Source organism: Lutra lutra, chromosome 2 (assembly GCF_902655055.1).
Source record: "Lutra lutra chromosome 2, mLutLut1.2, whole genome shotgun sequence".
NCBI classification, from domain to species: Eukaryota; Metazoa; Chordata; class Mammalia; order Carnivora; family Mustelidae; genus Lutra; species Lutra lutra.
In genome coordinates this window covers 140,510,115-140,581,100 of record NC_062279.1, presented here as the reverse complement: position 1 = coordinate 140,581,100, position 70,986 = coordinate 140,510,115, and the positions used below count along the sequence as shown (strand labels likewise).

The window sequence follows — 70,986 nt, the reverse complement described above, 5'->3', positions numbered from 1 at the left end:
CCACACAGCCAGGGCAGGACTGAATCCTGATGGGGAGAAGCAGGGAGACAAGATGGACATAGACTGCCTGCACTGAGCAACCATGATGGGAAAGACAGAATTTAAACCACCAGGAGTTCCAACCTGTTATGGGGAACCCTCTGCCAGGGGCTGGGGGGCAGGGAGGTGGGGGGACAGAGAGGAGGGGAAGCAGAGAGGGAGGTTAGTGGGGCAGAGGGAGGTGAAGGGGTAGGGAGGCTGTGCACAGAGGCTGGGTTTGAACCCTGACTCCACAAGTCACCGACTTATTCATGGAAAGCCTCTATGAGAGTAACAGGGCCACTTGACTCAGGGTTTGTTGCAAGGATTAAATAAGAAAACCTGTGCAAAACACTCTACAGTGTTTGGAAGACAGCAGGCACCCAACAAAAGTTAGTGAGGTGAAGCTAAGATCTAAGAAATGAGATGGCAGAAGCCAGGTGAGGATGTGGCAAGGGAAACATACAGCAGAAAGAGGGAATAGCATATGCAAAGGCCCTGTGACAGGAAGAGGCATGATAAGTTTAAGGAACAGAGGTGGTCAGGGGAATGAAAGTGTATAGCCAAGGGTTGATGGCTGTGGGGGGCACTCAAGGAGAGAGGAGGCCAGATCTCAAAAAAATCCCAAGCCTCTGACCTTCACAATAGCTACCACATAGCCCCTTCCAGTGCAGCCCCGCCTCCCGTGCCCCGCCCCCCGTGCCCCGCCCCCCGTGCCCCGCCCCCACTCCCGCCAGGTGCGAGGACTCCAGCCTCTGGCCTCCAGCCTCCTTCGGAGGATCAGGGCGGGGCGGAGGAAGAGCTAACGTCAGTTCGCTTCCGCCCCCAAAGCCTAATCAATCTGGCTGCGGCTGCACGCACGAGGAATGGAGACTGCTCCATCCTTCTCCACGGAGGTGGCTGCAAACCTCGTCTCCCTGGAAACCGGAATAATCATTGGAAGTAAGCTCATGGCAACTCCGCTCACGCGCGTGGGTGCCACGATTATTATACAAGCTGATTTACACACTGTCCTTTTAAAACCTATACACCATAAATGTGAAAGAAGGCTCACTATTCCCACTTTTCTGGCAAGTCATCCTGCATGAGGAGCAGGACAGAACGAGGAGGTTCAGCTGATGTTCTAAAATCTGCACTGCCTGCTAAAAATACAGTGAAACCTGCTCCTCCTCACAGCTATCGCATTTCGAGTCAATCCCACGCAAATGTCCAGAAAGCCGCATGAAGGGCCTTCATATTACATTTACTGGGCAGATGGTTTCCGTGAAATGTGGGCGAGGGGCTCTTGCACGCGGGCTGCCTTGAGAATGTGGGTGTGGCTTTCTCCAGACACAAGGAACCTCTGGGGGCTTGTGCCGGGGTACTCACAGGGCACCAATGGTCACACACTCCTCGCAGGAAGGGGCATGAAACTGTGAGCTCAGGGGGATGTCTCGGTAGGCCAGAACTGGCTAAGTAGGTGGCAGGAACAGAGGTGTGTTCCAAAGCACCCTAACCCTAACCCCAGCGCCCCCAGCTCTTTCTCTAGCTGCAGCCACGCCTGCCTCTCCTGGATGCAACGCAAAGTTATTTAACGCTGCAGTTAGCCAGCAGAGTGAGTCATGGGCTCCCCAGGCCTTGCTGCTGCAGCAGCAGAGACGGTGTGGAAGGAACCGCAGGCGCAGGCCCAGCCACTCGGCCTGATGGGACCTCAGAGGGCCTTCCGGAGACGTCCCATCCCAGGGCATCTTACAGGAAGAAGATGGAGGGCCCAGAGACACCTGGGGGAAGGCCATCTCGCTCGCCCCACACGCCTTGTTCACCCACCTTGAGGTCGGATGGTCAGAAAGAGGCTCTTTACTGCCCCCTCCTCCCCCCACCCCCGCTCCCCCACCGTTGCACTCAGGCCGTGAATCGCCTTCTGATGAATTAACTCACACGCACCTGAGCCTGAGGAAAATTCCGCATGTCCAAATAAGATTCATCCAAGGTTCTGTCGGAGGCTTCACCTCCAGCTGGGCAGCACCTCTACCCACCTCCCCACTTGCGCCTACCTCGCCTGGTGTTGTGTTTACCTCGCCTGCAAAACCTTACACCCACCACCCCCATGCATAGGAGCTGGCGATTCCCAGGCTGCGCTGGAGGGTCCCAGCACCTGATCTCCTTAACCCTCCCCTCCCTGGCATCCAGACTCCCGCACCCATCCCCCTCAGCATCCAGGCTCACCCCTTCTCTGGGCTCCCATCTCCCGACCCCCACCCAAACCTCCTCCCCACCTGGGCTCTCCCTTCTTGGGTCCTTCTCCTTACCCTGTCTTGCAGACTGGTCCCCTCCCCCTCTCCTTACCCAGGCTTTCCCTCATACCCTGACGGCACCGGGTTCCCCTCTTCCCCTCCTCCCTGCATCCCAAGCTAACTTCCTCTGGCGTCCAGGCCGCTGTCAGGCCGGTGGGCGTGGAACCTGGTCGCCGGGGAAGTGCAGACCTAGGGGCACAAGAGGTGGGAGGTACTGGGGGGTGGACCCTTAAGGGGGATCCGGGGGGAGGGGAGAGAGACTTGGGGTGGGGGGTGGTGTTCCCAAAGCGGCCAAGATAGTGGGAGGAAGGCGGAGAGACGGCGGGGGGCACTTCTCCTTGGGGAGGCGGCAGAGGGGCGTCCTAGGGGCTGCGGGGGTTGGGGGGAGCGGAGGAGGGCGGCGCCTGGGCCAGGCTCACGGGGCCGCGGGTGGGGTGGGGGAGTGGAGCGTCCAGGGAGGGGCGCCGCGGGCTGGGGAGGGGGCGCGCGCGCCCTGCGGTCCTCCGCGCCGCATCGGTTCCCGGCGCGGGGCCGCGGCGGCGGCGCGAGGCGGAGGATGCGGACTCCGGCGGCGGCGGCGCGGGCCAGAGAGGACGCGGGAGGATGAGGAGGAGGCCGGCGGTCCGGCCGCGCGGCGCCGGGAGGAGGCGCAGGCGGCGGGGGCGGCGGCGGGCGGCGGCGGGCGCGCGGGGTGCGGGCCGGCTCGGGCGCGGAGGATGAAGTGGAGCGTCCGCGGGGCCTGCGCCGCGCTCTCCTCCTGCCTCCTGCTCGCCTGCGCGCTCAGCGCCGCCGCCGTCGGCCTCAAGTGCTTCTCGCTGGGCTCGGAGCTGCGCGGGGAGCCGTTCCGGCTGGGGGCGGCCGCCGGCGCCTTCTACTCGGGGCTGTTGCTGGCCGCCGGCCTCTCGCTGCTCGGCGCCGCCCTGCTCTGCTGCGGGCCCCGGGACGCGCCCCTCGCGGGGCCGGGGCCGGGCCCGGGGCTTGGGGTCCCCGCGGCCCCGGCAGGGGCTCCAGAGGCCGCGCCGGGAGAGCCGGGGGCCGCAGCCGGGCCCTCAGGGCCAGTGAACAGCCAGAACCTGCTCCTGCTCGGCGTTCTCGTCTTCATGCTCGGGGTCCTCAGCGCCTTCGCGGGCGCCGTGATCGACGGCGACACCGTGTCTCTAGTGGAACGCAAGTACTCCCACTACTGTCTGCCGCCCCGCGCGCCGGCCGCGGCCCCCGGCCCGGCCCCGGGCCCCGCGGCTGCCGCTCCCGGCCCGGCCCCCGGCGCGCAGCGCTCCCGCAGCACCCTGGACAGCGCCACGTCCGCCAAGTGCCGCCAGCTGAAGGACTACCAGCGTGGCCTGGTGCTTTCCACCGTCTTCAACTCGCTCGAGTGCCTCCTGGGCCTGCTCAGCCTCCTGCTGGTCAAGAACTACAGGTCGTCGCAGGCTCGGCGGGGCCGGCGCGGCCGGCGGAGGGGAGGCCGGGCCCTGGCGCGGCCCCGCGGCGGCCCCGGGCTCCGCGCGCAGCCGCCAGCCTCCCGGGCGCGGCGGGGCCGGCGGGGCCGGCGGGGTCGGCGGCTGCAGCCGCGGCCGAGCGAGGCTTCCATCCTGTCCCCGGAGGAGTCGGACTTCACCGCCCCGGGGGACTGCGCGGGCTTCGCTGCGCACCACGCTGTCTCCTACATCAACGTGGGCGTCTTCCACGCGTTCGACGAGGCGGGTGTGGAGGTGTGCTGCGGGGGGCACCCGTCGGTGGAGCTGCCGGGGTACGCGCCCTCGGACCCCGACCTCAACGCCTCCTACCCCTACTGCTGCCGGCCACCCTGCGAGGCGGGGCGCCCGTGGGAGCCAAGCCCGGCCTGCTGAGTGCCCCGGCCCACCCCAGATAGACAGCGCTCGAGCCCGCGCACGCCTCCCCGCCCGGCCGCCGCAGCGAGGGAGGACCAGGGCTGGAGTGGCGTGGCACCTTCAGGGGCGGACTGGCCTCGCGTCGCTGAGGGCTCCTCGCCGTGAGACTGGTCCTTCACTATCACCATTTCTGTGTCTGGGAGGTTTCTCTTCTTTTCTGTGTCTGTTCGTATCCGGATTCCATTTTAAAGTTTACAATAAATGTCTTGGGGTTGCCTCGCCCCCATCGCACTTCTCTTTGGCAAGTCCGGTTCGGGGTGAGAGAGTCAGAGAGCGAGGGTGATTTCGCGGGAGGAAGGACCCATGCTGAGAGGACAGAAAGAGCAGCGGGTACTTTAGGGGTGGCCGAAGCGAAACAGCACCCAGCGGCAACACTTTGTACACGGATGTGCCTGCTTTTGTTGATACTTTCTTACTGTAAAGCTCTCCATAAACAGTGAAAATGTTTGGTAAATTTATTGCAATTTAAAATTGGTTAGTTCCTTTATTAAATTAATTGCTATGTTATTGAGATATTCATAAAATTGGAGTTAGGGGGCGTCGACACACTGGGCGTCGCCACAGTTTGGGGCAAATGGTTGAATTTGGTCAAGTGTTGAATTTGAACAGCTGTATTCTGCTGGTGGTTGACTCCATCCAACCAGCCCCTTCCTAAAGCTAACTTTCAGACTGACAGTGGGGTTTCTACTACAAAGCTGGGCTTACTTTGGTTAATATATATGGACAATCCGATCCTATTTTGGAAAATCACAGTCATAGTTTTTCTGGCAAAGATTATTTTCCTGTTAATTAATTCATTAATTTGGTAATTTTGCATATTATAGCATTTCACTTAAAATACACCCCTTAAATAGCCTTAATTGATGTGAAGGTCATACTTCTATATCCTTAGGATATATATAGATGTGTGTGCAAACTTACACACATTATATTGAAATGCATACTAGGTGACAGCAAAATGTGTTTCCATCCGGTCTGGTGGGCTGGCTGGGAGCCAGGCTGGCTCAGAGTCTTGGGGGCAAAAGGTAGTTCTGTTGCATGTGCTGGATTTGTGGAGCCAGACAGGGATGCTGGTAATTCTCAAGGTGCTCGGAGCAGAGCCCCATCCTGGCCTGAATAGTGTGTGCCTCCTGCAAAGGGAGTGTGGGCACACCCAGTGCTCTGCGAGGGGTGAGCACCACATAAAGCACTCTAGGTGAGAAAAGCTAAATGAATCACGTGTAACATCTTTCTAGTGTATAGGGGTTCACTTCTAATTGTGGGAATGTAGCCAGTTTAAGGACTGGAGGTGGAGTTTCCAGGTCCAGGCTCTGGGATGAGACTTCTTAGCTCCCAGATATCTTGCACAAACCCCAAGTTCCCTAACCTAGACAACCAAAGCCCCATCCCAGCTGCAGTGGAGGCTGTTAGAGAGCAGAGGTCCCATGTGCAGGCAGAGGAGTGGAGACCTGTCACCAGTTAGCACATGATCCGTGGGGGTGGCAAACCCATCACACTGATGCTTGGGCAATTCCTGTGTAACATGGGGGCTATGATCAGAGGCAACAGGCCAATGTTTCCTCCTTGTTATGCTGATGCCACTTGAGGAAAGAGGATGAATCACAGCCAATTTAGTGGGTTCTCATCCACGGTTCTCTTCAGATATTGGCCCATATTCAGCCTCTGGATTCAGCCAGGTTGAGGGCACAGACCAACTAGTCCAACTGCTGGTCCTCATAGCCTGGTCCCTCTCATGCCTCTGCGTCACCAGCTCACTGGCCATTAACCTTATACAGAAAATATGATACATGGCAGCAAAAATGGCTTTTAAGATACTTTCTCCAATCTACCTAAGTCAAATCAAGAAGGAATTGCCAGATGTTTCCTGCTTCTGAGCAGGGATGCGCCCCACTCCTGGAGCGAACTCTCATAGACAGCTACCAGGCTGACCCCCCAGAACTTACACAGCAGAGGTTGCTAGGCCAGTGTACCCCAGATTGGTGGGCACAGGGTGGGAAGGCCACTGGGCAGGCACCACCCCAAGAAAGCAAACAGCAAGGACATAAGATGTCAGACCTCCCAGTATCCTTCTGGTTTTCTGAAATGTTCCATCTTAACAGAATTGGTACAGCTTAAAACGTTATATGCCTTATGAATCTTTCAGATTTGCAATCAGAATCAGTGGCTTCTCTAAAGCTTCAGACATTTCTTGGGCTAGAACAGAAGGCAGAAGGAGGGCGAGGTGGGTGGGTCCAGTGCAGGAGGTGGCTGGAGTTTCTGCCATCTGTGTGGTCATCTGGCTGGGGCAGCAGGGAGCACCTGGGGGTGCGCCGACAGCTGCATTTCCCCTGGCGAACTTTTATGTGACCAACAGACTCGACGAGAGATTTCAAGGTGCGAGTGTTTCTAACTCCACTTTATAGAGGCTGATATAATGATGTGGGATACCAGGATTTTTTTTTTTCAGAGTTTATTAGGGGAAATAAAATCAAGTCTCCCTAAACTTACATTGTTCCAAAGATCAGTACTCAGGGATATGGGCAGGGAATTATGAAGCTACTGAGCTTCCTTTGAATTAGAACTGACTTCCTTGGGCCACTCCCACTCCTGGAAAGGCACCTGCCTCACGGCAGTCACCTCTCAGGCCCGTCCATCCTACTTCCTATAAGTTTTAGTTTTTAAAAATTGATTCCTAATGCTCCTTAGAAAATAAAGCCAGTCCCTGGAACTTTCTTAGAATGGGTCTTTCTCTGCTTCTGAGAATAATAATGAACCGCTAGCTGGCCTGTTGGTGGCCAGACCGAGTTCATGACCACGATGAAGTACCATGATGAAACAAACACATTTAGGGTTGCTCTGTGGCTTACTGCTGAGTTTGTAAGTTATTGTCTCCAACACAAAGGTTGTTTGTCTTTAAGGGAGTACTCTAAGACAACACATGAGGAAGCCGCCAAACAAAGCGAGTTTGCCTAGATTGATCAGTTAGATTGATCAGTAGGCCCTCCCAGGGTCGCAGGTGTTTTTCGTTTGTCAGAGGGGGTGATCTGCCTTTGGCAACACAAATCCGAACCACAAAATTGGATTTTTGACTGAAATTCAATTAAACAATCATCTTATTTTAAAGAGCAGTGAGACAGTGTTTGTGATGAAGACCATGCAGCTGGCGATGAAAGGTTTCAGTTCTGGTGGGTGTCATGGCACAGTACGGCCAGAGGCCTTGAACAGGCACACACACTCACACAGCATGAACGCACACACAAGTACAGGCACACACGAGGGCACAGAAACACAAATGCATGCGTGTGCCCGTGTGGATATGTGCACACACAGGACGTGTACACGGACACACGTACGCATGTGTGCACACACCTGTACAGACATGCATGCAAGGAGGCACACACTGCCTCATGAGACATGTCTGAGGGTCAGGCAGCAGCCCTGCTGGGAGTGTCCAGGGCTCCAGGTACAGCCTGTCTGAGTTGGAGAAGCCTGGCTTTAGACTTGCCCCCTTGCAGTGTGGTGAGATTTGTTCATGGGGAGCATGCCTGGGAGGGTGCCTGGTGGGTGCTGAGCTGCACAGAGCTCTGCACACTCTGTCACATGCAGGGGGAGGAGAGTGGGGGTGGGCCCTCACCCAGCTGCCGGCACACACAGCAAGCCAGGTCTGAGCCGCGCTGGCTTCGGTGCCAGTGGTGTGGGGCAAGCTGAGCTCCTTGCTGCTTAGGAGGGTCTGTGTTGCACGGATACCTGCCACTTGTTGGTGCTTGTTGGTGCTGACCCCTCTGGGGTCACCTTCAGCTCAACTCCCCCTCTGAGCAAGGGCTGCCTGCCTGCCACGCTGTCCTGTGGTACCCTCCAGGTTATTGCTGCCTCAAAGCATGGCTTTCTCATCAAGAAAGGAAGTTAGTAAATGACAGAAACCTTAAGAAAACTTAAGAAAAGTGAATTCTGGCATATAAATATGTATAAATTTTATATACCAGTGTACCTATTTCTTACATGAGACGGAGGCAGCAGTCTAACGCCAACTGGTTGACTTTCCAGATGATCCAATATCTGCTTGGTTTGCCACTCTTTAACACGGTGACTGACAGGAACAAAATTACCAACAAAATGGGGAAAAAAAATGAACTTAGGAAAAGAGTATTCATGAATCAGTGTGTCCCCAATCTGAATTTTCTAAGGACTTCCTGGGGTGGCAGAAAAAAGCCTGGTGATTCTCAGAGCTGTGTTTATAACAGTTGTCTTAAAATCTCCATGTTTAGAGGGGAATCCGGTTATACATGGGAGTTTTATCTAGGGAAGCCCTGATCTCTGTTTTGCCTTTTTATCTGCCATTTATCAAGAGAATGTCAATAAAATGTCTTGTCACTTTGGGATCAATAAAATCTGTGTTAAAGCACAACACCCACCTCTAAACACACAGCAGTCCTTTCCTGCTTCTCTCTGCCCGGGTATTGTCCTGGCCCTGAAGGCTGTGGCCGGATGTGGCCAGATCTACCCGCGATGTGCAGGATGGGTAGGTGGGTGGGTAGAGACTGCTCTGACCCTGCACTCCCTCTGCCCTGGATTTGCTGAGGGCACCAGGAGGGGTGCCCACCTCACCTGCCTTTCTCCTCAACACCCAGGCCCCAGACATGGTGGTGCTTACCCTTTTTCTAACCCACCAGCCTAATCCTTTTCCTTTTCTCCACTCCCATTGCAACATTTCCCTAAAACACAGGTCAGATCATGCTAGCCTACTCAGAAACTGCTCTTTAAGAACTCCCTTTTTCCTGAAGGAAAGCAAAATCTGGTGGACCTGGCCCAGCCAGACCCTTTGGCCCTCTCTGTGAGCTACCAGGAGCCGGGGACAACCTGAGCAGAGGCTCCTATCTGGTAGGGCTCTATGAATAAAGAGTGGGGTACACGTCAGATCCTTGGTGTGCAGTGGGAAAGCGGAAGGAGCTGTGGTGCTGAGCAGGAGAAGAAGGAGGGTGCGTCTCTCGAGCAAAGTGTGGGACTGGTACCCTGGAGCTTGAATCCATCACCTGTGGCTTCTGTCACAAAGCACGGAAACTAGGTGGCTTTGCTCACAGTCTGCGGCCTGAGATCAAGGTGCTGGCAGAGTTGGCTCCTCCTGGAAGCTCTGAGGAAGAAGATTCCAGACCTTTCTCCCAGCTTCTGGTGGCTGCTAGCGATCTTTGATGTCCCAGTCTTTGCCTCCATCTTCACACGGCCTTCTCATCTGTCCCCATGTGCCCTCCTCTGTGTCTTATAAGGACATTCTCATTGGATTTAGGTCCCACTCTAATACAATGTGATCTGCAAATAATGCCATGCTCTGGGTGGACAAAACTTTTGTGGGGACAATACTGAGCTAAGGGCAAAGCTCAGTTGAGGTTTGTAGTTTGCTCATTCTTTCCTGCAGGAAACATTTATGCCTTTCTGTGCAGGCCTAGCTGCAGAGGACCTCAGAGGACCAGCACTCCTTGCCTGGGACATGCTGTGCGCGAATGACGCTGTTGGAGCCCTCATCAGACCATGGGTATTTACAGACCTGAATAGATCATCCAGATGAATATTCTAAAAAAAGCTGAAACATTAAAATTAATAGCCCAAGGGGAAAAAACTTTCTGAAAATAAGTTATATGTGGTTTATTTGCAAATATTTTGAGATAACAGCCATAATAACTACATTAATTTGCAAATCCAGATAGGCATATGTCATTCTTCTCTCTATGCAGGTTTGGCGCAGGAGTGGCCTCAGTGCCCGGGAGGTTGGGGGCACTGCCAGTCCAGCTGGGAGACAAAGGCTTCAGGACCCCAGGCTATTTTGGAAAGTGACCTTCTCCCTCTGACAGGGATTCCTCTAGGCCTCTCTACCTCAGGGCATTTTCAGGACCTTGGGTCAGCCTCTGTCTTATTCACCTTAGGAGCTTTCTTTCTGCCTACTCTCTCAGCTCCAGCCTTGGTTCATGGTTTCTCATTCTGTGAGAATGCCTGTCCCCTGTCCCCTGACCCTGTGTCCTCTTGTCCTGACTCAGCTGGGCCATCACCTTTGCTGGGACCTCCCTTGAATTCACCTGCAGGCAGTGTCTGCCCTGCATTCCTACCCTTGTCCCAGTGGGCATGCCAGTGAAAGTCCCTCTTGTCTTTTTGGTGTAACTCGGGTTATTTTTCCCTATATCATTACTTCAGTTCTCCATAGTGGAGTCATCCCCAGCCATGAGCTCACTGCCTTCCCTCACTGCTCTCCCAACACCATCCACTCCTGAGGCTGGGGAAAGAAGGCCCTACCAGCTGGCAGAGGCCTCATCCTCACTTGCCCATCCAACAAGGGTTTCTGAAGACTACAGGTCAGCCCTTGGGGCTCCAAGGGGAACCTGGAGTATAAACCATCATCTTTGTCAGTGGTGTGGGCCTCACCTGATAAATGGCTAGCTTGTCTGGAGCACTTGGCCTGGGCCAGGCCCTTTAGGCTCTCTGCCCCTTCAATCCTGGAAATGATGACTTTACAGGTGGGAAAACTGAGACTTCAGGAGCTCAGTTCTGCCGGTGTGGGAGCTGTGACCTGAACTCGGTCTCTCCTGGTGCCTGGGACACCTGCCTTGTTCTAGATGCAAGGCAAGACCAAGGATCTGTTTCTAAGCAGCATACCCCAGGTATGGGATGGGTAGCATGACAATCTCTGTGTCCTCCCAGACTCTGGGTCCTTACAGCCAACAGCCTGTTTGCGACTCCCTTCAGGGTCCCTTAGGACCCTAAACTCAGCTTTTTCCCCAAATTCAACATCTTCCCTTCTGGGCTGAGTGGCTCCACACCTACCCCCTCACCCACCCCAGAATCTTGTCCACATGTCCTGCACACACCCATCTCCCAGCTCTTCAACTCAGTACTCTGTTAACTCAGTTTATCAGTGTTTCCTTCAACAACTGTTGGCTGGACCAGATGTCTAATTCCAGACGGTGCCGCATATTCCCTAACCTGCCACTTGCCCTGATTCAAGCGCAGGTGCTTGCTCTTGGGAGAACTAGAGGGTAAATAGATTTTACATTCAGGTTTTTCTTTTTTTTTTCACACAAAGTCCAGAAGTCCGCTTGTATTTTACACACAGAGTCCATCTTAGTTTGGACCAGCTGCTTTTCAAATGCTCAGTAGCTGCATGTGGAGAGTGGCTACCTGCTGGTCTTAGAACAGCCTCTTCTCGTACAGGCTTCTTTTATTTCGATTAGGGAAAATGTTCAACATGAAGTATTACATAGAAACACACATGTATCCACCACTTGGATTCAGTTTGCATTCCATCAAAACAAAAACCTCAAATTCAAAAATTTTAATATTCTAAAATGTTATTCTCCATATTTTCATCCATATTTCTCTTTTATTTTTATTTATTTATTTTTAAAAGATTTTATTTATTTATCAGAGAGAGAAAGAGAGAGAAAGAGCATACAAGCAGGGGGCGGGGCAGGGAGCCTGATGTGGGGCTGGATTCCAGGACTCGGATCATGACCTGAGGTGAAGGCACGTGCTTAACGACTAAGCCACCCAAGCTCCCCTCTCTTCTATTTTTTTTTCCCTCTCTTCTATTTTTAAATAATTAAAGTATGGCAGAAGCAGCCAGAGCTTCCTCCTTGTTCTTTGGACCACCCTTCATCTCAGGTTGGTTTCAGGTCATTCCCAGGGATATTTTTGTGCTTCTGCCACAATGTGTGTGTCCATGAACGACCATTTATACAATACTGTTTCTGCATGTTTTTAAACTTCACATAATGGTATCATACTATGTTTAATCTTCATGCAATATGCTGTTTTGCCCTCAGCATTACATTTTTGAGATTGATTTGTGGCTCTCCCTGTACCTCTGGCGTATTTACACAAACTGACATATTGTATTCTGTTGTGTAGATAAACTGCAGCTTTTCCAACATTCCCCTACGGAGACACTCCTGGATTACTCCCTTTTCCACTTTCATAATCCACACAGCGGTGAAAACCTGTCCTCTTGTTTCTGTGGGTCCCACACCCAGGTGGGATCGTGGGACATGTGTATTTCAGCTCTGCTGGGAGCTGCCTGGTACTCTGTACTGTGCAGTGTGGACACAGGTTCCTAGAGTCACAGGACCCCTGGCAGGAAATGCCCTGGCCCCCATCCCTCCACACCTGCCTTGCTTTGGCTTCTTGTTCTTGGGGAAATGGTATCTCGCTGTTCTCACTTGCATTTCCACTATTGCTAGGGAGGCGTCTGTATTTGCTTGTTCAGTCTTCTGTGTTGTTCTTGGACCTTTCCACAGATGAGACTGTCACATGGCATACAGAGTCTTCCCAGGATGTGGGCTAAAACTGTGTTGGATCAGTATGTTAATTTAGGGGGAATGCCACCCTGACAATTGTGAGCCCGACCATCCTTCTTTGACTAGGTCTGTCCCTTCACTTATTTGGGTCTTCCTTTATGTCTATCAATAAAGTTTAATATTTTTCTCTGTGAAATACTTTGCATGACTTTTTTCAGATAACCCCTGAGATGCATTTCAAGTTTTGTGGTTATTGTCAATGCTGTCTGTTTGAAAACTACATTTTCTACTTGTTTGGTTTAAAGACAATTGCTGACCTGGCATTTGGATCTTGTCCCCAGCAATGTTGCAAACATTTCTTCTCAGTTCTAATAACTCGTCTATTTCCAATATCATCTATGACTATTGATGGTTTTGCTTCTTGCTCTCCAAGCCCTCTGCATGTTTTCTGGCCCAAGTGTTCTTCCTAAGATCTCCCACAGAAACTTGAGTACAGGTGGGGATGACAGGACTGAAGTCACTAAGTATGGGGCTCACCTGGGATCTTGGTAGATACCCTTTAATACATTAAGTATATTTTCTTCTATTTGTAGTCTGCTAAGAGGTTTTTTGTTGCTATTGTATAAAGGGGTACTGAGTTCCATCAGTGTCTTTGTCTCATGAACATGGTCATTTTTCCCCCAAATTCATCTGTTATTGTGGTCAATCACTCTCATATATTTTTCAATTTTAGATCAAGCTAATAATGCATCTAGTTTCAGTCAGTTGTACTATTTTTTTCACCCTCCTACTCCATATTTCCACCCCAATGAGCATCAACTCTCTTTGGTAATATGCCTCTGTATTTATAGAAAACAATGATTTACACTGAAATTCTAATTATTGCTATTTTGGGCATGATTACTGATTTATTACTATTGAACTTACACCCCCCACTTGACACACAACCTTTTCTCACCACACTGCCTGTAGGGTTTTGGCTTTTTTTTTTTTTTTTCATTTTTTGCCAAATTAGTATTCTACTTTATTAAGATTGCAGACATTGTCCACAGGTAAAGTATACAGTGTTCCATGAGGACAGTGTCTTTTTTGTTTTCCTTGAAATTAACAACTGACTGATGTTTTCCATGAAGCTGACAATACATCCCCAACTTTTGACAAAAGTGAAAGCGTTATCTCCATGTGTCCAAACATGGCAATTAAACCAGGCTTTCTTTTCATATGGGCCTCCCTACCCAAGTCCCCATTCCCTCCCGACATGGGCTCTGTGGGTCTCTGTAAGTCAATATTGGAGATCTCCCCTTGCTCCTCTCAGGTCCCCACATATAGCTATACACTGTGTCCCAAAATCTTCATGGGCAGGAAGTGGGGCTGAATTCTTAAGTGACACTGGCCAGTCACAGATGTTTATAGCAGCTTTACTCATAATTGCCCAAACTTGGAAGCAACCAAGACCTCTTTCAATAGGTTACTGGATAAATAAACTGTGGTACTTCCAGACCATGGAACATTAATCAGTACTAAAAAGAAATGAGCTAGGGGCATCTGGGTTGCTCTGTCAGTTAAGCACCTGACTCTTGATTTCAGCTCAGGTCATGATCTCAGGGTTGTGAGATGGAAATCTGCACTGGACTCTGCTCTGGGCATGGCATCTGCTTAAGATTCTCTCTCTTCCTCTCCATCTGCCTCTCCCCATCCCTCTCAAAAATGAATGAATAAATGAGTGAATGAATGAATGAATGAATAAGACAAACCAAGACAGTGCCAGGCAAACAGATGTGCAGTCATCTTATTCTCCTGGTACATGGATCATTTTTGTTAAAACAAAACAAAACAAAACAAAACAAAACACAAAACAAAACAAAACAAAACCCCCAAAATAAGCTAAACCATGAGAAGATACGGAGAAACTAAATGCATATTGCTAAGTGCAAGAAGCCAGTCTGTCTAAAATGGCTACTTACAGGGCGCTTGGGTGACTCAGTTGGTTAAGTGTCTGCCTTTGGCTCAGGTCAGTACCCCAGGGTCCTGGAATTGAGTCCCGCATTGGGCTCCAAACAGGGACCCTACTTCTCCCTCTCTCTCTGCCCCTCCCCTCTGCTCCTGCTCTCTCTCTCAAATAGGTAAATGAAATCTTAAAAAAAAAAGGTTACATATATACTGTATGATTCCAACTGTATGACATTATGGAAAAGAAAAAACTATGGAGACAATAAAAAGATCAGTGGTTTCCAAGGGTTCAGGGGAAGGAGGGATGAATCTGTGGAGCAGAGGGAATTTTTTAGGGCAGTAAAATTATTCTATATAATAATCTAATGGTACCTACATGTCATTATACATTTCTCAGAACTAATAAAATATTCAAGACAAAGAGTGAACCTTAACGTAAACTGTAGTCTTTGGCTAATAATAATGTATCACCATTGGCTCACCAATTTTAACAAGTGTACCTCACTAATACAAGATGTTAATAAAAGAAACTATGTGTGGGGGGACTGTAATATGAGAACTCCCTGTACTTCCCAATGAATTTTTCTGTATCTCTAAAACTATTCTAAAAGATAATGTCAGTCATTTTTTTGAATAAAAGACAATGGGAAAATAAAACATAATGCTAACAAGTATTAATCTAAAGAAGACAAGAAAGAAACATGACAACAGTGACAAAAAGTGAAACAAACAGAGAAGTCACAGGTCTAAATCCAGCACTACAAATAATTGCATTAAGTGTAAATGGGACTAAATATTCCAACTAAAAGGCAGAGACTGTTAGAATGGATAAAAGAACAGGACCTAAGTTTTGAGTTTACAAGAGCCTCTAATACACTTAAAATACAGATATAGTAGGTTGAAATAAAAAGGCTGGAGAAGTTATATACAAACACTAATCAAAAGAAAGTTGAAGTGGCAGTATTGGTATCGATAAAACAGACTTTAAGAAAAAGAGTATTACCGGAGATGAAGAAGTAGATTTCATACTGACATAAAGTAAATGTTTCAGGAAGACATAACAAATATCAATGTACATGTGTCTAATAATAGGTTTTAAAAATATTTTTTAAAAATTTTATTATTAAAGTATAGTTGACATACAATGTTATATTAGCTTCAGATGTACAACATAGTGATTTGACACTTTTATGCATTATGCAATGCTCACCACAATAAGTGTAGTCACCATCTGTCACCAGGCAATGTTATTATAATATTATTATTATTATTATTTTTTTATTTGACAGTCAGAGGTCACAAGCAGGCAGAGAGAGAGAGGAGGAAGCAGGCTCCCTGATGAGCAGAGAGCCCGATGTGGGGTTCAATCCCAGAACCCTGGGATCATGACCTGAGCCGAAGGCAGAGGCCCTAACCCACTGAGCCACCCAGGCACCACTATTATAATATTATTGACTATACTCCCTATGCTGTATTTTTCATCCTTTTGACATATTTATTTTATAACTGGAAGTTTGTACTCTTAATCCCCTTTACCTTTTTGGCCTGTCCCTATACACCCCACCCTGGCAACCAGTTTGTTCTTTGTGTTTATGGGTCTGTTTCTGTTTTTGTTGTTGTTTTGTTTTTTAGATTCCACATGTAAGTGAAGTCATATGGAATCTAAAAAACAAAACAATAACAAACAGAATTTCATTTTTTATGGCTGAGTAATATTCTAATGTGTATATATACCACATCTTCTTTATCCATTCATCTACCAATGGACATTTAGGTTGCTTCCATATGTTGGCTATTACAAATAATGCTGCAATAAACATAGGGGTGCATATAACTTTTTGGATTAGTTTCTTGTTTCTTTGGGTAAATTCCCAGGAATGGAATTACTGGATTGTGTGGTATTTCTGTTTTTAATTTTTTGAGGAAACTCCATATTTTCCATAGTGGTCGCATCAGTTATCAATTCCAGCAATAGTACATGAGAGTTCTCTTTTCTCCACATCCCCACCAGCACTTGCTATTTCTTGTCTTTTTTATTTTAACCATTCTGACTGGTGTGAGGTGACTTATTGTGGTTTTCATTTGCATTTCCCTGTGATTAGCAATGTTGAGCATCTTTTCATGTATCTGTTGGCCATCCATATTTCTGCTTTGCAAAAATGTCTGCTCATTTAAAATTCTTTTTTGTGGGGGCATTTGTGTGACACAGTGGGTTAGGTGTCCAACTCTTGGTTTTGGTTCTGGTTGTGATCTCAGGGTTTTGAGATTGAGCCATGTCAGGATCTGAACTCTGTTCCCACCTCCCCTGCCTCCCCACACTCTCTCTCAAATAACAAATCTTTTTTTTTTAAAGATTTTATTTATTTATTTGACAGATGGAGATCACAAGTAGGCAGAGAAGCAAGCAGAGAGAGAGGAGGAAGCAGGCTCCCTGCTGAGCAGAGAGCCCACTGAGGGGCTCGATCCCAGGACCCTGGGATCATGACTTGAGCTGAAGGCAGAGGCTTTAACCCACTGAGCCACCCAGGCGCCCCCCAAATAAAAAATCTTTAAAAAATAATAAAATAGAATCTTTTTTTGGTATTGAGTTATAGGAGTTCTTTATATATATTTTGGATACTAATCCCTTAGCAGATATATCATTTACAAATATCTTCTCCCATTCAGTAGCTGGCCTTTTTGTTTGTTGTTGGTTTCCTTCACTGTGCAAAAGCTTTTTAGTTTGGTCCAGTCTCCATAGTTTATTTTTTATTTTATTTTATTTTTGCCTGAGAAGACATCCACAGAAAGGATGCTACTGCTGGTAAAGAAATTACTGCCTATGTTCTTCTCTGGGAGTTTTATGGTTTTAGGTCTCACATTTAGGTTTTTAATCCATTTTGGGTTTATTTTTATGTATGGTGTAAGGAAGTGGTCCTGCTTCATTCTTCTGTATGTCACTGGTTTTCCCAACACCATCTATTGAAGAGACAACAGATGTCTTTTCACCGTTGTATATTCTTGCCTCCTTTGTGATAGATTAATTGACCATATAAACTTGAATTTGGGGTGCCTGGGTGGCTCAGTGGGTTAAAGCCTCTGCCTTTGGCTCGGGTCAGGATCCCAGGGTCCTGGGACCGAGCCCCACATCGGGCTCTCTGCTCAGCCGGGTGCCTGCTTCCTTCTTTCTCTCTGCCTGCCTCTCTGCCTACTTGTGATTGCTGTCAAATAAATAAATAAATAAATAAATAAATCTTAAAAAAACAAACAAACTTGCATTTGTTTCTGGCCTATCCCATTCATTGGTCTACAGGTCTATTTCTGTGCCAGTACCATACTCTTTTAATTATAGCTTCATAATATATCTGGAAATCTGGGATTGAGATACCTCCAGCTTTTTTTTTTTTTAAAGATATTATTTATTTATTTGACAGACAGAGATCACAAGTAGGCAGAGAGGCAGGCAGAGAGAGAGAGGAGGAAGCAGGCTCCCCGCTGAGCAGAGAGCCCGACGCGGGGCTCGATCCCAGGATCCTGGGATCATGACCTGAGCCGAAGGCAGCGGCTTTAACCCACTGAGCCACCCAGGCGCCCCTCTTTTTTTTTTTTTTTTAACTTTATTTTTTCAGTGTTCCAAGATTCATTGTTTATGCATCACACCTAGTGGTCCATGCAATATGTGCCCTCCTTAATACTCATCACCAGGCTTACCCAACCTCCCATACCCCTCCCTTAAAATTGCTTTGGTTAGGCCAAGTCTTGGATGAGTTTGGCTGTCAATCCTAACCCAGTCCAGAATGGCTACTCTGATCTTTGTTAATAAGGAAGGTGGAGAACCAGGCACCTGTGGCTCCCAAGGACAGGCTGAAGCTGGGGTCTAGGACTCCAGCCAAAGCTTTAGATGGGAGATCTCACGTTTCAATACCAGGTGTAGGCAAAATGTTTAATGCTTAAGCAGCCTTAGCTAGAGTTGACACAAAGTCTTTGAGAACTGTCAACAGAGCCACAGAAAATTCAGTAAAGACTAATGGGCCTCTCAGTCAGAAGAGGCCAACCTTCTCTGCCTAAAATGTGACTGAGAAGACTGTCAAAGCAAAAAGCTCCATTCTTGCCTAGGATGACACCTTTCCAGAAATAGAAAAATTATTTCCCTTCGATCCTTTAGATTTTGAGAGTTTTGACCTGCCTGAAGAGCACCAGATTGCACAACTACCCTTGATTGGAGTGCCTCTCATGATCCTTGATGAGGAGAGGGAACCTGAAAAGCTGTTAAAACTGGGGTCCCCTTCACCTCTGAAGATGCCCTCTCTACCATGGGAGTCTAATCTGTTGCAGTCTTCCTAGCATTCTGTGGACCTTGGATGTTGAATTGCCACCTGTTTGCTATGCCTTACATATTTAAATTTCTTAGCACTTAATAGCTTGTATGTTTTGTATTAATAAAGCAGTTCTCTCAAAGACAAAAAAAATTGCTTTGGCTATTCAAGGTCTTTTGTGGTTCTATACAAATCTGAGGAATATTTCTTCTAGTTCTGTGAAAAATACAATTGGCATTTTGTTAGGAATTGCACTAAATCTGTAGAATTGGGGGGGGGGAGTGGAATATGGACATTTTTAACAATACTACTTTCATTCATGAGCATAGTATAGCTTTCCATTTGTTTGTGTTGTCTTTATCAATGTCTTATAGTTCTTAGAATAGTGGTTTTTCACCTCCCTGGTTAAATTTACTTGTAGGTATTTCATTTTATTTTGGTGCGATTGGAAACGGAATTGTTTTATTAATTTAGCTTTTTGCTACTTATTGTTAGTGTATAGAAATGCAAAATATATGAAGCAAAAACTAACAGATTTAGGAGAAAAACACATAAATCCACAATTATAGTTGGAAATGTTAGCTATCTTCTTGGCAATTGAAAGAATAAGTAGAAAACAAACCAGTAAGGATGTAGGTCTAGTTGACAACAAGTACTTTGACCTAATAGTTATAGGACATCACATCAAACAATCGCTGAATCCTTTTTTTTCATCATTGTACATGGACTGTTCATCAAGACAAGCCAACTGCTAGGCCATAAAAGTGAAGCAGGAAATATTTCAAAGTGAATGATAATAAAAAATGCAGCATATGAAAATTTATAAATATAGTGAAAATAAAAAAGGGAAATTTATAGCTTTAAATGCTTATATTGGAGAGGAAAAGTGACTTAAGATGATTCTAAGTTTCTATTTTAAAAAGCTAGGGAAAAAGACACCAGTTAATAACCGTATTAACTATTCGGTGGCCAGGAACGCGTTTTAAGCATTTTACTCCCTAACGTGATAGCGTGGTACTTACATGTAGACATTTTACTATGTGTAGCTTCACTTTAGGGAACTGGCTGGGTCCTTGGTTATGACATGAATTGCAGTCTCATGGTTTTCTATTTAAAATAATGGAAAATAGATCTCCAGGTAGTGTTTTAGCATGAAACAATGGATTTTCAGAATGGATCATTAAGTTGGAGATGTCCTATAACTAGAAAAAACAATTTTAGAAAGTGATAAAAAATCTTAAATATTTGTAAATATTAGATATCTGTACATTAAGAAACACTCTCCATCAAAATGACAAGAAATAATGGTGTTGAGGATGTGGAGAAAGGGAACACTTGTGCATTGTTGGTGGGAATGTAAATCGGTGTAGCCACTGTGGAGATGATATGGAGGTTCTTCAGAAAGTTAAAAATAGAACCGCCGTCTGATACAGTAATTGCACTTCCAGGTATTTACCTGAGGAAACAAAAACAGTAACTCAAAAACACGTCTGCACCTCTGCATTCATAGCAGCACTATTTATAATAGCCAAGATGTGAAGACAAGCTCAGTGTCCACTGACGGATGAATGGATAAAGAAAACATGACACAGACACACACACACACACACACATACACACAATATCACTCAGACATGAAAAAGAAGAAAATCTTGCCAATTGTGACAACACAGATGGATCCTGAGGGGATTCTGCTAAGTGAAGTAAGTCAGACAGAGAAAGACATATACTGTATGATCTCACATATATGTGGAATCTAAACAACAAAAAACTAAGCTCGTTGATACAGAAAACAGACTGTTGGTCACCAGAGGCAGGGGTGGAGGGTGAGTGAAATGGGTGATGGGGGTCAAAAGATAACAAACTTCCAGTTAGAAACTAAGTCCTGGGAATATAACCTGCAGCATGGTGACGATAGTTCAAGATGCTGTATTATATATCTGAAAGAAAGTAGGTCTTAAAAGTCCTTATCACAAGAAAAAATGGTAACTGTGTGGTGAGAGGTGTGAACTAGATTGGTCGTGGTGACCATTTTGCATACAAATATCAAATCATTGTGTAAGTTAAAGCTGTAAGCTAGAGAGTTTTGTAAAACTTGCATCTGCCTCTGTGAGTGTCCAATGCTGGAAGACTTTTCTGAGGAGACTGCTGGCAATGTAACGACTGATTTCTGGTAGTGAATACTGTATGTTGTCAACGTCTGCACAGGTGTTGTTTCCACATGATCCTACAGAATCCTATCTGGGCAACAGACCCACTCAGAAAACAGCACAGACAGTGAACTTTAATAGAGCAGAACACAAAGTACACTGACACAGTTTCAGAGTCCACACTGCAACTATTATTTTCCTTTTTAAAATAACTTTTATTTTCAAGTAGTTTAAATCTCATAAGAGGTTGCAAAAATCATACAGAAAGATCCATGTATGGTTCACCCAGCTCCCTGCAATGGCATGTTAACACTGTCAGAGAACCTGTCAACCAGGCAGTCCTGTTACCTCAGGTGCAGACCTCGATGGGGCTTTACCTGTTTTGCCCGCACTTGCTTTTTCTCCAATTAACCATTAAGGAACCATTGTCTGTCACGTTTTAGAGTAGTGTCAAAAAGAACATCTACGGGGGCACCTGGGTGGCTCAGTGGGTTAAAGCCTCTGCCTTCGGCTCAGGTCATGGTCCCGGTGTCCTGGGATCGAGCCCCGCGTCGGGCTCTGTGCTCTGCAGGGAGCCTACTTTCACCTCTCTCTCTATCTGTCTGCCTCTCTGCCTACTTGTGATCTCTGTCAAATAAATAAATAAAATCTTAAAAAAAAAAAAAAGAACATCTATGGTGGTTACAAAAAGGATTTAAAAATATTCCTCCCTTTCATCAGGGAGGGAGACAAACCCTAAGAGACTCTTAATCATAGGAAACAAACTGAGGGCTGCTGGGGGGGAGGTGGGGGAGTAATGGGGTAACTGGGTGATGGGTATTAAGGAGGGCATGTGATGTAATGAGCATTGGGTATTATATTCAACTGATGAATCACTGAACTCTACCTCTGAAACTAATAATATACTGTTAATTAAATTTAAATAAAAAATAAGAGGGACGCCTGGGTGGCTCAGTTGGTTAAGCAGCTGCCTTCGGCTCAGGTCATGATCCCAGCGTCCTGGGATCGAGTCCCACATCGGGCTCCTTGCTCATCAGGGAGCCTGCTTCTCCCTCTGCCTCTGCCTGCCATTCTGTCTGCCTGTGCTTGCTCTCTCTCCCTCTCTCTCTCTGACAAATAAATAAATAAAATCTTAAAAAAAAAAGACATTCCTCTCTTTCCCAACTATGTATCTGTGTGACTACTTCCACCAAACACACAGATGACCACAGACAGAATGCAAACTCTAACCCAGTCTAACTGAATAACTTAATCTTCAACTAAGACACTAAAGAGATGTGCAAAAATGTAAAACAACGTCACTCTCCTCAGTAGATATTCTTGGCTTGGAAAAGTTATTTTTCTTAAAAATATTCTATGTTAAGATGGAATGAATTTAGGGGCACCTGGGTGGCTCAGTTGGTTAAACCCTCTGCCTTCGGCCCAGGTCATGATCCCAGGGTCCTGGGATCGAGCCCCACATCGGGCTCTCTGCTCAGCAGGGAGCCTGCTTCCCTTCCTCTCTCTCTGCCTGCCTCTTTGCCTACTTGTGATCTCTGTCTGTCAAATAAATAAATAAAATCTTAAAAAAAAAAAGATGGAATGAGTTTATATCTTTATACTTTCAATGAATAGGTTTTGAAATGTCTTAATGTTGAAAGATGTCTTAATGTTGAACACACACTAATGCTCCTTGAGACCTCCAGTGGTTTCTAGAGTCATTAAGGGGTCTGGGCTCTGTGAAGTAAACCCCAGCAGCAGGTAAGCCTCCTCCCAGAGTTCCCAGGCTCTTGGAAGTCCACAAACACCATAATAAACCCGAGACCTTTTTATTCACCAATTAAAACACGCATATTTGAGTGAAATCTTAACTTATTGAGAGGAAATTCAAAGTTCAGAACTTTATGGAGTGATTGTCAACAGGGGAATATGATTCATATTCAAGCTAAATTATTTTAAAAGTGACCCTTTAAACCACTATTTAATCTATATTCAAGTACATCAGAGAAAGAAACTGAAACTATTCAACAACTTTGTAGAATTCACAATTTTCTTTAGAACGTTCTTGTGTTTAGACAGATCTTTATTTCATTACCCAAATGCATGAAGTGAATAGTAGACTTTAAAAACATATTGTTTTCGCAGTGGCTAAGACTTTGTGTTGGTTTGATCCATGGCCGTGAAGAACACACAGATGGCAGCTGTGATGAGGACGTGCATTCCCTCATAAAGAAGTTTTGGAGAAAACACACTCCATATAAACAAATGGTGACGCAGGGATGTCACCAAAATGATATATGCAGAGACTGGAAAAGAACAGGTCAGTGCGTAGCAGAAGCAAGCGTGACTCAGTGCAGAACCACTGTTAATACAAGGGGAATGTGTATTAGTATATGGCACTTTTGCATCACATAAGGTATGAACACACACGTAATCAGTATTTTTATTGTGGAAATGACCGTAGTAACTCTTGTTCCTGGTATACCCCCCGCCCAATCTAGTCAGTCTGGTGGGCCCATCCAAGGGGACAACAGCTGCAGGTGGCGGTCTTGTCACTTTCCAGTGACTCAACCTGCAAAATATTTGTGAAAAGTGTATCCCCAAATTTTGCAATAGTTATGTTTAAGAGTTATGTGCATGTACTACTGTAAAATGCATCACAAATGCTATGAAACATAATGAAATGAAAATCACACAGGATGAGAAACATGTTTTGAGCTCTGCTTTGTACTGCCCAGTGAGGCATCTGATGGGTCTGGTCTGGGGACACTGGCCTGAGAGGGTGTGCTAAGCAAATTAACAGCAAAGAAGAGCATTCTCAAACATGTGCACACCCTCAAAGCATACGCCTGTCCTCCCTTTCTTGTCAAACCATCACACAATCATTACAGAAATCTAACCTATTCTTGAAGGCAACTTCCTGAGACTGCTTCTTCTAAAATGAGAGTTCCATCACACACTCACAACACCTCACAGATCCTCAGTGGCCAGGATTTCCAGGCTCTTGTTAAAGCCCAGTTCCATTTCTGACGTCTCCCCTCAAACACCACAATGACTACAGGTGGCCTTTCTGGGGCTGGTAAATGCCACATGTCACCACTGCCCACCCCTTCCTGAAATATGACCCCCATTACACACGCAGACACCCTCACTGTGTAGGACTCACATCAGCACGGCTGTGTACAGGGATGGGGACGTGGGATTACTGGAGTCCCAGGTGGGGAGCAGATGTTCTTTGTGCTCTAGGGGATCTGGGGGGGCGCACCATGATCACACTGGGAAGGGTCTGGGCATGAAGGGTGAGCAATGAGGAGCTCTGTGTAGGGGGAGCAAAGACCCTGAGGCGGAGAAGCGAGTGTGTACAAGTGTGCCTTGGTGTGTGTGCACATATGTGCTCCGCAAAGGGGCTCCTAGGCCTAGCGACCCAGTGCCACTACCTGTGCCACTCAGATCCCCTCGGCAGGCTCAATGTCTGACAAAAGGTGTCAACAGCCACTCAGGGGCCAAAGGATGCCTGGCCCCGCACACTCACAGCTCTTGCCCTCAGCTGAGCCCTCACCAAACCTCACTGGCTCCCCATCTTGGGTCTTGGTACCAATACTTTCTTTCTGCTGGGTTCTCTAGCTGTTGCCTCGCCCCCTGGCAGGGAACAGTCTGTTTGCTTCTACTTGCCACCATCCTGTGGCCTCGTCCCTGTGCATGTACTCCTCCTCGCTCCCTTGACTGGTTGTGAGTACTTTTACCCATATGCACTTCTTTGGGAGGCCATCCTGACCAAACCCAGCAGACTCAGGGGCTCAGCCATTCTGACCTCATCTCTGTGACACGCTCAGCAGATGACTGACTCATCTTTCTGCTAATGCTGCCAGACCATGAACTCCTCGGGGGAACCCTTGCGCCTGCACCTTGGGTCCCACTCAAGATCCAGTCCCTCAGGCAGAGATCTCAAGGGAGCTGGGCCCTGTGACATTACTTCATTAACTCCTTCGAGGGCCACTGCACCAACACCTGCTGAGGGAAACTCTTGGGAAAAGCTTCATGGAGGAAGCTTGTGGCTCATGGCGCTGCTACCCTCTTCTGGGAAGTGTCATGGAGTCTGTTCTCAGACAAGAGCCTACTGACCAGACAGTGAGGGTAATGGGGCTCCCAGGAACCTGCCCCTCCTGGCATTTCAATGTCACACAAAGCAAACACTGACTTATTCAGAAGACTCTGCCTTCTTACTGCCATAGCAACACCCAGTAGGGTCACCATTCACAAAACTTCAGCAAAGAACCATGTGCACCTAAGGGTAATGGATGAAGGCCTTGCAGCCTGGCTCATCACGGCTGTCCACCAGGCTCCAGACCCGAAGCCAGTTCCTGAAGCCAAGCATCATGGACCACCCAAGACCCAATTTTTGAGCCATGAGAAATATTTTTTTTCTACCATTTTAATCTGGCTCTAGTTTTCTTGACTTTGAACCACTCCCCCCCCAAAACCAATGAGTAAATTTTGATGTTTTAAGCTTTTAAAAAAGGAAAAGGAAAACCCTTTTTTAAAATAAAAGAGAAACATTCCTTAATTAGGGAAAATATCCTATAATACTCCTAGGCCAATTAAAATGCTTTCAGCTTACTTATAAAAAAATGCTTTGTCTTTTTGTCTCCCCAGTATAAACAGATGAAAATGCAGGAAAGTCAAACTGTGATTTCAGCGCCAAGGAAGCTGTCCTTCATAGCAGTCCAGGCTCTCACTGTCTGGCCCTCCTCTGCCGTGGCGCACCCATCCAGCTGATCTGCACGCTGCAGGTATGGCCTGCTTCGCGGAGCCACATGCACTGTGGCAGATAAGTTCTCCAAGGCCAACTCGTGGCCCCCTAAGTCCCCCGCACATGATGGCACTGACGAGGATTGAGGCTTCCGAACCTGACCTAATCCTAGGCACAGAGACATCAAGGACCCTGCTAGGGAGAGAACCAATGGCTCCGTGGTGGTCTTGCAGCCCACGTGGGTTCGAAGACAGAATGAAAGCCTGAACACCCCTCTGCTCGGCCAGCAGTACCTTGGCTTGCAAGTGTTGACCACCAGCCCTGCAGGGCCTCTAAGAGGACTCTCTCATGGATGATCCCAAAGTGTGTGTACGAGGAAGACAAGGTCACTTATAGGCATCTTCCTTGTCCTCAGGAAAACCAGCTGGAGGAAAGAGAGTCCCACATTTGGAAAGGCTGAGTGTTAACCATGGCAATTTAGAGGGGAGGCTAGAAGGTCTCTAGAACAGGAAGCCTGCTCTCCACACCTGAAGCTGTTACTAGCTTTCTTGCTCTAAACTTTGACTTGAGAGTGTCACCCCACTCACACCTACACTCCCTTTCACCCCATATGTAACTGAGCAATGGCAGAAGATGGTGGCTTGTGGACAGGAACTTCGGGGCAGAAGTCAAGGGTCACCATGGTTTGGGTCCCAGAAGCCAGTCTGGGGTGAGAATGAGAGGAATCCCATGAAGTATGTGGGGATCCCAAGTGCTATCCTGAGAGGTGGGGCCTGAACATGTCCCTGGAGCTTCAAACATGGGGTTAACAGTCACCACAACAAGGGCTGCATTTTTTTTTAAAGGGCTGCATTTTTAATAGGGGGCAGAGAAGTGGGGGCTAAAGGGGTAATAGGAACAGGAAGCCTTGACTTCCCCTAGGTGATACCCCCGGGAAGACTGGAGACAGTGGGACATTAGGCAGGAACAGCGTCCTCCTGGGGTCTCCCTAACTGGCTGTGATCTACATGTCCTGCGGCCCACTCAGCACAAGGCTGGTCCAGCTCCTGAGCAAGGTGCTGGCATCTGGGAGCGCGGTGGTGGTGGGGCATGCCTGTGGGTTGACTGTGTAGCTTAAGAAATGCACAGGGGCTTTTGGGAGGGGGGCACTGGGGGAGCCCTGACAGACACGGCATGGCTACTCGTGCTACCTGCAGCACCGATGGGACTCCTCGTGTAGGCCCCACAACCCTGGAGGCAATACCATCTTCCCATTTTACAGAAGGAAAGTGCAGAAACAGACAGCCCACATATCACTCAGGCCACACTCTGCCAGGCTGGACCCAGGCACTGAGGTTATCATGGTGCCCAAAGACCGCCAAGTCCCCGCCTTAGGAAGCCCCCTTCTGGGAGGACCAATGCATAAACAAATAATAAAGCACCAAGAAGCACGATGGGCAAGAGGGTGGGGTGGGCTCTCCCTTCGGTCTGCAGGTCCATGTGGAGCCTGAGGGGGCCTCTCAGGGGCAGGACAGGGCATGGCCACCAAGTGAGAAGCCCTTTCAGGCCTGTGCAGACTCCTCTTTGCACCAGGGCCCCTGGAGGTGAGAATGAGCATATCTTGTCTTCATGCCCCAAATGGAAGACCCCTCCCTGCCCATGCCACCCAACCAGGCCACCAGCAAGCAGAGAAGCCGAGAAGGGATTTTCCTTCCTGTGCCCCAGGAAATCACATCCTGGTGTGACCTGGAAGAGAGCAGCTGAAGCTGGATACTCCCATAGCCTCCCAGCCATCCTGACACAGGGTGGCCACAGACCTGCTCTTGCACCGGCCTCTGGCCCACATGCTGTGGACTGTTCACTCTTACATAAGGAAGAGAAAACTGATGAAGGCCGTTAGGTCCTTGGGGTTCAGAACCCTGTATCTGGAATAAGGTTCTCTCTTCAAACTGTCAACCTGCCATCAGATTTTGTGCTGAAAGACAAAGGAGGAACTTCACCTGTGGGTTTCTGTGCTCAGGAAGCTCACTAAGTGGCTGGCCCATAGCACAGGCCCTGCGAATGTGGCAAATGCTGTCAGGAACGCAGCTGGGACCTCCATGTAGGTGTCCAGGCCCACGAAGCCTGCTGAGACGTCCACTGTGGCTATGTTGTTGGAGTTTCCCTGGAACACAAGGAGAAGCAGCACTGACAGGGCCACCAGCAACCACAAAAAGCTGCGTGCAGTCATGGCGACATGGACACACAGGAGCCCCAGCCCCCGCCCTTTCCTGTCCTACCTCGCTCCAGGTCGGGAGGAGCAAGTGAAATGTCTTCTACCTTTAAGAAACTCAAAAAATTTAAGTCTGCTGATGCACCATGGCAAATTCCAAACTCTTTTCAGCTCTATCTACCTGAGACAGACACGCTGACCTCCCTGCGCAAGGACCTGTCTGAGGGCTGTACCTGGCCTTGGGGGGCAAAGTGGCCAAGGAGAGGCTGAGGGCAGTGTTGCCATATGGCCTCTGCAACAGGTGGACACGGCTGGTAGGCAGGACAGGGCATGCTAGTCACTGGGAGGGCTTGGCCACTAGGTGTCTAGCTGACGTGTAAGACCCGAGACCTTGCAGGTCACAGCCCAGCCCCGGGGTGGGGGTGGGGTGGGGGGTGGGGGATGTACAGCTCACCCTGCCCAGGAAGGTGGGGTTTGCATCCAAGGGAAACCTCTCCCAAGATTCAGTTCTTCTCTCCACATGCAGTCTTTATCACTTCTGGTGTCCTTTCCTCAACTACTCAGGACATTTTTAAGTCTGACATCTGCCTTGGTCCATCTAAGACCCCTCCTGGAACCACTTCTTAATGACCCAGGACACAACTCCAGCGGGGGTTTTTGGCTTCACAAATGTGACAGTGGAACTCCACTGCCACCTCCTTTGCCGTGTCACTCCAGGTGGCCACCGGGTCATGCTGGCAGACCTCCAAAATATCTCAAAGACAAGCATTCACTCCTGTCCTCACACCCCTCTTACAGCAGGCCCCTCCCCTGACAGCAAGCTCCACTGTGCAGCTTCCCCTTCATCCACTTTGCCCATGGCTGCCTAGGCTCTCTCCTGATGACCTAATTCCTACTTAGAAGCCCCTCGCTGTAGACAGAGGAACTCCCAGAGCTGCTGAGAGGAGGGAAGAGCAAGAACCCCAAGCGCTGCAGCAAGGGGAGGCGTGATGACGACAGACTTGTGGCTCCAGCACTGGGAAGTCGATGGAGGTCCCACTGAAGCTGCCTCCGTCGCGGAAAGAGAGGGTTGGCCACAGACCATTATGGTCCAGACCGCCTGCTCTGTGGCTTTACTTGCATTAACTCATTTAATCCTCAACTGTTCTGATGTGGTGCCATTGTGACTCTCAGGGAACTGGTGGGAAACAGGCAGAACACGCCAGAGGAGGCCAGCTGGGCACCACACTCCCAACCCCTGTACTATCAGGAGTCCCTGTGCTGAGGGCAGGAAGGGGGGGCAGCAAGCCTATAGGTCTTCTCCCAGGAAACCTGACCACGAGGGAAGGGCAAGGGGGAGCATTGAGACGAGGGAGGGCCGCCTTGCTATTGGTCACTGCCTGATGCACCAGGGGCACCGGGGCTCCTGGACACGTGCGTTCCACTGCCAAGCACCAGCACCATGTACCATTATGGACGCCTCATCACTCCCCATGGAATGTGGCCACAGAGGAGCATACTGAACGTGAGGTGGTCTCCTCACTAGGGGCGTGACAGTGGCTCCATCACTCTTCCTGACGCCAAAGCCTTGGCATAGGCCAGAGGGCCTAACCAGCAAACACTTTCTTCTTCTGAGCTAAGAGGGAAACCACCAGAATCTTGCCATCTGTGCCAGCAGGTTCTACCATGTGACCAACTGCCACTCCTACGTGGAGCCCTGGCTATCCACGCACCTCTGGGGCAGGAGTGTTCTGTGCTCACCGGACATGTTTGCTGTCCAGCACAGTGCCCAGGAACTGGATAAGGGAGGGGGGGTTGGCAATTTTCCATGGTGATGGCATTCCCATTCCCTACCAAGGCACTTGTGACCAGAGACACAGAACTGGATGGAGGCCACCACCAAGATGAGGCCTGTGTGTGACTTTCAACGAGAGGACTTTGAGACGGACAGGCCGTCTAGAAACTTCTGGAAAGCTTAGCAAAGCCTGAAGTCCTTCTACAGCAATACGTCAGCTACAGTGAATGGCTAAGCATGAAAGAGCTGCTGCCAACAAGGCCAAGCAGATCTCCCCCAGAGGCTGACTCCAGACCCGCGTCTCTCTCCTCTGCGACTTGTGCTGGTGTTTACAACAGCTTCCTTCATCCTCCTCCCCTTCTGAGTTGGAATTCCTGGGCAAACTGCACTCCCTCACATCCATGAGGCTGGTAACCTTTTACATTTCTTCTGATTGGTAAGAAAAGCTGTGGTGTCTGAGATGGGGCTACTGGACACCACGGAGACACACACAGCTAAACCACTGCGTGGCTCAGCAGAGGCCAGCCTGCACGGGGTGGAGCTGACCAGCACTTCTCCAGGCGCTGCATGCTGGTCATTAGTGTGGTCTTCGGTCACCAACACCTCCTGGGATGGGCAGTGACTCCAGGGAGGTCCGATCACTCTCTAGGTCCTACAGACCCCGGTCAGGCCTCCCCTACAGGTCCTGAGGAACACCGGCAAGCACAGAGAGCAATTACGCAGGATACCTACCGCCTGTTTGTCACTACTTGGTTCTCACAGCAGCCAAAGAGGAGATAAGCTGTTGAGTGGCCCATTTTATAGATGAGACGAGGGCACAGCAGGTGCCTGCCAGAGGCCGCCTGGCTTAGAAGTGCCAGACACCAGTGTTAGGGGCTACAGCTACCCACGTGCAGGGCTGGACAGAGTACAGGGGTCCTCCAGGAAAGATGGATGGTAAAGAGGGTTTGAGGGTCAGGTTACATTCTCTAGGACTTACGGATTTCTAGAACTTCCCCCTCACCCCCTCTGGGCTTCTGGGAACAGACGGAGAACAGTGAGGGAGGTGCTCTGTGGGTGACACCAGGAGTACCAGCAAAGCATGGAAGAAGCCCCAGGCCCACCTGTTGGGACAAACACACCACATGTGCTCCCAAGGATTGAATGAAGAGGGTGTGCAGAGACAGTACAGAACCTCACTTTAAAGATGGCAAAACACAACAGAGTGCTCAGGGCCTTCCGCATAGTTCCTCCACCAGAGGGTGTGAAGCCGGCAGGGGAGTGTGGGGAGCTGTGCCCACCCTCGAGGGTACCAGAAGCAGCCACTAGATGGAGGGTGGGCCCTCTGAACCAGGGCAGAGATGCTGGAAGGCTGGGATGGAAATGAGTCCCTCCAAGACTAGGAGCTGGTCCTTTTGTCCACTTGTCCAGGTGCCACTCCAAGCATATAAGCAAATACTATGGTCCATCCTGGAGGTGGCTTAGACTTTCCTCTGGTGGGCCCTTTAACACTGGGGAGAAGACATCATGGCCACGACCGAGTGAGGACACCCAACAGCATCCAGCACTGATGGCCAGGGGAAGGGCAGAGAGTCCGGTCATTGCCTCATCAGGGAAAGCAATGGAACTGTGATGTGTGTTCCGAACGGGTCATGGTAAACAGATCAGTACACAACCACATGCTGTCTTAAGCACTCCTGGATCCATACTGAGGGTGTCCGTCTTAAATAACTAAGCGTATTTTATCCTATCAAACGCACATAGGATTTAAGCATCATTCCCCACACCACATTGACAGTTCCTTTACCAAACAACCTTTTTAACATTCCAAACTATGGTAAGCTTTTCTCAAAGAAAAAAGATAAGTGACATACAGAAAGTTAACAGACTTTCCACAATAATAATGAAAACCTACCTGGAAATAGAAGAATGCTTGACCGAACCAATAATGCATTATAGTGATCTCAGCTGCATCATGCCTCAGAGGCTTCCAGATGAATTTAGTCATTAGTGTCTGAATCAAGAGGCTCAACACTAAGACTGGCAGATTATGTGGCCTGAAAAGCAAAGCGGCCAGAAGAACTAATCCACTATATATCTCCCATAAACCCACAGTCTTGATTGTGAAGTCTGCAGCAATGACTTGAGATTTAAGCAAGTCTTTGGTGCCCGTGAACAGAATGCCAAGGACAAAGACATGAACAAAACGAGCTTCAATAACACCCCTAAAAAAAAAAAAAAGCAAAACAAGTTTGGTTTGTTAGCGCCAGCTTGAAAAACTCATATATATTCTTCCCATGAAAGCCATGTGTCTACTTAGCTGACTGAGCCACAGCTCCCGCCCACCTGGGTAACTCTGTGGAAGGGGGGGTGTCTGCTTCTGCATATCAGCCCCCCAGGACACCCTCGCCCAGAGGCTGGCAGGCCTGTCCTCTCTGTGCACTAATCCAATGGAATTGGCCTCTGGGAAACTGCGCTCATTTGGCCCGAACACGGCCTGGTGCAGGATAAGAGCCATTACCTACAGGGTGCCAGAAAAACAATCTACCTGCTTCACGGTGAATCGGAAAGACCACTGCAACAGGACAAGGTCAAGCTCTGTCAGAAATGTCCCTAAATTCAAAATGTTAAGATACATTTGGACATGTTTGCAACCAAGCACACATACACACACAACAGTGTAGTGCACACTGTGGGGCCTGGAGAAGGACAGGGCCATGTTAGTCTGGGCTCTGCCGCTTCCTGGTTCTGTTGCTAGGGCAAGTTAGTTAAGGCTTCTGACGCTCACTTCATCATTCCTAAAATGAAGAGAAATGGTACATACACTTCATAAGCTGTCCTGGGAATTAAACAAGAGACACAGGGAAAGCGTGTGGCACACAAGTATTAAGGATTATTAAGAAATATTTGAGGGGCGCCTAGGGGGCTCAGTTGGTGAAGCATCTGCTTGGCTCCAGTCATGATCCCAGGGTCCTGGAGTCAAGCCCCATACCAGGCTCTTTGCTCAGCAGGGGGTCTGCGTCTCCCTCTGCCCCTGCCCCTCCCCCTGCCTGTGCCCTCTCTCCCTATCTCTCTCTCTCTCAAATTAATAAATAAAATCTTTAAAAAAAGAGAATTTAGCACTTCATTTCCAATTATTTGTAAAGGATATAATTTATGATGCTCTATCAAAAAATTTTATCTTATAGGGGCACCTGGGTGGCTCAGTGGATTAAGCTGCTGCCTTCGGCTCAGGTCATGATCTCAGGGTCCTGGGATCGAGTCCCGCATCGGGCTCTCTGCTCAGCAGGGTGCCTGCTTCCCTCTCTCTCTCTCTGCCTGCCTCTCCGTCTACTTGTGATCTCTCTCTGTCAAATAAATAAATAAAATCTTAAAAAAAAATTTTATCTTATAAAACATATGTATCTCTAACCCATATTTTATTTTATTATTTTTTTTCCTTCTAATCTTTTTTTTTTTTAATTTGACAGACATAGATCACAAGTAGGCAGAGAGGCAGGCAGAGAGAGGGGGAAGCAGGCTTCCCGCTGAGCAGAGAGCCTGATGTGGGGCTCGATCCCAGGACCCTGAGATCATGACCGGAGCCGAAGGCAGAGGCTTTAACCCACTGAACCACCCAGGTGCCCCTAGAGAGGATTTCCTAAAAACAAACGAAATCACATCACTGGATTTAAAATTTTCCAAAGGGATAGATGTGTGTGAGAGGTGGCGGGGGGCAGATTGTATTAGCCATCATGCCCTCCAGATGAAGCCCGCATTTTCTCACACAGCATAGAAGACTGTCTAGTTACTTTGGGAACAGACTAGATTCTGTGTTTTATCTCCTACCAACTCCCCTCCACCTTCCCTGCCTTCTCGGCTTCTAACCCATATTTTAAAGATTTTATTTATTTATTTGACAGAGATCACAAGCAGGCAGAGAGGCAGGCAGAGAGAGTGGAGGAAGCAGGCTCCCTGCCGAGCAGAGAGCCCGACGTGGGACTCAATCCCAGGACCCTGAGATCACGACCCGAGCTGAAGGCAGCAGCTTAACCCACTGAGCCACCCAGGCGCCCCAGTCTAACCCATATTTTAAATAAATTTCATAAATCAAATATTTTCTATATATAAGAATAGCTGATCACTTAAAGTAATGCTAAGTAAATAAAATTTTAAATGAAATCATTACCATAATAATGTATTTGTTTGGAAAAACTGAATCTTCTTATCTTAGATTTTCTTAGGGAGGTTTATGCACTTACAAAAATCCCTTTTCTTAAAGTGTAGTTTAATCCAAACACTCAGACCACTGTCTGCTGCATGCCTCCTCCCGCGTGTAGACACTTGCCCAGGGGGTCACATGCTGGCCTAGAAGCTGGGGTCAGGTGCAACCCTGTCACCAAGGCGTGTGCTAAACAGAACGCTGACAACTGACCCACAAGAGTTAAAGAAGGAGCAATCAGCCAAGGCCCTAAGTCATCAGGGCGGAGGAATGCCAGGGCAGTGTTTGTGGTGAACACGAAATGAGAGCACCAGCGAATGCCTTCAAGGGGTCCACCTCCTTGCCCTAAACCATTCAATGCCATTCCCACATGCCTAGGATCATGGCAATCTGACCTTCCACTCCAGCCAAGCCTGGGCTTCAGAGTGGTGAAGAAATTCAGAAGTAAAGGAAGATTTTTATTACTGATGGACAGCTACAGACTACACAGTGAGAAGCAGTGGTTAGAGCCATCTAGAACCTGGATGGCTCTAGAATGTGGGTAGAGCTGGAAGCAGAGGGAGCTAAAATTGGGATGGCCTTAGTACTGGAGCAGACCTAGAAGGGAGAGGGATCTAGAACCAGGGTAGATGGGGGTGGGGAAGGAAGCATTTTCCAGGAAGAATGCGAGCCAAGCATTGCAGGTTAATGAAAGGCTGTGGTGGCCTATGATCTAGACACCAACAAGGTGTACACTATAGCATCCACAAACAGCAAGTGGTCCAAGTCTTGAGATGAGTGATGAGATTAGGTGCATTGATCTGAGAGGAAATGAGGAATTTATTCATGTTTCACACTTGAACACCATCAAACGTGACACGATGCCTAGCCTTGGCATCTGTTCAGAGTCAGGACTCCGAAGTGGACAGTCATTGAGATGTCTCCCCATTATCTTCCCCCTACCTGACCTCAGTGCCTCAGGAGAAGGCTTGCCACCCTGCTGTCGCCTCAGCCAGGCTTTTGGTGTCACCTCAATTGCCTCTACCATTGGTGGGTCTGGCTTCCAGATGTGTCCTGTGGCTCCTGGACACCCACCCAGCCTGGTCACAGCCCTCAGCTAACACCTTGACCTTTTCAGAGAAGATGACATTTGCTTTTCTTTCTCTGATTAGAAAAGCAATAAAAAAAATGCGTGAAAAGGAAGACCACAAGCCACCTATGATTCCATGTCCTAAATATACTCAAAACCAATTACCTATTTTAGCCTTTCATATGAACATAAAACAATATGTACCTACTTCACAAGCTGGGGTCATACCACAGTTTCATAGATGCACTTGACCACATCTTCACATGAAAACACACTATGAAAACACACTAGTCAGCACAAAGTGCATTTAGAGGCTCATCCCACTGCTGGTGGCCAATTACCTTGTTCTGTACTATGTGCACCTGTTTCCAGTTTCCAGACAGCCTGCTTATGTCCTGGTTTCAGGACTCCTCTCTGGTTGGATTCCTGAGGTACATTCCGTAAGATGGCGCCCCGGTCAGAGGCTGGACACACTCAAGGCTCTTAACACATTGTGCAAACAGCCTCCAGGATGGTTCTGCTCACTCCATCCCACAATCATCATTAAAGAAAGAAAAGCTGCCACTTTGTGACAAAAAGTGGCCTTCATGACTCAGAACAGGGGGGACACTCCCCACCCCTGGAGTTCACTGTAAATTATGAGAAAACTGATTTTTCTGGTGTGCTTTGTTTCCCAACTGCTAGTAAGCATCCATTCTTTGTAATTCCTGTTACTATGTCTTAACTGAGCAAAAGCGAATCCTTTAAATTCCTTATTTCAAGAGAATCCCTTTTTTAAAAAGAAAAGCTCAGTGACCTTACTGCATTACTTGTCTCCCTCCTACCAAAGCAAAGAGGCTAGAAGAACCTGTTCGCTGAGGTTCTTCTTGTCAGGTCTAGTAACTGCTGAGATCACACTTCACAGGAACCACTCCAAAGTTCTCAAGACTGCATGGCCTGCTTTACTACATAAAACATGACATTGATTTGCCAGTGCACTTACTTTGAAATGTCTTTGCTGTCTCGTTGCCATGGGAACAGGACATTTCCAATGGCTGCACGGTAGCAATAGACGCCCAGCAGGCCAAGTGCCATGGCTACTTTCGACGTCAGGGAGCACCTCCTCTGAACTAGCACGAAAATCATGAGGAGCGAAAGGGCGGCCAGAACAGAGAGTTCAGCTTTGTGATCAGAGCTGAAATGAAATGGAAGAGCCCCAAATTACCAACAAGTATAACCATCGATGTCATGGGTCTACGCTGAGTGGCTTTCTAAGAACTGTATTAAAGATAGCTGATTTTTCTGAAAAGCAAAAAAGAAAAGAAAATCATTGGTGATTTAAACTCAAAGTTTCTTAAAATACAACAAATGAAGGATGGCTCCCCCAGACTTATTTCCATTCACAAACAACCCCCGCTTCCAGGCCTTCCCTGTACAAAACACCACCCACTGGCTCCCCTGGCAGCCCCCCTTTCCCCACCCGGAGGTGAGGAGATTCCGGGCTCACTGGATTTACCAGGGCACATACTGCGCAGGGAGACTAGCACTTGCCGGTGTGGCCCTCTCTTGCTCACTCACTGGCACAGACTGACTCACTGGAGAGTGTGCCCGCTGTCAGGTGGGGAGACTTTGCAGAGGAGCTGGATGTCACCACTTGGAGCATGAAGCTGTCATGGCAGAGCCGGGCCCCCCTCTCTGGCTGGCCCTTGTCACCATCCTGCTACCTCGGGGAGTGCTGCGCTGGACGGCAGGGTTCTCTTCTGTGTCACTCACCATAGTTCTTGCTCACAAAACCCAGATGCTCAGAGTTAAGTGGATGAGTGACTGTCTTGCCAAGTGAATAAACATCAGTGGAAAAACTACCCAGGAAAGACTCAGAGGAAAGATGTGGACAGTGTCAAGACGTGGGCCCAGGGACAGCAGGTGGTGACAGGGGTCATGCTGGGGCCTGGCCCTGCCCTTGTCCTTGCTCTGGGAGGCGGTCACCTGGGTGTCCATTCACTGTTGCCCTTTAAAATGTGCTTTGTGGGGCGCCTGGGTGGCTCAGTGGGTTAAGCCGCTGCCTTCGGCTCAGGTCATGATCCCAGAGTCCTGGGATCGAGTCCCGCATCGGGCTCGCTGCTCAGCAGGAAGCCTGCTTCCCTTCCTCTCTCTGCCTGCCTCTCTGCCTACTTGTGATCTCTCTCTGTCAAATAAATAAATAAAAAAATCTTAAAAAAAAAAATGTGCTTTGTGAGATAATCATATCAAAAAATGGGCAGAAGTTATGAACAGACACTTCTCCAATGAAGACATACAAATGGCTATCAGACACATGAAAAAATGTTCATCGTCACTAGCTATCAGGGAGATTCAAATTAAAACCACATTGAGATACCACCTTACACCACTTAGAATGGCCAAAATTAGCAAGACAGGAAACAACATGTGTGGGGGAGGATGTGGAGAAAGGGGAACCTTCTTACACTGTTGGTGGGAATGCAAGTTGGTGCAGCCACTTTGGAAAACAGTGTGGAGATTCCTCAAGAAATTAAAAATAAAGCTTCCCTATGACCCTGCAATTGCACTACTGGGCATTTACCCCAAAGATACAGATGTAGTGAAAAGAAGGGCCATCTGTACCCCAATGTTTATAGCAGCAATGGCCACGGTCGCCAAACTGTGGAATGAACCAAGATGCCTTTCAACGGACGAATGGATAAGGAAGATGTGGTCCATATACACTATGGAGTATTATGCCTCTATCAGAAAGGATGAATACCCAACTTTTTTAGCAACATGGACGGGACTGGAAGAGATTATGCTGAGTGAAATAAGTCAAGCAGAGAGAGTCAATTATCATATGGTTTCACTTATTTGTGGAGCATAACAAATAACATGGAGGACATGGGGAGATGGAAAGGAGAAGGGAGTTGAGGGAAATTGGAAGGGGAGGTGAACCATGAGAGACTATGGACTCTGAAAAACAACCTGAAGGTCTTGAAGGGGCAGGGGGTGGGAGGTTAGGGGAACAAGGTGGTGGGTATTAGGGAAGGCACGTTTTGCATGGAGCACTGGGTGTGGTGCAAAAACAATGAATACTGTTAAGCTGAAAAGAAATTAAAAAAAAAAAAAAAAGAATGAAGTCTTGTAGAGAAAAAAAAAAAAATGTGTTTTGTGCATTCTCCTGGACTGTTAATTATAACAACTGAAAACAGCAATAAGTAAGGTAAGTTTATACGCCTCCCCAGAAGCTCTGCTATGAAGGAGAAACAGGACTGCACAGCCGCCTCTTCATAGACAGGAAGAATTCAGCAGCACAGGGAAGACTGGTGATTCAGGAGGCGAGCATCCTGATAGGAAGAGGCCGTACCCAGTCTGCTGGAGGAGGGTCCAGACTGAGGAGTGGGGGACAAGGCATCTGGGCTGGCAATCAGGACATTCTCCTGCACTGCTTCAACTCTCCAGAAAAAATAAGAAGTGAGGCCACTGGGCTATCCCAGAGCTCTCCCAAAATCACATGCTTGGGCAGGTGCCTCAGCTTCCTTCTGCTTCCTCTCCTGAGGTAGGACAGGCCAGTGAGCTCTGTGCAGGCTTGCTGTGAAAATGAAATGAGCAGGCACATGGCAGGCACCCAGAAAAAGCTGCCTGTGACTCCGGTGGTTGCCAGGGGTTTGCTAACAGAGTTACTAACACCTGGGAAAAATTTCCCACCAGAATTATTTGACCAGAGGAATGATTTTTATAGCTTTTGATGGGTGATTCCAGGTATCATTCCAAAGGACCATGGCAGCATGTGGTCAGGGGTCTTCTGCTCCATACCCGGACTGGGTTCTATCACTTCCTTCTGTGTGTCCACCTGACTCTGAGTAAAATCATGCCTTGTTGTTTGACCTGAAGCTTCCCGATCCCCAGGAGGATGAGCATGTCCTTTCTCTTTCCGTTGGCATTCCCTTCTTTAGGAACATGTCTGGCACTGTCCCCAGCACCCCTCCTGCTGATGATCTTCATCCAAGTTCTTCACAGCAACAGGAAACAAATGTCCATTCTGTTCTCTTCCTTCTACTTTAGTTTCTAAGTTTTCACTGACAATTAAGAGGTATAATACTGGGGTGCCTGGGTGGCTCAGCCAGTTAAGTGTTTGTCTTTGGCTCAGGTCATGATCCTGGGGTCCTTGGATCGAGCCCCACATTGGGCTCCACTCTGCCACTCCCCCTGCTTGTGTGTATTCTCTCTCTCTGTCAAATAAATAAATAAGAAATCTTAAAAATAAAAAAATATATACACACACAATATAGCACACACACACACACACACACACACACACACACACACACACATATATATATATTTTTTTTTTTTGGTAGGGGGGAGTGAGAATGCACAGGGGTAGGGGTAGAGGCAGAAGCAGAGGGAGAGAGAATCTCAAAGCAGACACCATGCTAAGTGTGGAGCCAGACACGAGACCATGATCTGAGCTGAAATCTAGAGGCAGACACTTAACTGACTGTGCCACTCAGGCACCCCGATACAGCCAAATCTTGACCTTTTCTGCCCCAGTTCCCTCTCTTTACTTTGGTGCTCCCCCTCTGTTCTACTTTGGACGAGGCTGTCCAGCCACTGGCTTCAGGGTGGAGAGAGGAGTGGGTGGCCGGAGGGAGCATGACCCTGGCCCCAGCCCTACCTTGTCAGGGAGGTGGCAGCAAGTGACAAAACTATATGCTTGCTGCAGTTGTCATTTTAAAACTCGAAGGTTTTCAAACATAAACAAATACAGTGATTCAGCAATTAAAAAAAAAACAAATAAATCCATCTTTCAACATTAATTCATGGCTTACAGTCTTTTTTTTCCATTTCTTCAGATCTTAAATACCACTTCTGCTCTGAATACAAAAAACAGGCCTACATTTTGAAAAAGACTCTGTGTGTGGCCAGTCAACCATGAAAGGTCTGGCTAAGGCCATGGCTCCTGCTCTTACCTGGTGAGCCAATGCCCCAGGTCAGGCCGGTGGGCCCACTGCACACCCGTCTGGTTGAGTGACCTCAGCAGCCGACAGCAGGTAAGTATCACCCATGGGCTTGCTAACACCATCCACTTCTCATAGCCTCTGAGCGTGTCAAGGGAAGTAGGGCTCTTAGACACTCTGTGGGGCTCGGACACGTTACAGTGGATGTTCCTGTCCGATAATGCTGGCTCACTGCTGACGAGTCCCTGCTCCACGTGTGAGCACGGTTGGGGCTCACAGTCATCCCTCAGAAAGCAGTTTCTGTAGAGCTCGTGACACAGAGCCAGACACAGGGTGTTGATGAGGAAATACCAGGTCTGGTGCTCCTCCTCAACAAAGCTGCTCGCACCCAGACTCAGCACGTGGCCCAGGGTCCCCAGTAAGATAAGGACATCTAACTCCGACCATCGTGCCTTTGGATGAGCTGGATTCTATAAAAGGAAAATGCATTTCGTGAGGGAAAAATACAAAAATGACACAAATCCCACCACATGCACTTAAAAGTTCTTGCTCACAGAGCATCACCTGCTATGACAGGTACCTGCTGCCCCTCATGCCCCACACCCATCTTCCGCTCTATGGGACTGCCTACTCTCCTGGGGTACAGCCAGTTGTCACCCTGGACTGCAAGTCCTAAGCTGAGTGACCCACACCATCTGGGCAGTGCTGCAGCTCAGAGAGCTCACCTACCAGCCCTCCTGGAACCCTCACCCTCTCCCTGGGAGCCTGAGGTCTTCAGGGGTGGTCCAAAGTCAGTTCCTGCTATTTCGAACCAAAGCATCCCCAGGATATATTCTACCAAAGCAGACATCTAATTTCACTATGAATTTTCCAGAAATCCAGACAAGTTTTCATTAAAATGGTCAATTCTATTGAAACAATAAAGTTGGCATCTCAGCACTATCCTTTAAATACACTAACTGAAAGCATTTACAATTAAAGATGAGAATTTAATGATATTAGTTGATAACTACTTAATATTTACTCTATTTATCATGTACAGCTTGTGTAAGAAAGGAGAGATGCCATGAATCTATTTAGGTCCCAGGGAATCAAATGGCTTTAGGGAAACCTATGCTCTGATGGGAAACAGAAATGCACTATGAACAACAACCCATGAGCTCCTTGGACACACGCACGCAGGGAAGGGTATTAGATGGCTCCGAGATGAGGCAGCTGCACTGGGCAGGGGTTGGGGTGGTAAGGGAGAGCTGGAATCACTTCCCTGAGTTCCTTGGGCTCCAGGCACGATGGAGCAGCTGTGGCTGCCCCCCTTTGCTTCACTGGCCTGCCAGCACAACCATGAATAAAGGTGTCAGAGGCCAAAGATTCTAAGAAATCTTAAAGAAAATGTCAGTCTTGAAAAGAAAAGGCAGGATGGACTCCCAAGGAGGGCAGGATGAGGATAGGGTCCCGGCCTCCTGCTGACCTTCCTGGAAGGTCTAACAAGTTGACTCTTTTCTCTCTGAAGTGTTCTTCCCTTGGCTGCAGTTCAAACACTGGCAGAGAGATGTCTGATTCACACACTGTCCCATCAGCCAACTGCCTGTTCCTGTGTGACCAACAGCTCTGTGCAGTGCCATGTTTACACTCACGGGGACCCTGTCTTTCCCATAAAGAAAAGGGGCATGTGACCTGACAACACAGATCTGAGTGTCAGAAGTCAGGATGCTCACATGTTGGCCCCTCTGAAGTATGGGCTCCTCTCCTTGACTCCTTGACTCCGCCTGATATACAAACCTGGGGTTTACCAGCATCTGACAAATTAAAGACCAGCTGAAGTAAGAGACAATGGCCAGTGTCCTACGTGGAAAAATGAGTCTTACCTTCCTCAGGAGTCTCCCATCAGCAAACACCTTGGCAAGAGCAGACACAACCGCACAGAGCAGTGCAGAGATCAGTGCCATCACTCCACCTGCCGTCAGCCACGAGAGGCCACAGAAATAGCACGAACTCTCAGCCGAGGTGCACACAATGACATGAAGAGCAGAAAGAACCAGGAACACCAAATAAAACAGCAGGGAAAACACAGGCGACCATAGAGGGACCTCCAGTTCAGCCTTGCTGCTCAGAGCCTGTGGGATGCTGATTAGGAGCAGCACTAGAACCTGGAATGGGAAAAAAACAGTTGTGTCCACGACTGCTGGGCTTGGAGAGAACTGTTCAGAAAAAGCCTATCTCCTGACCTTATGCCAGCTGTTCGAATGTTGGAAACAGAAGAAAGCCCAATAAACACGATTTCTGATGACCTGCCAAGAACGTATGCATGCAGCCATGTGGAGCACAGCCGCCTGACACCTGAGGATACCTCGGGCATGAGGACACACAATGAGAGACTTCAACAAACACAGAAACTGGAATTTTCCCTTTTTTAGGAAAAAATAGTATTTTATATGCTTTAAACTACAATATTCTGGCTGAGGTATGAAATCAGAGTCTAACAGCTGAGCCATAACTGCACACAAGCACCCGTACCTCCAGAACCATGACAGTCCCCACCAGCATCGAGTAGATGTCGTACTGGGCCACTTGTCTGCTCAGGGACAGGCTCAGGGTCCTCAGGGCCTCCAAGTACTGCCTGCGAACCTTGGCTCCCAGGTTGAAAAGGACTTCTGAGTTATTTTCCTCCAAGTACAGTCTGATCCAGTTCCCATGCAACCTCTCTGACATTTTAAACTGCTCAAATCCAGGCTCTAACAAGAAGAGGACAGGGTTACATGCAGAAATCACAGAGAGTCACACACATTTATCACTTCAACGTACTCAGTTATTCGCAGCACGTGGTATGAGCATAAAGCCTGGTACCTAGTGAAGAGAAACTATCATTCCTTGGGGAGTGGCCTCCAGTGCCTCAGTAAAACTAACAGCCGATGATGCTCATGAGTCCTGAGACATCCTGCCCACCTGCCAGCCTGCCACGGCCCGAGGCACAATGCAGCACACAACATGGATAGATGTGCGTGCCCTCTGCTCTGATGCCCATTCTCTCCCTCCCTCCCCTGGCCTTGCCTCCTCCTCCCCCTTCTCTCTCAGTCTCTCTCCAAGCTTTTCTTCTTCTTTAGTGTGCAATACAGAAACACCCCAGGGGCACCAGGTGGCTCAGTTGGTGAAGCGTCTGCCTCCAGCTCAGGTCATGATCCCAGGGTCCTGGGATGGAGCCCCGCATCGGGCTCCCTGCTCAATGGGATGTCTGCTTCTCCCTCTGCGACTCCCCCTGCTAGTGCATGCTCTCTCTCCCTCTCTGACAAATAAATAAATAAAATCTTTAAAAAACAAAACCAAAAACAGCCCAGAAAGGCATTACATTACCAGGCCCTTGGTGTTACAAATCTTTCGGACGCTTACACACTGTGAGGACCATGCAGGCAGTGGCCCGACGCCTCTTCCACCACATCCACTTCCCACTGTGGACTGACTGCATCCATCTCTAACCTGCTTCCCTTCTTCACACATCCCGACCCCTCCTGCCGTGATGCCGAGCTAGAAGATCCATCCCAGCACACAGCTAGGGCTGGCAGAACAGCACCTGGATTGAAGCCCAGCCCTAAACGCAGTGGCTCCCACTCTGGAACGGCATTGGCAGGCAGCTCAGCATCAGGAAGCTGCTTCCCTCTGGAGCTGGACCAGACTTACTGGTGACTCAACTAGTCTGCAAAGCAAGAACTGCCTTTCGGAGACTCCCTGGTGTTTACTGTGCTCTTCCAACCTCCAGCAGAGCTATTCTAAGGTGGTCTAGGCCCTGTCCTTCAGGATTAGGGTTAGGGTTAGGGTTGCTGTATAACCCTGAGCACAGCCCAAATGCTGGAAGTCCTGCCACTGCTGTGGATACTGAGTGACCAAGCGCTAGTGACCAGTGTGACCAGCTGGTGACCAGTGTGACAGCCCCACATGATGACCGAGCCCACTCCAGAGAAGAGGCACACAGACACCAGCTCGTGGGCTGGCAGGTGATAGCTGGGATCTAAACTCCATTAGTCTGGGTCTAGGATGGAAACCTTTATTGTTACACCCCACCCCCCTGAAGTCACACAGACATGCGGATACCTGCGTCTATACCCAACCACCTAGAATCACAGAGAAGTGGACATCTGTGTATGTATCCAGACAAGTATTTACTGAGCACTGACGACATGGTACGTGCAAACATGTGTAGTTCCTGCCTGCTTGGGCCTGTGACCTAGCTGGGTTCTCACATGGGCGTGTAGTACAAATTGTGAAAAATGCTATGGAGGTTTAAGTAGGGGAATGTGGGAGACTTTTGGTAACACTGAAGAAATGGACTGAAATCTGGGGTGGAGGGTGGGGGATAAGAAGGTATAACACTGAAGCTGAAGTGGAAGCTGGCCCAGGAATCCACCAGGTGACAACTAGGAAGAGCATCCAGTCTATGTGAGTAGCACATACAAAGATCCTGAGGTGAGAAAAGTTGGTCCCACTGCAATGAAAGTCAGTGGAGTGATGGGAGAGTTGTATCAGATTGGGCTGGATATTAGGGGAGGCCTTGAAATTGCTTATGGCGTCAGACACGTACTTAGTTTTGCCTCAGGAAACAGGATCACTGATGGTATAGATGAGGGGTATCCTAGGAGCATAAGGCCCCTTGAATGCTTTCTCATGCCAGGGACTGGCCTATGTTCAACTCATGGGCTTCTTTCTGGCCGCACCCACTGCAGCGCTTAATTCTCCCTACTTGCTCCTCCTGAAATAAGCAAACAACCCTCACTGTGGTTGTTTGTTTAACAGTTTGTTTGTTTCTTTTTTAAAGATTTTATTTATTTACCTGACAGAGAGAGAGGAGACAGAAAGCACAAGCAGTGGGAGGGGCAGAGGGAGAGGGAGAAGCAGACTCCACACCAAGCAGGGAGCCTAACCCAGGACTCGATTCCAGGGTCCTGACATCATGACCCGAGCCGAAGGCAGACGCTTACCCGACCGAGCCCCTCAGGCGTCCCTTTTGTTTGGTGTTTTATTAGATGTTAGTAGAGGAAAAAGGATACATATTACCAACAGCAAATTTTCAAAAGCTACCAAACTCACAAGTTACTTTTGAAAACAAATATTGACTCTCCTCTGGACTGAAATATGCACCTGGGCCGGCCTATATTGACTCTCCTCTGGACTGAAATATGCACCTGGGCCGGCCTCACTTTTCACACAGTTGCTCACTGGGGCCACCTCACGGACAAGGGGCTGGCCCCCTAAGCTCTCCCACCGTTCAGGATACCCAGCGCCCCATTAGTCCTTGCTGGTCTTCCACAGCCCAGCCTACAACTCAGGCATTCACTCTACTAACTAGTACTCCCTTTCTCAAGTAGGAAAAGCTGCCAACAACATGTTAAATGCACCTTAGACCAGGAGTCGACTGTCTCCAGATTCCCAAACCAGCCCCACTCCCTGCACCAAACATGCTGTCATTGATGCAACTTGACGGTCAGATAAATTGTTTGAAAAGATGGTCTTGGGGGAGACACGCTCTCTTGTTCTGGATCATTCCTACCCCTTAGCTTCTCCCAGCTTAAAAATATAAACAACAGGGGCGCCTGGGTGGCTCAGTGGGTTAAAGCCTCTGCCTTCAGCTCAGGTCGTGATCCAAGGGTTCTTGGATCGAGCCCCACATCAGGCTCTCTGCTCAGCAGGGAGCCTGCTCCCCCCACCCCCTTTCTGCCTGCCTCTCTGCCTACTTGTGATCTCTGTCTGTCAAATAAATAAATAAAATCTTTTAATTAAAAAAAAATATATATGTATATATATAAACAACATATCCTTTGTTGGTCTCTGTTCACCTCACAATACAGCCATCCTCACGCCCCACCTCCTTCCCTGCCCCGACTCCAGCTCTGCCTTCTCCCAGCACTCTGTGTGCCCTGACGAAGTCGCTGGTAACCTCACCTGCCAGGTGAATGGTCAAGTCTCAGTTCCTCATTCTATCTTACCTTGAGCAGGATTCAACTTGGCTGCTCACTCCTCCCTTCCTAAAATTCTTTCTTTACTTGGCTTCCTCAACACTAATCCCCTCATCCTGCAAGCACCCTACTTCCCACTTCAGTAATGGTCATCCCATTCTTCCACTGTTCTGCTGAACACACCAGCTTGCTCCTTATGCCTCTGGTTCACCATTAGTAAGCCCTGCCTGTACCAGCTTCAAAATATATCCGGAATGCCATCGTCTGTCCTGGACACAGCGCTGCTACTGTCTGGGCCCTCATCTCACCTCTCACTGGGACACTGCAGCAGCCTTCAGACTCTCCTACAACACAAGGCAGAACCTTCCACATAGGCACCTGAGACAGCCTCTGAAACTGCAGCTCGAAGACCTCAGACTCTGCACGAGTTCCTCATCTAGCTCATGATGGAATTAAGAGCCCTTCTAAGGCCTGAAAGGCCTCCATAGCCCTCTGACCTCGTCTCCTTCTGCCTTGCTCCAGTTCACCCTGTTCCAACCACTCTGTCCTCTGGTCATCTTTTGAAGGTGCAGACACATCCCCTCTGTAGAATTCTGCATCTGCCACACGCTCCCTCTGCATCTCAAAAGCCGGGGCCTCTGCCCCGACAGCCCTCACCCACCTGCGTCCCCCATCCTTTCCCTAGTACACCCTTTTTCTGAGGTACTCATCACCATCTGACAGCTGCTGCTCCTTCTCCACCTCTGTAAGGTAAGCTCCATGAGGGCAGAGCCCTGGTGTTTCAGGCGCTTTTAACGGTCCTCAGCCAATCAGGAACTTAGTTAAAAAAGTCCTTATTTGTTGAATGAGTACATTTATGAAAGAGCTTGATGTAGATAACTGTATCTGTTGGTGCTGCTAACGGTGACCATCATGGTTGTAAGAAAACAGAAGCACGGTCAAAGACTGAGACCTGCACACCACGAACAAACAGGAAAACACCAGGTGCAGTGGAAACATCGTCATTAACAGAGTTACCTTTTGTGTAGGATGGCACGTTCTCTTGCAATAATTTGCTGAGCTGCACTGCATTTAAATGTAAAAACCTCAGCTGTTCTCTCACGGGTCTCCCTTCCACTGTAGGGAACAGCAGGCTGCCAACACTGTTCCCCGGGATCGGCAAACCAAGCCCTATTGCTAGGGTTGCAGCCAAGTCAGTCTGTTGAACATGCTTTGGACGTCTGATGTCACCTAGAGAAAGGAAAGTGGTTTAAGCAACAGGCTCTCAAGTGTGTACAATGGTGGTCCTTCCCTCAACCTGCTATAACCAATTATCTACCCGTTCAAAGCATTCCATGAATATTCATTCAGAAATCACCTCACTGGCGTTTATGTCAACAAATTTACCAAACATTCATTCTGTGTGGGCACGGGGCCTTCCCTGAACCAGGGTGCCGGTGGGATCTCTGGCGACCCCTACCCCGTGGGTTCAGAGAGGTCTACACAGTGCTGAGAACTGGACACAGGCATCTCAGCAGCTCCTGGGCAGTAAAAGGTACCTCTAACTGGGGAGAGTAGAATGAGGCTGGATTCAGCTGGTCCAAGTCCTATAACCAACTCCAATAAACAAGACATCTGCTTACTGATGGCCCAAGCAACTGAAGGGCTTCAAGTCCTAGCAATGGTTGGCCGTCCTACTGCCCCTCCCAAGGAGAATGGGTGCCACAGCAGGACACTGGGCTCACACTCCTGCTTTGCCATCATCTAGCTCATGCCTTGGACAAGAATGCAACTTTGTCAGACTGTTCTCATCTGCAAAGCGAACACCCAGCCTCACCATGCCACGACAATATATTGATTATGGTGCTTTTTGGTTGTATAGAATTTTTTTTTCTTTTTAATTTGGTCAAGTATATTAACCTTTTCTTGACCAACACTCCACTGACGGCTTCTGGGTTACTTTTAGAAAGAAACTTCTACTCCAGAATTATCATTTGTTTTCTTCTAGTATTTTCTTATACTAAGTGCACTGATTTGAAATAAAACAAAACCCAAAACAGAAAGCCCACCTTAAACTGCTTTTGGCACCGATAAAGGTGGTGGTGCTGGTGTTATTCTGGGACTATTGTAGGTCATTATGTGACACTCATATCCAAGGCTGGTGACAACCAGGATTCTAAGCTTGGGAGGCAGAGAGAACAGATGTAAGATCCATGAATTTCATTTTACAGTAGTGAATGTGGATTGTGAGTATCAATACAAACTCAAGACCTATTTTATCTTAAAAAGATTTCCTTGCTTTGTCCAGAAATGATAACTACACAAGTATCCACGAGTACTGCTAGTTCTGAGATGGTGGTCCTCAAAGATCCCTTTGCACTGAAAGGGACCAAGGAATCTGGGAAAAGCAGCTGATTCCAGGTCTAGGCAAGGATCTGTGCACGGAAGCTGGAACAACTTTTTAGACGAGGCAGCAACAGAGCCCTCAGAGAAACTAAGGTGTTTGGGACTTACAGGTTAGAAGGACTCAGGAGCTAATCTGAATCAGAGGCTCCTACTGGCCAAAGATGGGACAATTTTGAATATTAAAAAGGGTAATATTTATGGTGAATTGAAACAAATTATGCTTAAATCCATGAATTCACAATGCTACTGAACACCAACAACACAAAACACTAGTTGGTCATAGCTGAAGCACGCTAGCAAACTCACAGTGAACTAATTCACTGATCTGGAACTGGAAATTAAGTGGGAAGAATAATTCATCTTTACTCCTATCTCATGTTAAAAAATGGTAGTTAGGTAACAAAAAGTAAATTAGGGAAGATTCTCCTTACAGAATTGTTCTGGCTAATTAATGAAAAACAGAATTAGGTAATTAAAATATCACTATTTGCAACCTCCAGTGAATTACTAGTTGGTCATCAATGGCTATTGGCTTCATCAAACAGCAAACAGTCGGACACTGTGTGCATCCTGCTGGAAACAGCCTTAGGAAAACCAACCATAACAATGGGATCTGAATCTGCCTCCTGGTCAGAGAGGATTCATAGAGGAACAGAGGGTAGGTCAGCAGACAGTGCAGAGGAAGACTCCCCAGGGCAAATAACCAGGTTTCTTCAACAAATAAATTGTGCTGAAATAGAAGAGGATGGAGTGGGGCCCTACAGACGGAAGAGACATAAGAAGACACATCAACTAATCCAAACGCATGGATCCTATTGGATCTTAACTCAAACAACTAATGAGGGAGACAGACTTTGGAAATTTGAACACTGACCACCACTGATGAATAAAGGAATGAATACCGTATTTCAAATGTGCTAACAGAATCCAGAAAGTAAGAAAAGTACATAACTTCCAGAGACTTGCTTCCAAATAAAACAGGAGAGGAAAAAAAGCTAGAGGACATAAGACATAAGAATGGGCATAACAGGGGGCATCTGTGTGGCTCAGTGGGTTAAAGCCTCTGCCTTCGGCTCAGGTCATGATCTCAGGGTCCTGGGATCGAGTCCCGCATCGGGCTCTGCTTAGCGGGGAGCCTGCTTCCTCCTCTCTCTCTGCCTGCCTGCCTCTCTGTCTACTTGTGATCTCTGTCAAATAAATAAATAAAATCTTAAAAAAAAAAAAAGAATGGGCGTAATGGGCGCCTGGGGGCTCAGTCGGTTGAGCAGCTGTCTATGGCTCAGGTCATGATCCCAGATTCCTGCGACTGAGTCCAGTCCTGCTTACGAGGTGTCTGCTTCTCCCTCTGTCCCTCAACCTGACCACGCTCTCTCTCACACTCTGTCTCTTTTCCAAATAAATAAATAAAAATCTTAAAAAAAAGAAAAAGAAAAAAAACATTGGCTGTAACTGGCCCATACACTGAAACTGGGTGGTGCACTTTATTACACTGTTTTGAATACTTTTGTATATCTGAAAATTTACATAATAAGGAGTCTTTAAGAAACACAAATGTTTTGATCTGTGAGTTACACAGGTTCAGAGAAAAGGTAGATTCTCAGCATGATTTTTTCCCAGAAGGTCCTGACATCACTTCCAGATGTCTTTTCTCTATTAATGGGAAATGCCACCTTTCGTCACCAAATGCCCAAATCTACTGGGGTCAGTTTTTGGCCTCTTGACTTTGCTCTACTGATTAGTGTGACTAGCTCTTACCAGCAATATTTTGAGAATGGTAATTCTGTAATACTACTACAAGGGAGGCCACATTACGCAGTGGGTTTTATCCTGTAGAAGAAGGAAAAGCATTTCAGAAAACCATTCTCCCCATTCAGCACCCAGACCTTCTCCCACCTGTCTCGTCTCCACTGGCCCCTGCAATGCGCTCTGTACAGCTCAGCCGCCTTTCACACCTTCCATCAACAAATACTGAGGACACAGAGAGTACATGCCACGATTCTGGGCTTGAGGGTTAGAATAGAAAAGAAAAGGCCAAGTCCCTCCCTTCACGGAGCTCACATCCTGTGAGCAGGAGGAAGACCATAAAATATCTTAGCTCTGCCCTGTGCGAAGGTGGAACAGAGGCATGAGGCCAGAGCTCAGGGGTGGACAGTAGCAGGCTGGGGCACCTAAAATCACATGGTACACAATTCAAAACTGCTTATTTTTCAGAATAACAAACATCTTAAGATTAATTTTTATTAGAGTAAGAAACAAAAATTGACATAAACCTGTAGGATAAAAATAAGTCTTTAAAGACCTATCAGGAATGGTGGTTTGAGGAGCTCTGTGGATCAGCTTGCCAGGAAAACAAGCGCAACTGGTAAAAATTATAAAAAGCACCACCGCCACCATGATATAACCATCCAGGGCATACAGTAAATGAAGAAATCTTTGTTCAAGAAAATCTCCTAAAGCTTGGTAAGAACAGAGCAGTGTGAGGCACCCGAGGAACCATGACTTCCTCCCTCCTCCCGCAGCTCCGTGTGACAGACTCCGTGCTGATAGGGTACAGCAAAGAACACGGGGCTCCCTCCCCGCTGGGTCCCTGTGAGGGCTCTGAGCTCTTCTGGGGAGAAAAGGCTGCCAGCATCACCCATCCTCCTCAGCTGTGTGGTGTAGAGGCTCAATCCCAGCTGAGTGTCTGGGTTCTCTCTTCTTCTGCCCCAGTCTGTTTCCAGGGTGGAGGTTGCCCCCAGAAGATGCTAGTGGAAAAGACCACAGGCTTTTCCTGTGGCAGGCCACAGAACAGAGAAAAGCTCCCCACAAAAGAAGTGACTTTGTCTGAAACAGAAGGTAGTGAATTCAAGCCTAGGAATGCTCTTAAAAACAATGGAGATTTTGGAGGTGGGCAGGTGAGTGGAGGCTGGTAGCTTCATGACAGCCACAAGCTAAAACCACAAACTAGCTGGGCTCTCACAGAGAGGGCCAGGAGAGACGGGTCAGAACCACCTCACAGAATGGCCTCGAAAATGACCCCGCAAAGGGGCTCAAACACGGGATCAGATTATGCAGCACATTTATTTTAAGTTGTCAAAAATAAGGCAGTCAGCTGGCAATGAGTACAGCCTGAAGCTGGGTGTGACAGCAATAGAGGCAATAGCCTGGCATAGCTGTCACAGAGATACAGAGAGGCAAAGGGTATCAGTGGGACTGCTGGCACCCCAGGGTGGCTGTACCAGCATGGGAGCCACAGCTGACTCCACACTGCAGGAGAGAGGGAGCCACTGAAGTGGCCTAGCCATGCTGCTTGGCAAACAAGGGAACAACAATGACGACAGCTGTGGGGTGGGTTGGGGCTGGGTCAGCATCCAGAGTTGCTGCAACATATGATTTGAAATGGTCAGTTTTCATACCGAAAACTATTAAGAATTAAGCAAAGAAACAGGAAACTATGACTCAAACAGAAGAAAAAGCAAGAGAACCTTCCAGTAAAGGACCCAGACTCTAGAGGTAATAGATGGACTTCCAAGGAACCATGGCAAACACGTTCAAAGAGCTCCAGGAAACCATGCATAGACAAGTAAAGGAAGGTCTGATGACAATGTGTCATCAAGTTGAGATTATCAACAAGGAGATAGAAATTATAAAGAAAAGAATCAGTGGAAACCATGAAGATGAGAAATAAAATAACCGAAATGAAAAACTCACTCACTATAGTTGCACTGAATTGGCAGAAGAATCACCAAATTTAAAGGCAGAGTGATAAAAAGTATACAATCTGGAAAACAGAAACTTTCCCAAATTTGACGAAAACCATTAATCTACACATCCACGAGGCTCAATGATCTCCCCGTTGGGAGAAACACAAAACACAAAGACATATTATAATGAAAATGCTGACAGACAAGATAAGGGAAGCCCAGGCAGACTGAGAGGAAGTCCCATCAGAAGCCGTGCAGGCCACAAGGCAGCGGGACAGCGCACCAGAAGTCCTGAAAGAGAGAGGAATGGTCGGCTCAGAGTCTTCTACCCAGCAAAACTATTTTTTAAAAACAAAAGGCACAATACCTTCATGAAAACATCTGTCCAATGGCGCCTGCATGGGTCAGCCAGTTACGTGTCCAACTCTTGATTTCAGCTCAGGTCATGATTTCAGGGTCCGGGGATCAAGCCCTGCTTTGGGCTCCCCGCTCACTGTGAAGTCTGCTTGTCTCCCACTCTCTGTGCCCCTCCCCTTGCTTGCACACACTGTCTCGCTCTCTCTCTCTCAAATAAATAAATGATAAATATTAAAAAAAAAAAAGAAGGAAAACATCTGTCCACACAAAAAACTTCCCAAATGTTCATAGCAACATTATCCATAACAGCTGAAAAGTGGAAACAACCCATATATCTATCAACTAACGAATGGATACATGATGTGGTCTATCTGTCATGTGGAATATAATTCAGCCAAAGAAAGAAAGAAGTCCTCATGCCACTACAACCTGGGTGACCCTTGAAAGCACTCAGCCAAGTGAAAGCAGCCATCACACAAGGCCATGTACTACAGGGCCCATTCACGGGAAATGTCCAAAAGAGGCAAATCTACAGATGGAAAAAAGATCCACGGTTGCTGGCAGCTGAGGGTAAGGCGGTAATTGGGGGTACACTGTCCTGAAATTAATACCGACTCTGAGCAGGCTACCTGCAAGGCAGTCCTGGCTCATGAAATAAGCATAATGAGACAACCGAACACAACCACTCTTTATAGGAGTCAATAAAAGACAAAAAGCTTGGAACCCACTGTTGGCACTGAGGTCAGTGGCCTGAACCACCCTGTCAGGTGTCCTACACAATTAGCCCCCCTGGCTGTTCCTGGAAGTGAAGATGCAGTCAGGCCTCCCAAGGAGGACAACCTTCCTTAGAGATGAAACATCAGCACTTGAGTTCAACAATGACCCTAACATCCCTGTAATAAAAGTCACCGGCTTAGTTTTCTCTTTTGCTCTGCAGACTATAAGCTCCCTGAGGGTGGAGGCTGCCCACAGTGTCCAGCACAGTGCCTGGCCCACCTCTGCTGCATGGTTGAGTGGGAAGGGCATTTCTGGCATGGGGCTCTCGCTCACATAGGGGAGCCACATGGAACCCTTCTTTGGGTACACAGTGGGGGAAAGCCAGGTGTAGAAGGCAGGTGTTCTGGTGGGTAGTGTGTGTGCTCACTGGAAGACAGGCTTCATTAAGACACCTAGACTAGGAAGGCTCAGGTCCCAAGAGCTGAGGACTTACATCTTAGGAGATTAGATGTCCGAGAGGAGGAAGTGTTGCAAAAAGATTGAAAGAAATCAATGGAGATTCTTCCCCAAACAATCCTCGCTCAAGTGGGAGACTCATACATTCAACAATCCTTTTTGGCACCCATCACATACCAGGTGATGTTTAGGCCCAAGGTAGGCATGTACCAATGAACAAAACAGATTTGGCCCTGCCCGACTGCAGGCTGAAGTGCAGAGAGCAGGCGGCTGTTACATGCATCACACGGGCAAGTCTGTAATTACAATCTAAGCGAAGAAAGAGGGCACCGAGCACGGACTGCTGTGAATGACAAGCACAGGGAGGGCAATTTGGTTTCATGGATGAGCGAGAGATGTCAGCTGAAACCAGGGATGAGTGGACAAGCAGGCTGAGGGGCTGATGATGACGGAGCTGGGCACCTGGGGAAGAGCTTGTCACCTGGAGGACTGTGCGAAGGGCAGAGGCCAGGACACAGTGAGTAATGGTGAATATGGTTTAGGATGACGCTGCAAGGTAGGAAAGAAGCCTCACGTAGGATTGTTAATTGATCCAAAGTTCAGCTACTGAAAGGTTTTATGTACCGGAGATCAGGGATGGTCTGGAATGTGAGGAGCGAGGGAGAAAGATGGTGAAGGGGGGACGCCCACATTTCTACCTGCAAGGATCACATGAAGGTGCCATTTGCTTGGAGGGGAATATGAGAGGGCAGATTTGACATGAGGCTGTCACAGTTGCTCTACCTTTGGGAGACCCAAGTGGAGGTGTCAGTGAGGTGTCAGACAGGCAGCTGAGTAGACAGTCTGGAGATTGGAAAAGAGGAGACAGCCAGTGGGATAAATCTGACAAGCCTATTCATGGGACTTAAAACTATGGGCGCGGACAAGATCATCTTAGAATTGAATATAGAGGCAGGAGGCAGGAGGCAGTCCAGAAAGAGTGCCAGGGCCAGGAGCTAAGCTAACAAAGACTAGATAGCAAAGTGAGGTGCAAAGAAAACCAGACAAATGGGAGCTACCAGAATGAGGGGTCAGAAATGCCAAATGGTACTGAAGGGTCACGTAAGAGGAAGCCAGAGAGTGTCCAACTCAGAAATAACTGGTGAGTGAGGGCAGGCGTGTTGTAAAGTTGAGGCAGCAGAGGAAGTGCAGGATGAAGGAGAGAGAGATAGGGCACATGGCCATGAGGCAAGCCGGCCCATGTGTGTTTGGGGTGGACAGCTGGGCTGTCTTAATGCTGACATACAGGCCCTCAGTTAGTCCTGCTCTGACCGATCCTGACTCCTCAGAGTTTCAAAAGATTATAAAAATTTTGGGGGCACCCAGGTGGCTTAGTGGGTTAAGCCTCTGCCTTCGGCTCAGATCATGATCCCAGGGTCCTAGGATCGAGCCCTGCATTGGGCTCTCTGCTCAGCAGGGCCTGCTTCCCCCTCTTTCTGCTGCCTCTACCTGCTTGTGATCTCTCTGTCAGATAAATGAAAAAATCTTAAAAAAAAAAAAGATTGTAAAAATTTTGATTATTGGGGCGTCTGGGTGGCTCAGTCGTTTGGGTGTGTGCCTTTGGCTCAGGTTGTGATCCCAGGGACCTGGGATCAAGCCTCACACTGCTTCCTTGCTTAGCGGAGAGCCAGCTTGTGCCTCTCCCTCTGTCCCCTTCCCTGCTCGTGTTCTCTCTCTTTCTCTCTTTCAAATAGATAATAAAATCTTAAAATTTTTAAAAATTATTAATGTTTTTTTCTTTCAGCTCACATGTGTTCAGATGTCCCAAAACTACTGGTAATTTTTATTAAAGTTTCAGATACCCAGGCCATGACATTCATAAAACAAAATTCCTAAAAAGAACATTTATATTTTAAAAATTGGGGCAAGAAATCTAAACTCCAAATACTGGCTACCCCTTGCCCCATTTTCATCTTCACATTGCTTGGGATGTTTCAAACTTACACAGTTTCCAGACAGATACACAGAATACAGTTTTAAAGTAGTAAACATTCCTAAACCCTCACCAGGTTTTCTTTCAAATGCAGAACTGATTAAGATCAGGGCGGTGTTAAGCTCCTCCACAGAAGAGGCCCCGTGACCTCCTGCTTCCGACATGCCATGATCACCACAAAGAACTAGCAAATTGGGTACAAGAGTCTCTCTCTCCTATAAGGCAAAGAAAAAAATATTTTAATTGCATTCACACTGAGGAGAACACATGATCTTGTTAAGGAAACAACTTCAGATTTTACCTTTACTTTAAAATAATAACTCTTTATAAATGAGTTAGACTTTTTTCTTAACCTATGAGCTTACAGCTAGATCAAAGGGTCAAAAACAAGTAATATCATAAGTATAACAGAATCATATGGAGGTCATGGAGCACAGCAGGGTTCTATTTAGGACCTCTCAGGGTAGAGGATTTGGGCCTGGTTTCTGCTGACAGTGAAAGCCTAGGCACATGCCTTATCATGCCCATGTTATGTGTCACATGGGATTGCCCCTCAGCCTAGGGTTCCGGCCAAGGGCCTCTGCCACTCCTTGAGGTGCAGGGCAGGCTCTTCCTTGCTTTTGCTACTTTCTTCACCTGGAATGCACTTTCACAGATGGCGCATTTGCCCCCTCCCTCCCTTCAAGGCTCTGCTCCCGTCTCTTACTCCCATCCTGAAGGACAGCTGCTCTCATAATTCTGCCTCCAATCGCAACTCTTCTCTCAGATGCTGGTCCCTCTTCCTGCCCCACGTTTTCCTAGAATACTTATGTACTTGGTGATTATCCTCACTTGTCCTTCCTGGCTACAGTATAAGCTCTACAGATGCCCAGACAGGCATTCAAGAACTAGGAGGGGGATGAATGGGTCAATGGTAGACATAGTCAGAGCTGCTGGGAGGCTGAGCCCATGCTCTGTGCTTACAGGCAAACTGTGTGATGGTGGGCATGGCATTTACATAGGTCTCAAGTCCACTTCAGGAACTCGGTATCTCTTAGGAGTCGCTGGCACAGTTGACACTCGTGCAGCCCAGCGCACCACAGTAAGCCTCACCTCGGACAGCAGTGAGGTGTGGATCTTCATCAGGACGCTGTCCATCTCCTGGAGTTTGTGCCCGATCAGAGGGCTACTGGGCCCAGAGACATGGCCGATGTGGTCCAGCCCGAGGTAGTGGAGGATTAACACATCCCAATCTCCTCTTTTTAATACTTTATCCAAATGCCTTGTAACATTATCATCCACCTGTAAAGGGGGAAAGGTACATATTAATAGCTTCCTTTATTTCCCTTGATCTACACTCTCCAAGGAAAAGGATACAGTTCTTTTAAAATCTAGGCATTTTGGAGGGAGGAGCAAGATGGCGGAGGAGTAGGAGACTGAAATATCATCAGGTCCCAGGAGTTCAGCTAGAGTTATCAAACCATTCTGAACACCTACAAACTCAACAGGAGATAGAAGAAAAGAAGAGCAGCAATTCTAGGAACAGAAAATCGACAGCTTTCCGGAAGGTAGGACTTGCGGAGAAGTAAATCTGAAGTGGTGGGAAGACAGACCACGGTGGGAGGGGCCAGCTCCTGGCAAGCAAAAGAGCAGTGGAGCACAAATTTGACTTTTAGAAGTCGGCTCCACTGAGGGACGTCGCTCCAGAGGCTAAGCGGGGGTGGAGCCCTCATGGGGACAGTGTGGTCTCAGGATCCATGGGGTCACAGAAAGACCAGCAGTGTCTGAGTGCAGCAGTGCTCCCAGGTATCGGAGCAGTGATGCCACCTGCAGAGACAGCCAAGGAGGGGGCTCTCAGCTCGGGGTTACCGTAAACCACGATCCAAGGCACAGTCGGGTGATTGCTCTTCGAGCAAGGAACCCCTAAGTGGCAGATCCAGAAAGAGCCCCCCTTCCTCCTCCAGGAGGAATGGCATGGAAGCAAGTGGCAGGATCTGCTGGGTTTGGAGACTCCAAATGGGGTCGTGTACCAGATATAGAAACGCTATCAGTCACAGGCTGGTTGAGCTCGGAGCATGGCCGGAGACCAGGGAGATGGGAGGGATTGACTACTTCTCTCTGAGGGTGCGCTGAGGAGTGGGGCCCCAAGTTCTTGGCTCCTATGGGGCCACAGATTGGGTGGCTGCCATCTTCATTCCTGTCCTCCAAAGTTCTACAGAAAGTGTTCAGGGAACAAAAGCTCCCAAGCACAAACTGGACCAGATGACTTAGCCTGGCCCCTGGCAAGGGTGGTGTAATTCTGCCTCGGGCAAAGACATTTGTGAATCACTATGGCACACTCCTCCCCCAGAAGATTAGCCAAGAACATCTACCAAGACCAAACAACTACTGGACCACATGGGGAGAATCCTAGATATAAGAGATACCATAAGATGAAACAATATGAGAATAATTGGGATCCCAGAAGAAGGAGAGAGAGAGAGGCAGAAGGTATATTGGAGCAAACTATAGTAGAGAATTTCCCTAATTTGGGGAAGGGAACAAGCATCAAAATCCAGGAGGCACAGAGAATCCCCCTCAATTCAATAAAAATAGGTCCACGCTCCACCATCTAATAGTAAAACTTATAAGTCTTAGTGACAAAGTGAAAATCCTGAAAGCAGCTCGGGACAAGAGGTCTGTAACACACAATGGTAGAAATATTAGATTGGCAGCAGACTTATCCACAGAGATCTGGCAGGCCAGAAAGGACAGGCATGATATATTCAGGGTGCTAAACAAGAAAAATAATGAAGCCAAGAATATTACATCCAGCTACACTGTCATTGAAAATAGGAGGAGAGATTAAAAACTTCCAGGACTAACAAAAATGAAAAGAATTTGCAAACACCAAACCAACCCTACAGGAAATATTGAAAGGGGTCCTCTAAGCAAAGAGAGAGCCTAAAAGTAACAGACCAGAAAGGAACAGACACGATATATGATAACAGTCACCTTACAGGCAATACAATGGCACTAAATTCATATCTTTCAATAGTTACCCTGAATGTAAATGGGCTAAGCGCCCCAATTAAAAGACACAGGGTATCAGAATGGATAAAAACAACAAGACCCATCAATATGCTGTCTACAAGAAACTCATTTTAGACCCAAAGACACATCCAGATTTAAAGTGAGGGAGTGGAAAACAATTTACCATGCTAATGGACATAAAAAGAAAGCTGGGGTGGCAATCCTTATATCAGATAAATTAGACTTTAGGCCAAAGACTATAATAAGAGATGAGGAAGGACCCTATATCATACTTGAAGGGTCTGTCCAACCTGAAGATCTAACAATTTTAAATATCTATGCCCCTAACATGGGAGCAGCCAGTTATATAAACCAATTAATAACAAAATCAAAGAACACATCAACAATAATATAATAATGGTAGGGAACTTTAACACCCCCCCCTTACTGAAATAAAGGCTTTAAATGACACACTGGACCAGGTGGACATTACAGATAAATTTAGACATTCCATCCCAAAACAACAGAATACACATTCTTCTCTAGTGCACATGGAACATTCTCCAGAAGAGATCATATCCTGGGCCACAAATAAGGTCTCCACCAGTTCCAGAAGACTGGGATCATTCCCTGCATATTTTCAGACCACAATGCTCTGAAACTAGAACTCAATCAGATGAGGAAAGTTGGAAAGAACTCGAGGCTAAAGAGCATCCTACTAAACAATGAATGGGTCGACCCAGAAATCAATGAAGAACTTAAACAATTCATGGAAACCAACTGTTTGAACCCAACTGTTCAAAATCTTTGGGATACAAAGGTGGTCCTGAGAGGAAAGTATATAGCGATACAAGCCTTTCCCAAGAAACAAGAAAGGTCTCAAGTACACAAACTAACCCTACACCTAAAGGAGCTGGAGACAGAACAGCAAAAAAAGCCTAAACCCAGCAGTAGAAGAGAAATAATAAAGATCAGAGCAGAAATCAATAAAATAGAAACCAAAAGAACAGTGAACAGATCAACAAAACTAGGAGCTGGTTCTTTGAAATAATTAATAAGGTTGATAAACCCCTGGACAGACTTATCAAAAAGAAAAGAGAAAGGACCAGATTAATAAAATCATGAAAGAGGAGAGATCACAACCAATACCAAAGAAATTCAAACAACTACAAAACATACTATGAGCAACTATACACCAGCAAATTTGACAATAGAGGAACATATAAACTATCAAAACTGAACCAGGAAGAAACAGAAAACCTGAACAGACCCATAACCAATAAGGAGATTTCATGAAGCAGTCATCAAAAATCTCCTAACAAACAAGAGCCCAGGGCCAGACAGTTTCCCGGGGAATTCTACCCAACATTTAAAGAAGAATTAATATCTATTCTCCAGAAACTGTTCCAAAAAATAGAAATGGAAGGAAAACTTTCAAACTCATTTTATGAGGCCAGCATTACCTTGATCCCAAAACAAGACAAGACCCCATCAAAAAGTAGAATTACAGACCAATATCCTTGATGAACATGGATGCAAAAATTCTCACCAAAATACTAGCCAATAGGATCCAACAGTATATTAAAAGGATTATTCACCACAACTAAGTGGGATTTATTCCTGGGGTGCAAGTTTGGTTCAATATCTGCAAATCAATCAATGTGATACAATATATTAATAAAAGAAAGAACAAGAACCATATGATACTCTCAATAGATGCTGAAAAAGCATTTGACAAAGTACAGCATCCCTTCCTGCTCAAAACTCTTCAAAGTGTAGGGTACCTCGATATCATCAAAGCCATCTATGAGAGGCAGGGCAGGGGGTTGTGGGGGGTAGGGAGGAGAAAAATAAACAAGATGGGATTGGGAGGAAGATAAACCATAAGAGACTCTTAATCTTATGAAACAAACAGGGTTGCTGGGAGATGAGGGGTAGGGATAGGGTGGCTGGTTATGGACATTGGGGAGGGTATGTGCTATGGTAAGTGCCATGAAATGTGTAAGCCTAATGATTCATAGATCTGTACCTCTGGGGCAAATAATACATTATATGTTAATAAAAATTAAAAAAAAAAATCTAGGCATTTGGGGCACCTGGGTGGCCCAGTTGGTTAAGTGTCTTCTTTTGGCTTGGGTCCTGATCCTAGGACTCTGTGATGGAGCCCGCATTGGGCTCCCTGCTCAGTGGGAAGCCTACTTCTCCCACTCACACAACCGCCTTCTTGTGTTCCCTCTCTTGCTGTCCCTCTCTGTCAAATAAACAAAATCTTAAAAAAAAAAAAAAAAAAGAATCTAGGCATTTGTTTTAGGTAAGAGGACTCAGAGTCTGAAAACACCAAAAAAACCCCAAACACAAACAGAAAAATCTGTCATAAGAAAGTTAAACAAATATTAGCATTAGATTAAGCTTTCACTAATACTGTCCTCACGTTTCTAAGGTATAGATAGAACATACTATATAGGTAATTTAAATGAGAAGTGTTGTTCTGACAAAAACATTCTGTGGGGGGGCACCTGGGTGGCTCAGGTTAAGCCTCTGCCTTCAGCTCAGGTCATGATCTCAGGGTCCTAGGATCAAGCCCCGCATCGGGCTCTCTGTTCAGCAGGGAGCCTGCTTCTCCCTCTCTTTGCCTGCCTCTCTGCCTACTTGTGATCTCCGTCTTTTGAATAAATAAATAAAAAATCTTTAAAAAAATAAAAAACACTCTGTGGGATCCCTCCTGAGAATTAACTAATACTAAGTAGATGACCAGGTGACGCAGGTGACCGGGGCAAGGGTGGGGGGCGGTGAAGGTGAGGGCATCTAAGTGTGTCCTGTGCGAAGGCTGTTCTGGGAAGAAATAGACACAGCTCTGAGCAACTAGCGGTTGAGCATCCCCCGACAGAGCCATGAGCCTGGTCAGCCTAGACCATTCAGCTGGTCCACCTCCCGCCCACTGAAAAGTCTCTACAAAGGGAAGGGTCTCTGAGTGATGAGACAGAGGACAGGGAAACTCACTTCTGAAAGCAACTGCCGCATGTACAGAAGTCAACTTTAGGAAAGAGTATTAATGTAAGTAAGAGTACAAACGCTCTATCAGGCCCAGTAAACTGAGCTGGTATGGGTTTGTCTTTGCTTTGGGTGGCTTCCCTCTGCTTCAGGGTCAGCTTTCTAACTACAGGTCTAATCACTCCCTTTTTCCTTGTTGGAGCCTGTCCAGCACAGGACAGTGCCCCTCAGGACCAGGCTCCACCCAGCTCACCATCTGTCCTCCCACCTCCCCACTGGGGACACAGCTGCACTAACAGGAGAACCAGTAGCCTCAAGGATCCCAGGGAGGACATGGAGTCCTCTGCCTTGCCTTGTACCGATGCTGCCACCCCCATTCTGTCCACTTGGGAAGCTGCCACTCACTTCTCAAAACAGCTTAAATGGCTCCTTGCTGGGAAACCCTTCCTAGTCGTCTATACCCCATCAACAGGTGCTCAGCTGTTCTAAGAGAGCTTTGTTCACATCTCCATCAGGGTTTATGTCCCTGAGTTGAACCTGATCATGTGGATGAACGGTGTCTATAATCTCTCCACACCTCTCCCAGCACACCAACAAAGGCCACATACAAAACAGTGTTGCCTCTCCCCGACAGGGTATCAGACTCCAGTGTGATAAAGGGTTCTTATGTTAAAAACTGACCTCTGTATAATCTGACACGAAAAATGAGGTTGTTCCATCATACTCCACAAAATGCTTTGGGAATAGTTTCACCCATGTTTCATCTCCATAAAAAATAATTCTTTTCCCAGCTGCTTTTGCCTGTGTGATCACGTTGTCTTCCACCAGTGCGGGGGAATTGAGGTTCCTGACAACATCGATGAAGCCAGGGAGGCTCCCTGTCATCAATGCCTGCAGAAGGAAACATTCACGAAGTTAGACTACGGAATCCAAGGCCCAGCATGGGAAGGAGCGCCGCAGATCACATTATGGATGAAAGAGGAGAGCTTCAAACTAGGACATCCCCAATACTGGAAGCTGGGTCAGAGGGGAAAGCTGCACACAGATTTTGGCAAAACTAGCAAACCTGCTCTCAAAGACTTGACTGTCTTTCAGTCAATGAGAGGATGAAGGAGGAGGCTGGGGCAGCTGGACCACCGTGGTAGACAGAAAAGCTGCAGGTTAGAGCAACTGAAGAAAATGGCAAAGCATGGTATACACTAAAAACATGAAGCTGTATACTCAACTGCCTATCAGGTCCCCACCTAAGCTTCTAATCTGCCCTGTGTGATAAGCAAACTCTTGTGTACTCATCTTACAACCTAGCCATTCTAATGACCATGCTATGTGTACAAGCAGCCTCTCCCACAGTCTCTATGCAAGAACTCTCAGAAATTCTCATAGTAAACTGGCCCAGGGATGCTGGTGGGACACCCCTACTCCAAACACACACACACAGAGCACCATCATTTCTGGGAGGAAAGGGTGGGTGTCACATATCCCCATATCTTTCTGATGCAGAATTATGTCAACAATCTCCCTCACTTCAGCACAGTCTCAGAGGCCATAGTAATGGGTCACATGTCTCCTGTGATCTGGAGTTATCCAACAACCCATGACACTGGCATTTAGGGACCTACCTATGCAATGAAAATAAACAGAAATCTGGATAATGACAATAGGTCCAATTTTGCCAGGTCTTTAACAGCAAAAAATCAACCAACCAAACAAACCAAATATGAATTAACCTGATTTCTGGAATGCCAGAGGAACTCAGCAAATCCTCTCCCCTAAGAGTAATGACAAAATGGGACAGAACTGCCCAAAACAACCATTTTAAGACTTAGAAAACTTACCAAGGATTTATAACAAATTGAGAAGTTCTTATCTAAGACAAACTATGGAATCTCAATAAGAGCTGTGAGTAACCTGTGGTGTTTTAACATAGGCTGCTCCCCTTCCCCTACCCCCATTATGTCGTGGCCATGGGGACCTGGATGGGTCCATCTGACCTGGAGCTGCACGGAGAAGTCCCACGCTAGGGATGTGTTGAAAACACGGAAGGCCAACATCACAGCTGCCTAAGGCAACAGTGCTGTTTGTGGTAACAGACAAGCCCAACACTCAGAAATGGGATCTGGGGGGAACCCGGATGGCTCAGTGGGTTAAGCCTCTGCCTTCAGCTCAGGTCATGATCTTGGGGTCCTGGGATTGAGCCCCACATTGTCAGGAGAGAGCTTCTCTCTCTCCCTCTGCCTCTCTTCCAGCTTGTGTGCACACGCACGCGCTCTCTCTCTCTCTCAAATAAAAAAATAAGATCTTTAAAAAAACGGGATCTAGGTTGGGGTGCCTGGGTGGCTCAGTCAGTTAAGCGCCTGACTCTTGATCTCAGCTCAGGTCTTGATCTCAGGGTCATAAGTTCAAGCCCCACATTGGGTTTCATGCTGGGCATGGAGTCTACTTCAAAAAAAAAATTAAAATAAAAAAAAAATGGGTTTAGGGAATGAGACAGGTATAGCAGATCCACTGAGCTGCGTGCACACATGGGGCTGATTGTGCACTCAGGAGAGAGCAGATAAAGCCTAATAATCCACTCCTTCCAGTGGGTCAGGAGACCCTACACAGAAAGTGACAGGGCAGGCTTATTAGGTGCCTGAACAGTGAGTACGAACCACACACAGACCCCTGGGAAGGGCGGAAGGCCTACTTGTTTAAGCACAACCTGCGACCAGTCATTGGCTAACCACTAACTATGTTCATTCAGGGGTGACCTTTTGGAAGACCAGCTTAAAATAAAAACAAGAATTTAAAACAAAAACAAGCAGATGCCAGTTACTGTGCACTCCAGGAGAGACAGACTCTACAGAACGAGTTTAGGCAAGTAACTCACTGACAAACCAGCAAAATGATAGCAAGAACCACCACTCCTGGGGTGGAGGATCAGGATCCAGAGTTTGAGGTGAGGGTTGCACGGATAGACCACATTTGTTAAATCTCACCGGACTGTACACATAAGAATGTCTGCACTGCACTGTATGAAAATTCTACCTCAATGAAATTATTTTTTAAAAACGTGAGCCTCTCTTTCACCCCAGAATTTTACTACTCATAGGTAACCAGTTACTTTGGGTAAGTACTCTTTCATATATTTTCTTGTATGTGTACAATCACAAATATACAATGGTAATAAACTATATAAACAATTCTGCAACTTGTTTTTTTTCAATTAATAACATATCCCTAACTTCTCTCCCCAGAAAACACACAGCTACGTTTTTTTGTTTTTTTTTTTTTTTTTAACTCAGCTACAAAGTACTCAGTATTTGGACCAAGACCATTTTAATGGACATGCATTTTAACAAGCTTGCAATGCAAGTGCCATTTGAGCTGAGACCTGAAGGCTGACATGTTGTTGTCTAGGGGAGGGGAAGGGAGGCACAGTGCGGCTTTCCAGGGGGAACACAGCAAACTGTGAAAGCCCCAAGGCTGAGAGACGGCGGCATGCTTGGGGTATGTGTGGTCTATGTGGATGAATGACACAGGAAGAGGGAAAGCAGCTCCGATTAGGATGAGGTAAATGGGGACAGGACCATGCAGACTCGAGGCCTGGGTTAGTAGGCAGATATAAACGAGTGCAGGGTTTGAAGAAGAGCACCACGACCTGCTTTGTTTGGAGGGGCTTGGGCACTAGGAGGTGCTGAGAGACTTCTACAGTCCTGGCTGGAGACCACAGCAGACTGGACCAGGGTGGCAAGAGTGCAGGGGCTGGCTCAGTGTTGACAGTACTGTCTACCTTGTTTCATATGAAGAAGAGGTCATCATCAATCTTTACATTTTTACAGTGTGATAGACAAAAACTGGGCTTACAAATTGCTTTAGTTCTCCTTGCCCTGATTACTAGTACAGAATCTTTCCCTATGTTTACTTGCCATTTCAATGTCTTCCTTTGTGGATTTCTTTATATCCTTTGCCATTGGATTGTTGTCCTTGGTCAGATTCTTTTTTCACATCATGGGCTTAACATCTTGTTTGTGATGTCAACTGTCAATAATTTTTCCAGTTTATCATTTGTCAGTTGACTTAGTTTTTGTGTCTTCCACCACATAAAGGTTTTTGGTTTCCATGTGGTCTAATCTGTCCATCCTTTTCCCAGGGGATTTTATAAGGTATTTGCCTCCTTCTCATACTAGGCTGTGTTCCCACTGACATTTTTGAGGAGGGCAGGGACTACTTGGTACCCTTCAGCCCAGGAAGCATGCAGGCGGTTGGGAGCCCTAGGAAGTCTAAGTGAGAGCCCAAGTCTGCCATCACCTTGGAGGTCATCCTGCAGTTGTTGTGACCTTGGGAACAGTGGTTTCTTCCCTTCTAAGAGTGAAGGAGAGCTCTGCAGAGACTACTGGAAGAGGATGTGGCCTGGTCACCCTATTCAGCAGCGACCAACAGAGACTCTGCAATCAGACACACATAGGCTAGGGTTGGTTTCTGATGCCAGCTGTGTGGTTTTACCACTTCAAGCCTGCTTCCTCATCAGGAAAATGGAGAAGATGGCAGTGCCTGCCTCATGGAGCCTAGGTCATAGGGCTGTTGTGACAGCACATGACATAACATTTGTGCTTTGTGCTCACTGCAGTCAATTGGTCAGTACCTACTCCTTATGGTGACTATAAATTCGCTGAAGAAAGGAAAAGCATTCACAAATTAGTTAACACGAGAAACTGCTAGGAAAGTGCTATTAGTCTTAAATCATTAAGATCAGCATTTCGTGACAACTGCATCAGTACCTCAAGATTAATATATCCCTTCCCTAATAGGAGGCAGGGTAGGGGACACACTCCTTAGCCAATACTACCCAATCCTACCAAATTCTAGAGCTGTGAACCCTAACTCCAGTATGTATTTCCTGTTCTAGCTCTCCATTGCTGGGAAATGAGAAGCAAGAACCTGCAAAGGCTTGAAAACAAATAAAATGAAGCACAAGACTGGTTCCATGAAATGACACAAACAGGCTGGAAACGGGAGGCCCCAAGAACCACAGTAGCCGACATGCAGTCTGGACACAGTCTGAAGCCTGCACACCCACTTACATGCTTTCTTATAAACCTACTCAGATTCCTTACCAGGGGGAAGGGATGGGTTCCTTCCACACCTTCAATAGAACAGATGAAGAAATCAGTGCTCCTGATGGTGAGGAGCCTGGATGCCTTTCTTCCAGCTTTAACAAGACTGGCCTCAGCAGAATGAGCATTCTTGAGAGGCCATCCCTGAGCTTCTTGACTAAAGGGGCCCCACTCTCTCCGTTTCTCATCAATGTCATTTTCTCCTCCCTGATTCCTTCCACAGCGCTTATCACTTTCTGAAAGTATCCCGATTATTTATTTATATAATTACATATCTTTTCTCCCCTCAATTAGAAATTAAGCTCCATGAGGATAGGACACTTGTTCCTCATTGAACCTCTCTTATCTAAAACTGTGTGATACACAAAAGATGTTCAGTAAATACTGCTGAATGAAGGACACACGACAACCCAAAGTTGCAGAGAGTGGGAAACGCAAGAAAATAAGTCAAGAAGAGATGCGGTATTAACCCTTTCAATCCCAGACTGTTTCATTCATCCAGTAAACAATTACTGAATACCTACCAAATAGTGAATCAAGTAGTGGCTCCTTCTCACCAAATAACAAGGTGTCACATGATCAGCCATAGATGGAAGGCTCCAACCAGAGACTATCTTACCGTACCAGCCACATAGTCACAAACTTTTAAGCTCCTCTGTCTCTTTCTGCCTCCTCCCCTTTACTCACCCTTTCAGTTTAAACTTGTCATTTCTTCAGGCAGGCTTTTCTGACCCTCAATCTACACTGAGGCCTCCCAACCCCCCCAGTAATGAGCATCACATCCTGCTCTTTCTCATCATCATGCATTAATCACACTTTAAACTACAAATCAGTTTGTCTGCTCATTTGCTTAATGACTATGCCTCTCACAGGTGACTAAAAGCTCCATGAAAGCAGATACCATGTTGCCCTAACTGCAAACCCTTCACAGTACTGGCACATAGTAATTGCATAATAAATAGTTCTTGAGCCAATCAATACAGCTTTCTTCTTTCTTCTTCTTCTTCTTCTTTTTTTTTTTTTAAAACTCATAGTTCATGGGTAAAGCACTATGCACTTTAAAGCCACACTCACTAGGCTGAGCACCTCAAAGGTGAGTTATATAGTAGAAACAGTGATAACTATTGAGACCAGATCATGCAGGTTTGGTCATTATTTATACCACAGTTGTGGACAAGCCATCTAACTTATCTGAGTTTGTTTCTGATCTATAAAGTCAAGAGACTGAACTAGGTTAACCCGAAAGGCTGGAATGTAAGTGACCCACTGATGATTAAAGAAGAGACCAGATTAGCAAGGAGGACACTATCTTCAGGATTAGGCTAACCTGATTGATCTGGCTCTAAACACTTTATGCCTTCCATGAAGTGTGAACTTGGGGCTACTTGACAAGAGACACAAATCATGGGTCTCAGTTCTACCCTATCTTGTGCGGCTTTGTCAGCATTTTATTGCCCCAGCCAGGTGGACAGCACTCAACTAATTTCCACCAAGTTAAAATTGGGACTCCTGGTAAAAGAGTACAGAGAGCCCCTCCAAACCTCCCAAAGAGCCAAATCATGACTTACAATACATTAAGTCAAACTGTTTACCTTGATTCGAGGCATAGTAACTGTCGGCAGCTTGGCTTCAGCCACAAAACTATGAGATGCTCCTTTCTCCACAAGATAAGTTGTGTAGGGCATAAATTTCACACCCTTTGACCCAAACACAAAATCATCTCTCAAGCCATCTATCAGCATAATAACAACTTTTCTGAATAGAGGTGGTGGGAGCTTGGTCCAGTTGGAACGGTCTCCTAAAAATGTTTGAAAGGAAAAAGGAAATTAAGTTTTAAACTGTATTTAGCCCCCAAGCACCTTATAATCTGCTTCTGGCCCACTACTCTAGCACATATGCTGTCATATCTACCTAACCCAAGCCAAAGAAAAGGACCGGTTACTGGACAGTGCGAGGGTAATGAGGAAGCTGAAGGAGCCCCAGTATTAACCATGAATTGCCCTATGCATGGTGAGTACTGGGGAAGGAGAGCTCCTTCGTGAGAACCCTGGATATTTGACATTTAGGGAGCTTGATTCAAAACACAGGGCAGCAGGTAAGGGATGGGCAAGTGTCTACAAACTGTGTCTACACGGTCAGTGGCTGGTATTGTGGGGACCTAGTAAAAAACGGGAGAGCCTTTACCTAGTGCGTACTACTGGGTAAGTGAGGGCCACTGGCAGGAAAAGGGGGACATTCACTGAAAGAATGTCACAGAAGGAAACGCAGTGCTTGGGGTCAGGAGGAATCTTATATGCTGTGTCTTATTGAGCAGAAAGGGTACCTGGGAAAGGGAGTGACACAACGGACGGTTCGGGCAAGGGGAGGGGGTGCGACGTCAGGAGACGAGTTAGTGCAGGTGTGCAGAGCTTTCTCTGCGGCGACCAGAGAGGAGACTGCAGCGTGGCTGCTAGTGGTGGCTGCCACACGCTGTGGGGTACAGATAGGGGCTGGGGCGGTAGAGAGAGGACTCCTGGGCGTGGAGTCCTCTCCTCCCAACGAGGAGAGCACTCGGAAGTCCCGAGAAGTGCGAGAGGCGATGCTCATAGGAGGCTTCTTTGAAGAAAGTGGGGCCGGGGCGCGGAGACGGCCGGGGAGGGGTCCGTACCAGCTGAGGGCTCAGGCGCTGGAGGCTCTGCTTGGTGCTCCGTCCTGGAGGAGGAACGAACCGGAGCCGGGAAGAATCCCCGAAGGAAAAGCGCGACCCCGAGCACCTGGATCACCACGCAGCAAGCGGCAAAGGTCCCGGAGCCCAGCCGCATCGTGCCTAACCGCTGGGCGCGGATCCCGGGTCCCTGACCCCAGTACGAGCCTCGCCCCGACGGGCGGCTTCCGGGAGCTGCCGCTGAACAAACGTGAACTGGCCCGCATAACTGGTGCCTGCTCAGTGTGTCATCACGTCCTCCGTCGCGCCGGAAATACGCAAAGGGAAGGCGCTTGCCGGTGCCGGCAGTCCCCAGAGTCCCCGAACTCCTTGCCAATACTTCCGGCGCGTGCACGGGCGAACTCCCTCCCGCCCGCGAGGCCCCTCCCTCGCGTGCCAGTAGGCCCCGCCGGGTCTGGTTCGGGAGGTGGGAGGCTGTCGTGTGCCATACCTCCTGCTAGGAGCTCTCAGCTGTGTCCCATCGGCCTGCCGCGTAAGGTGCCGTCGCCTCCGAGCGCTCACTGTCGTGGGCAGGTGTGTGCCGCGGACCCCTTTAAGCTGCGCCGCCGTCCCATTGCGGGGTGACCTAGAGAAGATCAAGGCGTCCGTATGCAGACCAGACTCCAGGACCTTGTGGGGACCCCGTGCGACCCCTTCCCCGGCCGCCTCCTCTGTCCCCGGCCTCGACGTGTGCTGGGACCAGGAATTCGCGGGAGGCTGACGCGCCGGGCTGAGCTGTGGAGGCGGCTGCCGGTCGCACCCCGGAGCCCGGGACTGACCGGTTGCAATAGAGAGGCCCCCGGTTTTCCGCTCGAGGGCTGGCTGGTGCTCTGTGCTCGCAGCTTCGCTGCTGTCACGCCGTGGGACAGCAGCTGGGGTCACACCCGTCTTCCACCAGCCTTCCCTCCGCACCTTGCTTAGACCGGAGCCCCGTTCCCAGGCCGAGGCGGGCTCGAAGGGGTGTCTGCAGGCCTTAAATGTGGCCCTGGGACAAGTCTGCGACCTCAGGCTGTGGCGGTTATTGGTTTCCACCACCTCCCAGTACTCACTCACCCTGAGTGTTAATAACAACCGCTGAACAACAGCTGGACTTTCTAGTTATCACCTGCCAGGCACCCGGTCAAGCCCTTGAAGTTATTTTATTTGATCACAAGAACCTTTTAAAATAGTCATTATTCTTTATTGCAAACCCAGAAATGAAGTAACGTGTCTAAAGTGACACAGCTAAAGAGGCACAGGACAAAGATTTAGAGCTCACAGTCTGACAGCCTGTGCTTTGAATCTCCACACTTTGTTGACTTTTAAAAGAAAAACAAAGGGCGCTTGTGTGGCTCAGTTGGTTAAGCAACTGCCTTGGCTCAGGTTATGATCCCAGAGTTCTGGGATCAAGTCCCACATCCGGCTCCCAGCTCTGCTGGGGGTCTGCTTCTCCCTCTGACCTTCTCCTTGCTCATGCTTTCTCTCTCTCAAATAAATAAATAAAATCTTAAAAAAAACCAAAACAAAACCAAAGATCACATCCTCCCTTACAGGGGTCTTTGTTATGGGCTGAATTTTATCCTTCCCAAAATTCATTATGTTGACATCCTAAACCTCAGTACTTCAGAATCTTGATTGTATTTGAAGATACGTTTTAAAGACGTAAGTCAAAATAAGGTATTAACTTTAAAAATAAAACTGCCATTTATTTTACCAGCCAAGTAAGTTTATTCAGAAATGCAGAGAATTGTAATGCAAGACCAGCAAGTCACAGCAAACATGGAAGAGATTGTTCTATTTTTATTTAATTGATTTTATTATTTTTTTAAAGTAGGCTCCACCAGCATGGAGCCCAACAGGGACACAGGTGAGGTCTGTGTGCCTTCCCATCTCTGAGATGCAGGAGCCTTGAGTCCCACCAAGAGCAAAGTTGCTTTTTCAGCAAGTGGAAGAGCGTCTTGCCATCGTGGGAGGACAGAGAGCACTGGATGGTGGCCGCAGCCTCTGACCCTGGGTTAATTCCTTCCTTCCCTGGG

The 70,986-nt window shown here is 47.7% G+C and overlaps 2 protein-coding genes, 1 long non-coding RNA gene and 1 pseudogene across 11 annotated transcripts; 2 read left to right on the top strand and 2 right to left on the bottom strand.

The window, feature by feature from the left end:
* The first annotated feature begins 3,007 nt into the window (after positions 1-3,007).
* TMEM271 (transmembrane protein 271) lies at positions 3,008-8,563 on the top strand. Its single transcript, XM_047718534.1, has one exon. It carries the CDS (start codon positions 3,008-3,010, stop codon positions 4,136-4,138), a length of 1,131 nt encoding a protein of 376 aa, XP_047574490.1. The 3' UTR covers positions 4,139-8,563.
* A 9,598-nt stretch (positions 8,564-18,161) lies between these two features.
* LOC125094307 (securin-like) lies at positions 18,162-18,766 on the top strand (annotated as a pseudogene).
* Positions 18,767-22,368: 3,602 nt separating this feature from the next.
* PIGG (phosphatidylinositol glycan anchor biosynthesis class G) lies at positions 22,369-69,225 on the bottom strand. Of its 9 annotated transcripts, XM_047718526.1 has the most exons (14): positions 68,936-69,225; positions 67,881-68,086; positions 61,874-62,083; positions 56,303-56,491; positions 55,284-55,425; positions 46,658-46,870; positions 42,213-42,430; positions 41,564-41,845; positions 39,711-40,168; positions 35,756-35,947; positions 31,419-31,728; positions 27,539-27,702; positions 27,036-27,136; positions 23,009-23,171 (listed from the first exon to the last, which is right to left on the bottom strand). In XM_047718526.1, exons 1-14 carry the CDS (start codon positions 69,087-69,089, stop codon positions 23,158-23,160), a joined length of 2,853 nt encoding a protein of 950 aa, XP_047574482.1. In that variant the 5' UTR covers positions 69,090-69,225; the 3' UTR covers positions 23,009-23,157. The 9 variants fall into 9 exon arrangements, with proteins under 9 accessions (XP_047574488.1, XP_047574485.1, XP_047574486.1 ...); XM_047718527.1 differs by lacking the exon at positions 27,036-27,136 and having other exon boundaries at positions 22,379-23,171; positions 31,419-31,560; positions 68,936-69,224; XM_047718524.1 differs by lacking the exon at positions 27,036-27,136 and having other exon boundaries at positions 22,380-23,171; positions 68,936-69,224.
* On the bottom strand, positions 42,792-45,264 carry LOC125093432 (uncharacterized). Its single transcript, XR_007125238.1, has 2 exons — positions 44,870-45,264; positions 42,792-44,825 (listed from the first exon to the last, which is right to left on the bottom strand). It is a non-coding gene; the product is annotated as an uncharacterized LOC125093432 (long non-coding RNA).
* Positions 69,226-70,986: the final 1,761 nt, after the last annotated feature.

Bases quoted from the DNA above. Each gene is read 5' to 3' on its own strand.
- TMEM271 (XM_047718534.1), top strand. From the start codon at position 3,008: ATGAAGTGGAGCGTCCGCGGGGCCTGCGCCGCGCTCTCCTCCTGCCTC.
- PIGG (XM_047718524.1), bottom strand. From the start codon at position 69,089: ATGCGGCTGGGCTCCGGGACCTTTGCCGCTTGCTGCGTGGTGATCCAG. The intron at 55,426-56,302 runs GTGAGGCTTACT...TTTGCCTTATAG, and splicing joins ACACCTCACTGCTGTCCGAG to GAGAGAGAGACTCTTGTACC. The intron at 23,172-27,538 runs GTGAAGTTCCTC...TTGTATTAACAG, and splicing joins CTGAGCACAGAAACCCACAG to TGGTTCTGCACTGAGTCACG.